We start from the raw sequence: 72089 nt of genomic DNA on the forward strand, positions 1-72089 counted from the left end.
GAAATTGGTGCCATTCTGGTTTCATAATCTTGTTGGTCAGAAACCAACAAATCTGTAAGGCAAGCGGCTAGTGCTGGACAATAATTCGATATCGATATACAGTGTATCACAAAAGTGAGTACACCCCTCACATTTCTGCAAATATTTCATTATATCTTTTCATGGGACAACACTATAGACATGAAACTTGGATATAACTTAGAGTAGTCAGTGTACAGCTTGTATAGCAGTGTAGATTTACTGTCTTCTGAAAATAACTCAACACACAGCCATTAATGTCTAAATGGCTGGCAACATAAGTGAGTACACCCTACAGTGAACATGTCCAAATTGTGCCCAAATGTGTCGTTGTCCCTCCCTGGTGTCATGTGTCAAAATCCCAGGTGTAAATGGGGAGCAGGGCTGTTAAATTTGGTGTTTTGGGTACAATTCTCTCATACTGGCCACTGGATATTCAACATGGCACCTCATGGCTAAGAACTCTCTGAGGATGTGAGAAATAGAATTGTTGCTCTCCACAAAGATGGCCTGGGCTTTAAGAAGATTGCTAACACCCTGAAACTGAGCTACAGCATGGTGGCCAAGGTCATACAGCAGTTTTCCAGGACAGGTTCCACTCGGAACAGGCTTCGCCAGGGTCGACCAAAGAAGTTGAGTCCACGTGTTTGGCGTCATATCCAGAGGTTGGCTTTAAAAAATAGACACATGAGTGCTGCCAGCATTGCTGCAGAGGTTGAAGACGTGGGAGGTCAGCCTGTCAGTGCTCAGACCATACGCCGCACACTGCATCAACTTGGTCTGCATGGTCGTCATCCCAGAAGGAAGCTGACGCACAAGAAAGCCAGCAAACAGTTTGCTGAAGACAAGCAGTCCAAGAACATGGATTACTGGAATGCCCTGTGGTCTGACGAGACCAAGATAAACTTGTTTGGCTCAGATGGTGTCCAGCATGTGTGGCGGCGCCCTGGTGAGAAGTACCAAGACAACTGTATCTTGCCTACAGTCAAGCATGGTGGTGGTAGCATCATGGTCTTGGGCTGCATGAGTGTTGCTGGCCCTGGGGAGCTGCGGTTCATTGAGGGAAACATGAATTCCAACATGTACTGTGACATTCTGAAACAGAGCATGATCCCCTCCCTTCGAAAACCTTCATGGCAGTTTTCCAACAGGATAACGACCCCAAACACAACCTCCAAGATGACAACTGCCTTGCTGAGGAAGCTGAAGGTAAAGGTGATGGACTAAACCCAATTGAGCACCTGTGGCACATCCTCAAGTGGAAGGTGGAGGAGTTCAAGGTGTCTAACATCCACCAGCTCCGTGATGTCATCATGGAGGAGTGGAAGAGGATTCCAGTAGCAACCTGTGCAGCTCTGGTGAATTCCATGCCCAGGAGGGTTAAGGCAGTGATAATAATGGTGGTCACACAAAATATTGACACTTTGGGCACAATTTGGACATGTTCACTGTAGGGTGTACTCACTTATGTTGCCAGCCATTTAGACATTAATGGCTGTGTGTTGAGTTATTTTCAGAAGACAGTAAATCTACACTGCTATACAAGCTGTACACTGACTACTCTAAATTATATCCAAGTTTCATGTCTATAGTGTTGTCCCATGAAAAGATATAATAAAATATTTGCAGAAATGTGAGGGGTGTACTCACTTTTGTGATACACTGTATATCGCGATAGAAAATGTTTCAATAACGGTGATATGATTTTTAAACAAATTCGATCGATATGCTTACGTAAGTGCACCGCGACTCTCGACATAAATAACCGATTTGCTCAGCGCTCGACTCGAGAGATAAAACATCATTAAAGTTCCATGATACAAACAAACATCTGTGTGAAATAACCATCAAACCCAGTCTAACAGCTCCACATGTATCTGTATTTACCTGGATTTACACGTGTGGTGTTTATATTTCATGTTAAGCGTTGTTCGTTCTGTCCGGGTTACTTTTACCACGTCATATCACAGTTCATCTTTTTTTAAGGCACTTTAAAAATATCAGCGACAAACTGACTCAAAATGTAATAATATCATGTGATGTAGCCTATGTCAATAATATGCGTCTCGTTACTGCATTAACCATATGTAATATTCTTATCATTAAATGAGATGTTCAGTGTGAAGCCCTTAAAACACTTGCACTTTTAATTTAGATTTTCTTTTTATTTAATTTATCTTGAGTTTAAATTTCAGCTTAGTGAAGCACTTTAAACACCAACACTTTTTCAGTAAGTTACCTTTCGTGTAGAATTGTGCTTCAAATAAAGAACTTTATGTTGACCAGATTGTTAGTTAATCAATATCAATCAAAGTCAGTATTAAAAAAAGTGAACCTGTAAAACAGGTGTTAAATGCGATGCTAAATGTTAAATGCTGGGGCACCTAAGATAAAAAGTTAGGCACACCAGTGCAAAAAGTTAGTCTAGAGCCCTGAGTGTTGCCAGATTGGGCGGTTTTCCTCTAAATTGGGCTTTTTTTTTTTTTTTTTCCACTTCCATTTAAAAGAAAATATTCAGTTTTAAGAAGCTCCAGCATTGTGGAAGGCTATTAAAAGTAAAGTCAATTTTCAATGCTGATTTGGCTTAATAGTGTTGGTCAGTCTGTATTATACTGTTGAAAGAAAATTAAAATTTGTTTTCCATGCATTCGCACTAGCATGTTCTGGGGTTCAGATGAGTCTCATCAGTACACACAAGTTTGCAGTCAAATGATAAAGTATTGCAAAGGAATATCTTTGAAATTCTTCCTCATAATGTTAAGGTTATAGGCTATATTTTAGTTTTTTACTTGTCAGGGAAAATGAGAAAAAATAAAAAGCTTATTATGCAAGGCTTGATGTAATTCTACATGACACTCACTGCCTGTATAGGTAAATGAGTGAGTGACCAAAACACTACTAGATCCACAGCAACTTGCCACATAAAAAAAAAGGTATCAGACAGTTTCTGTGCCACCCCTGTATGAGCAGTGGTCTCAGTCTGGCCACCCGTATGAAAACTGTCTGGCTCCGCCACTGTCCACAGTTGAAAAAGAAGCAGATGAAATAGCTGATAAGAGAGGAAGGACTAATTCAGTGGTGTATTCCACTTGTATTTCTTGCCAGAAACCAGAAAAGAGGTTTGCAGGTACCACCATCCAATTTTGGTGGCAGTTTTTCTGACATTTGTATTATTCATATCGATATCGGAATTATATCGTATCGACCGAAATTAGGAGTTATATCGTGATATAAATTTTAGCCATATCGTCCAGCCCTACAAGCGGCCAATCGGCAGGGGCGTCCTAGCATCACCATACTAACATTGTTTACCCACCTTTCCTTCTTATTGAATCTAAGGCCGCACTTTCGAAAAATAATATTAGTTTCTTTTCCGTTGCTGAGGATATCATACCTGCATCCACCCATGTTAAGAGCCTTGGTGTTATCTTGGATAGTACCCTTTCTTTTTCAACTCACATAAATAATGTCTCCCGGATTGCTTTTTTCCACCTGCAAAATATCTCCAGACTGAGGCCCGTCTTTTCACAGCACACCACGGAAGTCTTAGTCAATGCATTAGTCACATCACGGATTGACTACTGCAATGCAATCCTGGCTGGCGTTCCCAAACAACTTATTCAAAGACTTCAACATATCCAGAACTCAGCAGCACGGATAATTACATGCACCAAGTCCACTGAGCGTGTCACACCACTGCTGATCCAACTGCATTGGCTCCCAGTATCACAACGGATCAATTTTAAAATGTTATTACTGACATTCAAGGCACTTATTATAATATACTTACATAATTTCTCACAGACCTTCTACACTTTTACACTCCTTCCCGCTCGTTGCGATCTTCCTCAGCAGGTTTTTTGGCAGAACCAGCCATTAACCTTAGTACAATGGGTACCAGGGCTTTCTCCTATGTTGCACCTACACTCTGGAACACACTCCCCACCCATATTCGAACATTGCAATCCATCGCAGAATTCAAAACGGCTCTTAAAACTCATCTTTTTAAACTGGCTTATTCACTTTAACATATCTTGTACTTTTTGTTTTATGCTTGTGTGTTGTGATAATTTGTTTGTTGTAGTTGTAATAACTTATTGTATGTTTTAATTCTTGTTTTAGTTGATGTAAGATGACCTTGAGTGTCATGAAAGGCGCCAACAAATAAAATGTATTATTATTATTACCTTTCCACCACTTAAAAAAACACAGCAAAAACAGCAGTAATTAATCATCAGTGGCCCACGAAGGAAACAAATGCATTACTTACAACATGGTCCTTCACAAAATACAACAAACTATGAAACAGTGCAGCCACATAATCTGATGTGTGTAGCCACATATGCATAAAATGATCATGCACATAAATAAAAAGTGGCCACTGAAGTCATATAATTTGACAGTCACAGATATTGGTGCAACACGCTGAATAACAACTGTACACAACCATAACAGACAAAGCAAACTAAGCACTTGCATTTTGTCTTGTAAGTAATGCTAAACACTGTACAAATTATTCCCCACCTAGAGCAGGTTATAACCGGACAGCAGAATGTACACTGTTACATAACAGCAATGAAACCGCATAAATCTTCCTCAGACACAGCCAACTGTGCCTGTTGGATGTCTGACTAGGTTGATAGCATTGCCAAGGACTCGAACTTAAAAGCTCAGCGGTGGAGGTATGGCAGATCCTTTCAAAATAAAAAATATATATAAAAATGAAAATAAGGGTTTACATGATTACCTGATTTTCTGACAAAGGTTGGTCTTGGGGTTTTTGCAGAATTTGCATTCTCCACATTGTGGAATGTACAAAGGGATGACTGTGTCACCTTTAAAAAGAACAGAGGGAGAAAAAGAACAAAAATTATTTAACAGTTACAATTGAACATTTACACCACACAACTCACCTTAAAAGCATATAATGGTATAACATTTAACAAAAAGATAATGTAAGTTTACAAATTGACAAATGTCAATGTGCAGTATTATTCAACCCTCAGTTTCAGTACCTGAAAGATACACTCGCCTTGATAATCACTAATAAGCAATTTCTGTAAGGGCTAACAAGCTGCTAACACCTCTCACAGCTCATTCGCATTTGACTTTCATGCTGCAACTGCTTTCCTTCAAACCTACCAAAGATTTTTTATGGAATTTTAAACCCCAAATCAAAAACGTTGGGACAGCAAGGAACATGCAAAAAACAAAATAATAATAATAATAACTAGGGATGTCCCGATCCGATCTCAAAGTTCGGAATCGGGGCCGATCAAGGCATTTTTTAACTGATCAGTATCAGCTTTACTAAGGCCGATCCTAATCCCGAGCCTTTGTTTTACGTCAGCATGTCCGCCGTGTGAAAATACTTTAAATTGGAAAGTGAAACAAGTCCAACAGTGAAGTGTAATGTCTGCAATGCGAGCGTTTCACGAGGCGGTAGGAGCAGAGCTGCGTTCATTACTGTAGAATTTTACTATTTATATGGTGTGCGAGTCAAGGATCACTCCGGTTTACAAAACAATAACTTTTAATCCGAGTATGAAAACTTCAGGACCATAACATACAGCTTTTACAAGTTTACTTGTTACAAGACTGAACGACATCTCAGTATCAAGCTCTCTGACTGGCTTAGTTATGTAACCGAGCGTCGTAGTGATGCACTTGCTTAATAAAGAAATAAATACACGGTATATTCACAAATTGTCGGGAGCATAACACTTTATTAACTTCTTCTGTTACGGTACCGAATAGCGGACAGCTATAGTCATCGCGTTAGCCAAGCACGCTATTCCATGCACTATGGAAGCCCCAAAGGGTCAAAACACACTCACGTCGCGTAGAAACGTCCATCAAACCATTGTCACAATACAAGCACTTTAAGAACTGGCTTTCCTTCATAACAAAAGAGCCTTTCCATTTTATTTTGGTATTCAGGTTTTACTGTAATGCTGTTAAGTAACTTATTTTTGTATATATTCAAGTTAAGCTGCTACACCACTTCTGAGTGGAGATTTCTGTTCATTTTTAGTGTATCACTGCATTAAACAGAATTATGTTCTTTGAATGTAGAGTTCAAAGTGAAACTGTAATTATCTCACTCATTTTGAGTGCTCTAGTTTTACTACTACAATGCTGCACTAAGTTTGTTTACTTTTATTTTGTAAAAATAAAAGAACATTAAGCAATAGCTTGGATGCAGGCAATTTTTTTCCTACAGCACTGCAGAGCTATTTAGTTGTTAAACATATACATTGGATTAATTTGAATAACTGTAATGTACTTGAAGTGTGCACTGTGTGAACAGTATTATCTAGTTCTTATCTAGACAATATCTAGAAAATACAAGTATCGGTTTGAGACTCGGATCGGGATCAAAATTAATGATCGGGAACAAAAAAATGTGATCGGGACATCCCTAATAATAACATTAATTAATAAAATCAATAAATGCAGTGTTCCTTATAGTTAATTTAACATTTACTTCACTGCAGACAATATAAACCCTAGATATTTCATGTTTCTGATCAACATAGAACAAAGATGGGCAAAACATATCTATTTAACAAATGTGCAAGGCTCTATTCCTTTTTTTTACTTTACACTTGAAATTGCAACCCCCTGCACATTTATTTATTTATAACTGCACTATAGAACTGTAGAGACTTGTGTGTGATTTGATATTTATCTTTATTGTAGTGTTGGTTTCATGGATATTTTGCCCTGTATCTGCAATTTTGTAAAACTTTGGTTTTGAACGTATTACAGTTGATCCTTTATTAATGTATTTATTTAAATCTTTTTTTGTACAAGTCTGTTCTTTATTTGTAATAAAAAAGGTTTACAAATAAGTAAAAAGAATAGGCAAGAGAATACTTTGGCAAACCTTTATCAAGCCCTGAAGTACATTTACAAATGCTACTTAAAACTTTACTGTGTAAAAAAGAAGCCTTATGTTAATCATGTCCACAAGCACCATCGAGTTTGGAGGCATCTAGAATGGACCACGACACAGTGAAAAGGTGTATGTGGTCAAACAAATCAGTGTTTTAAATTTTTTTTTTGGAAAGAAATGGACGCTGTGTGCTCCAGACCAAAGTCCAAAAGCCAGGGTCTGTCATGGTACAGGGCTGTGTCGGTGTCCTTGGCAAAGGTAAATTACATTTCTGTGATGGCAGCAATAATGCAGAGAAAAAACATTGAGATTTTAGAGCAACATATGCTGCCTTCAAGATCTTTTCCAGGGACGTCCATGCATTTTTCAATAACGTTAGAAAGGCATGGCTGTGAAAGAAGTGGATGCAGGTACTGGACTGACATGTCTGTTAAAATGACCGATCATTTTAAAATGACCCATTGTTTCACAGATGTTTGTAGAAAGGCAGACTAGGTGCTTAATTTTATATACCTGTGGCAATGAGACAGAAAACACCTACATTAAATGATCATTAGGTGTGTGCCAATATTTTGTCTATATAATGTATAAATTTGATTAAAAAAATAATAATAATAATAATAATAAATAAGAAGTTGGTATTACATGATCCTTAGCATTCTGTTATCATTCAGGAACTGGGTACCCAAGTTTTTGTAGGTGTCAAAGTGTAATTACATTCTAGTCTTACTAAACATAATTCAGATGCTGAACAGTTCAGGTTATCTGTTGTCATCTGTTGTCAGTTATTGCCAGTTCAGCCCCTGAACTCTCTTACTATAGAGCCACAATGTTTTTATAGGTACAGAATGTGGCTTGGCATCGAATTGCTAAAACAAGTAGGCACATCTTTGAAAAAGAAGTTGTCTGGAAGGCAGCATACATTAAGAAAATAAATGTATGCATCCCTCAGCATTAACTGTCCCTTTACAGATGTGCATGCTACCCTTGGCATGGTCACCTGGTAACAATTGGGACGGTAATTTTTTCACTCTGGTACAGGGAACAAGGAATCAACAATTTAAAAAGTGAATAAATGACCTCAGCAGGAACACAAACCTCTCCTGAGACCATCTTCAAGTTGAATAATTTTAATCATTACCATGTGTTCATATCAGCAGCAAGCTGGACTGAGTCAGCAACAAGACAGAGGTGAACAAAGTTCAACTTTATGCAAGTTGGGAACAAAGCGATGTAGCGATTACCAATAGAGCACTGAGCAGTATGTTCTTTAGAAAACTAGATAACCGTTCCTACTATAGATAGAAGAGAAACTCATTGAAGCAGTATGGATCAGTGTCTAAGCGCTGCAAACAGATGTCAGCAACAGCAAAGAACAAACAGCAAATAGCTTCAGGCTTTGAAATAGCCTGCTTCAGATAATAAGAAAGCTGTAATTTTAAATGTACCTGGTTTGAACTTGGTGACACCCTCACCAACACTCTCCACGGTCCCTGCACCCTCATGGCCCAAGATGACCGGAAACAGGCCCTCGGGGTCACTGCCACTCAGAGTGTACGCATCAGTGTGACAGACACCTGTTGCGTGGATCTGGAACACAATAATATCAGGATCAATATAAACAACTTACTTACAATTTAAGAATTAGAAGACCACTCGTTTTTTTCTTAAATTAGCATCTCTGTATGTAGGGCAGCCATTCTATTCCAGTGCCTGTTAAACCCCAACACAATCACAATGAATCAAATCTTATTTAACAGGGAAAAGTAAAACCATTGTGGTCATAACTATGTTCTAGGAATAAGACCAGCTAGGTGGCAAAAACAGTGATAGTAGTTAGGGATGTCCCGATCACGTTTTTTTGCTCCCGATACCGATTATTAATTTTGATCCGATCCGATACCGAGTCTCAAACCGATACTTGTATTTTCTAGATATTGTCTAGATAAGAACTGGATGATACTGTTCACACAGTGCACACTTCAAGTACATAACAGTTATTCAAATTAATCCAATGTATATGTTTAACAACTAAATAGCTCTGCAGTGCTGTAGGAAAAAATGCTGCATCCAAGCTATTGCTTAATGTTCTTTTATTTTTACAAAATCAATCAAAATGAGTGAGATAATTACAGTTTTACTTTAAACTTTACATTCGAAGAAAAAAAATCTGTTTAATGCAGTGATACACTAAAAATGAACAGAAATCTGTGTAGCAGCTTAACTTGAATATAAGAAAAAAAGTTACTTAAAAGCATTACAGTAAAACCTGAATACCAAAATAAAATGGAAAGGCTATTTTGTTATGAAGGAAAGCCAGTTCTTAAAGTGCTTGTATTGTGACAATGGTTTGATGGACGTTTCTATGCGAAGTGAGTGTGTTTTGACCTTTTGGGGCTTCCATAGTGCATGGAATAGCGTGCTTGACTCTAGCTGTCCGCTATTCGGTACCGTAACAGAGGAAGTTAATAAAGTGTTATGCTCCTGACAATATGTGAATATACTGTGTGTTTATTTTTTTATTAAACGAGTGCATCACTACATTGTTTTGTAAACCGGAGTGATCCTTCACTCACACACCATATAAACAGTAAAATTCTACAGTAATGAACGCAGCTCTGCTCCTACCGCCTCGTGAAACGCTCGCATTGCAGACATTACACTTCACTGCTGGACTTGTTTCACTTTCTAATTGAAAGTATTTCCACACAGCGGACATGCTGATGTAAAACAAAAGATCGGGATTACGATCGGGTTTAGTAAAGCCGATTCCGATCAGTTAAAAAATGCCTTGATCGGCCCCGATCCCGATCTTTGAGATCGGATCGGGACATCCCTAATAGTAGTACATGGAATAAAAACAAAAAATAAAAAAGAGGGAAAAAAGAGGGAAAAAAGAGGGATGTTTTGATTGAGGAAAAGAAGGATTCAATTTTGGCAGAGGGATACAGTAAACGTCTTCCATGCTTCCATAATTAATTTAAACACACCGGTTCTCTGATGAGGCCGAGAAGCAAAGCTTCTGGAAAGCCACTGAAGTTTGTGATCTAGACTGGGGTCTTCAAAGTTGTAATCAGGTACATTTTAAAAAAAGGCTACATAGAAGGTTATGCTGAAAGAAAACATGCTACCCCCCTAGCAAAAAACAACAACAGAAAATTGTGTAATGCCTAAGAGCCATGTCAATCAAGATCTGAATGGAGGATCACCAGATCAAGAGCCATGAATAGACAGTTTGGCAGTTGCTTGTTTGAGTAGTTTTGTCTACAGGCTGATATTGACAAATGTTGTGACAAGCTGTCAGCAAGTTGTCAAGTTGCTTGGACTTTGAGACATTTCTCCCAATCTGAGCTTTCTGGCATATTTGACAGTTCCTGCTATATCCATTATGCCATTTTGGATTGCAAATGGAGAGCTTGTCAGCTTGCACCACTCATGTAGTCGATTATTTCTCATTTAGGGTTGTATTTTTAATTCATAGTTAAAGGATAACTGATTCATCACCCTTACTCCTCACCCACCTCAGAGCTCAACAAGGTTACGCAAAGAGCAGCTGTTGTGCTTCAGGGATATAAGGGTGCCAGGTTTTGCTTTTACTTCCATGTAAGTTTTCTCTAGGTGGTCGGATTTTCCCACAGTCATACCGATGGTGGAACAAGTTTTGTCCCTACAAATGAGTGCATGAGTGAAATGTGAAAATATAGTTTTATTTTCTGCAATAAATTGCCACTCTGTAGAGTGTTTATTTGTGCTATATGCACAGTGCTTCTGGGTGTTGATGGGCCAACCAAAACACAGCAGGATGATCAGTTAGTGAAAATAAATGAATGAATGAAAAGGAAATGGTATCTAAATCATTACTTTTACTGTTTAAGTGGGCTAACCAACATTGGTAGTGCAAACCATTACCTTAACTCGAACTTCTTGGGCTTTTGGTGGTGCCACCTCCACTTCTTCCAGTGATAACGGCTTACCAGCCTCCCAGGCTACTGCAGCCTTGCACTTGATCACCTGCATTCAAAGACTACAGTCAATATATCTGCACCTAAATCATGAGGGCTCAATATATACAACACAGACAGATATATATATATACATACACATAAATACACACATTATAATACATTATATAACAGATATATATATATATATATAACATTAAAACCACCTTCTTGGTTCTACACTCACTGTCCATTTTATCAGCTCCATTTACCATATAGGAGCACTTTGTAGTTCTACAATTACTGACTGTAGGCCATCTGTTTCTCTGCATGCTTTCTTAACCCCCTTCCATGCTGTTCTTCAATGGTCAGGACCCCCACCAAACCACTACACAGTAGGTATTATTTAGGTGGTGGATCATTCTCAGCACTGCAGTGACACTGACATGGTGGTGATGTGTTAGTGTGTGTTGTGCTGGTATGAGTGGATCAGACACAGCAGCGCTGCTGGAGTTTTTAAATACCGTGTCCACTCACTGGTATATATATATATATATATATATATATATATATATATATACAGGGTTCGGTGACCACTGATGAAGGTCATATATATATAATGTGTAAATAACTACACACTATGTGTGCACGTTGTCATGTAACTGGCAGCTCTTCTCTTGTACTGCTCCAACAGGTTAATTTCCCTGAAAGAATGAATGAGGTCTTGTACAATTGTAGGGGTATTACGGTAGTTCATGGACGCATATGCTTGGTACTTGGTATGGACACTTGTCTTGATAACCTTAAGTAAAAAAAGTTGGAATGATGGACCTATAAGATTTTTTTCACAGATACAGCCCATGTGCAAGTGTTCATAATTTCAGTATATGTTAAATCCCCCAAAACTCAGAATTTCAACCACAGATCTGATTCAAAAGTGTAGTCAGTCAGTCATCAGATGTTCTGCATCAATTTGGAATGATTGATGTGTTGAGCTTTAATTCACATAACGGCTAACGTACTACCGTAATACCCTTAAAACTTGAACCCACGCATTTAAGTGCGGACAACTTGACTGTTGTATTCATGTATTCGTGCAAATTATACAATTTGCACATTTGCATGTTTTACATGTGCTTAATGTCATATAACAAATAAGTGCGCAATATGTTGAAAGATTAATTCATATACACCATGTACATGCATGTGCAGCAAGACTAAGTGCTGAATGACTCGAACTTAGAGCTACTTCTGATTGCTATGTAAGTCAAAGCAACAATGTAGCACATTAAACTTTATATCAATAAATATATGCATATATGTTGAATAATATATGTACTATAATATATTAAACCTAAAATGTATTATTATACTGCAAATTTAAATGAAATTAAAACCAATAGAGCAGACTTACTTCTCCAGCCGTGTCCATGTTTGAGCTTTGACCAGAAAGAAGGCGTGTTTTAAGAAAAATGAAGCGATCTGCAACCAATCACAAAAGAGGCTAAGCCACTTTCAAGCAATCAGAAGCTGGTAACATTTGTCTGCGCTGCGGCAGCGCAGAGGTTTGTGATTGGGCCATTGATAGAATCGCTGATAAAAACGACATGCTGTACTGCATCCTGCATGCTGAGCTAGTATACACCGATCAGCCATAATATTAAAACCACCTTGTTTCTACACTCACTGTCCATTTTATCAGCTCCACTTACCATATAGAAGCACTTTGTAGTTCTACAATTACTGACTGTAGTCCATCTGTTTCTCTGCACGTTTGGTTAGCACCCTTTCATGCTGTTCTTCAATGGTCAGGACTCTCCCAGCACCACTACAGAGCAGGTATTATTTGGGTAGTGGGCCATTCTCAGCACTGCAGTGACACTGACATGGTGGTGGTGTGTTAGTGTGTGTTGTGCTGGTATGAGTGGATCAGACACAGCCATGCTGATGAAATTTTTAAACACCTCACTGTCCCTGCTGTACTGAGAATAGCCAACAGCGCCCCATAGGCAGCGTCCTGTGACAACTGATGAAGGTCTAGAAGATGACCAACTCAAACAGCAGCAATAGATGAGCGATCGTCTTTGACTTTACATCTACAAGGTGGACCACCTAGGTAGGAGTGTCTAATAGAGTGGACAGTGAGTGGACACGGTGTTTAAAAACTCCAGCAGCGCTGCTGTGTCTGATCCACTCATACCAGCACAACACACACTAACACACCACCACCATGTCATTGTCACTGCAGTGCTGAGAATGATCCACCACCTAAATAAGACCTGCTCTGTGTTGGTCCTGTGGGGGTCCTGACCATTGAAGAACAGGGTGAAAGCAGGTTAAAAAGGTATGTACAAAAATAGATGGACTACAGTCAGTGATTGTAGTACTACAAAGTGCTTCTATATGGTAAGTGGAGCTGATAAAATGGACAGTGAGTGTAGAAACCAGGAGGTGGTTTTAATGTTATGGCTGATCAGTGTATACTGACTACTGCTCCCGAATGTATACTACATCTAACAGTTCAGTTCAATTAGTTTGCTAGTTAGTTTAGAAAGCAACGATTGCCGTCAACACGATGTTAAACATTGATTTAGATACCATGTGTTTAGATACTTTAAAAATAATAAATCAATATAAAATACTGTGGCATCAACAAATACAGGCTCTTACTAAATCATTTTGCTCTTTTACTAAAGGCCAATTGCTCTTGGTGTGAATTGGGGACAGGGTAAGACAGATATTTATATTTTGATTAATTAGACCTACAGAATGAGGGCTTCACCAAATTTAGGGCTATACATGTAACAGGTACAGTAGGTTAACACAGATACACAAAACTTTACATCAAAACAACAAAAGTTACATCGATCACAACATAAAATTACACAGTTTAACTTAGCTAACACACACTTCAACATTTATTTACAGTTTAGCCAGGATAGCCACACTAGCCGACGTTGTTTGCCTGATATGCAGATAAGGTTGCCACTCTCTATTTTAAGAATTCCCAAGATTTTGCCACAGAAATTGCAAGATTGTACTAAAAATCCCAAGTAACTGAAAACGACAAAATTGTTAAGATTTATATAGGGTATTTTCACAATGTGAAGAAGTGTGGTAGGTTTACCAAGTGTTGGAGGCTTGCAAAAAGGACCAAAGCTCAAAAGTCCAAGTTCCCAGTGCTATTGTTTTATTCACACACACAAGAAATATTTACACAACGCCTTGACAAATAAAAACCACAGCTGGTTGCTATTAGCAACCCTATTGACCTCAGTCGACAAAAAGGCTGTTACCAATAAGATAAGACCATAGCAGTCTCACTAATAGGCGGTAGATGTAAAACTACAGAAGACTTTCCGCCATCTTTCACTCCTTCCTGCTTTAACTATGAGGCCCCTCACCTCTAGGACCTGGCAGCCAATGCTCAAGCAGGAGAAACTAGAGCGGGCATTCAAACACACACAACAAATTACATACATATGGCCATAACATTCAGTGTACACATTCATACATAATTCATAATGCATATTAGGGGTGGGCGATATAATATCGTTCACGATAATACCGGTATAGTTGTAAACTCGATATGATTTTTGCCATATCGCGATATTGTTAGCAAACGTGCGTCACTCGCTTTCAAGCGCGTAACAGTGAAATAACGGCGACCAATGCAGAAAGTAGTACCGGACTTAGCGCTGAGGACGAACTAGTCCCTAAAAGAGGAGCTACATCACTAGTGTGGAAGTTTTTCGGATACAGAAGATCAGACTCCAAACTAACGACTGAAATATGCAAAACGTGCAAAAATACTGTGACGACAAAAGGTGGCAAAGGTTATTTCACCACCTAAAGCAAAAGCACCCGCGTGAGTACGAGGAGTGTCAGTCACTGTGTGAGTTCGAGAATGATGTGAGGCCAAAAACTGTGTCACAGGTTATACACAGATACACAAATTCTCATACCATTTGAGAATGTTTAAAACACAAAAGCTCTAAGTGGAATGCTTTCCTTCGTGTATGAGCATGAAAACTGAATCACTAAGTCAATGAGTCAGAAATTATTGATGAATTATTCATTGGAATCGAATCAGAAAACTGTGCTCTTCTCTATGGTAAAGATTCATTCGTTTTGCTGACTCTGTGGGCAAAACAACTCTGGTTCAAGAGATTCAGATGTATAAACCAATCAGAGCTTCGAATTTTCAAGCGGAATTTCAAGCTCTCTCTTCATTGGTTGTTGTATAATTGACAGATAAGTGAACGAGTTACCAGTTTCAGCTTTCAACCGCGACAGCCGAGAGAATAAATGAAGTTAAATGATCTAAGACGGTTTTCATTAGTGAGGTGGATAAACACAGTTAAATATGGATTTTTATATTCTGGAAATATTCTGAAAATATACAAGATGGCCTCCAAGGTAAGCTGCAGTTATGATTTTTTACTGCTGTGTGGTTGATCTGGGTCGCGGTTTTTGGGATTTTTTTAATGCTCATTTATTTGAAGTAAAACGGAGCAGAAATGTGATTGTGAGATTCTGCTGGTTTGTTTAATATTAATATTGTCAATATGAATACAAATACAGCCTTGTAATAATACAAAATATAAACACCATAACTACAATGTTTTGTGTTTTTAAGATAACAATATAAGGTAAAAATACGGGCAGTGGCCTGCCATTGTACTTTAAGTTTACATTATATTGTATTGTATCGTATATCGCCACTTTTCAAAAGCATATTGAGATATGAGGTTTTTTTGCCATAATGCATAATATGCAGCATTTATTCATTACTCTGTTCTTTTCTGGTATCTTCAGGTACCTTACAAACAACAAAGTCTCGGACCAGCACCGACCTCCGCCGACACCTGGATCATCTCCCAACAACAGGTAAGTACCTATTTATTTATTTACACTACTTACATTGAATACCTAAGTCTAGTCTTGGTGATGTGTAAGGAGTACTTACATCATCACACACAATTATTCACAAAAACAAAAATCTGCCATAAATTGCAGCACTGTTGAGTGTGTATTTCTGGCTGTTGCTGGACCAACCAAGACGCTGAGCAGGATGATCAGCTAGTGAAAATAAAAGAATGAAAAGGAAATGGTTATCTAAACCATTAATTTTAGTTTTCAAGTGAGCTCACCAACACTGGAAGTTCAGACTGTTACCTTAACTCGAACATCATGGGCTTTTGGTGGTGCCACCTCCACTTCTTCCAGTGATAACGGCTTACCAGCCTCCCAGGCTACTGCAGCCTTGCACTTGATCACCTGCATTCAAAGACTACAGTCTGGGTTTATGTAGGCTATATAGAGGTGTGTATATACTGTATGTGGGAACATTAATTGTTTCTGTTGTTCAGAACAATGACCAAAAAAACGGAAGTAAAATACACGGGTGACAACAGATGTAAGTAAGTAAAAAAGTAAATGTACAGTAGCTGTAGAAATGGCCAGCAACAAGCAAAGGTTATTATTTAATAGTAGTAAGTTACAGTGTATCACAAAAGTGAGTACACCCCTCACATTTCTGCAAATATTTTATTATATCTTTTCATGGGACAACACTATAGAACTAAAACTTATATATAACTTAGAGTAGTCAGTGTACAACTTGTATAGCAGTGTAGATTTACTGTCTTCTGAAAATAACTCAACACACAGCCATTAATGTCTAAATGGCTGGCAACATAAGTGAGTACACCCCACAGTGAACATGTCCAAATTGTGCCCAAAGTGTCAATATTTTGTGTGACCACCATTATTATCCAGCACTGCCTTAACCCTCCTGGGCATGGAATTCACCAGAGCTGCACAGGTTGCTACTGGAATCCTCTTCCACTCCTCCATGATGACATCACAGAGCTGGTGGATGTTAGACACCTTGAACTCCTCCACCTTCCACTTGAGGATGCGCCACAGGTGCTCAATTGGGTTTAGTCCATCACCTTTACCTTCAGCTTCCTCAGCAAGGCAGTTGTCATCTTGGAGGTTGTGTTTGGGGTCGTTATCCTGTTGGAAAACTGCCATGAGGCCCAGTTTTCGAAGGGAGGGGATCATGCTCTGTTTCAGAATGTCACAGTACATGTTGGAATTCATGTTTCCCTCAATGAACTGCAGCTCCCCAGTGCCAGCAACACTCATGCAGCCCAAGACCATGATGCTACCACCACCATGCTTGACTGTAGGCAAGATACAGTTGTCTTGGTACTTCTCACCAGGGCGCCGCCACACATGCTGGACACCATCTGAGCCAAACAAGTTTATCTTGGTCTCGTCAGACCACAGGGCATTCCAGTAATCCATGTTCTTGGACTGCTTGTCTTCAGCAAACTGTTTGCGGGCTTTCTTGTGCGTCAGCTTCCTTCTGGGATGACGACCATGCAGTTGATGCAGTGTGCGGCGTATGGTCTGAGCAATGACAGGCTGACCTCCCACGTCTTCAACCTCTGCAGCAATGCTGGCAGCACTCATGTGTCTATTTTTTAAAGCCAACCTCTGGATATCACGCCGAACACGTGGACTCAACTTCTTTGGTCGACCCTGGCGAAGCCTGTTCCGAGTGGAACCTGTCCTGGAAAACCGCTGTATGACCTTGGCCACCATGCTGTAGCTCAGTTTCAGGGTGTTAGCAATCTTCTTATAGCCCAGGCCATCTTTGTGGAGAGCAACAATTCTATTTCTCACATCCTCAGAGAGTTCTTTGCCATGAGGTGCCATGTTGAATATCCAGTGGCCAGTATGAGAGAATTGTACCCAAAACACCAAATTTAACAGCCCTGCTCCCCATTTACACCTGGGACCTTGACACATGACACCAGGGAGGGACAACGACACATTTGGGCACAATTTGGACATGTTCACTGTGGGGTGTACTCACTTATGTTGCCAGCTATTTAGACATTAATGGCTGTGTGTTGAGTTATTTCCAGAAGACAGTAAATCTACACTGCTATACAAGCTGTACACTGACTACTCTAAGTTATATCCAAGTTTCATGTCTATAGTGTTGTCCCATGAAAAGATATAATGAAATATTTGCAGAAATGTGAGGGGTGTACTCACTTTTGTGATACACTGTATTCTCTCGTCATTCCTTATTTATGACTGTAGACCATAAAATTGTGTGCCGATTTTAATTGCTTGAGTGCAGATTAAAAATCCCAATAATACTTAGCAAAATCCCCAAATCCCAGGATCTTGGGAAAAATCCCATGGAGTGGCAACACTGGTTGCAGCAGATTGTTACAAAACAATAATAATTACAGTCTAATTACAAGAAGAACAATGTATTGTCTAAGCCTTGCTTAGCAAGAGTTTTAACATCACTTTGACAACACGCCCTTTGCAGTGTTTTAATGGTAGATAACACATTCTCACAATTGTTTCATTTTTATAAACTGCTTTATCCTGGTCAGGATTGCTGTGGCTCTGGGTCTACTGACAAACACAGGGCAGGAGGCAGGAATACCCTGGACAGGGCACCAACCAAAGGTATAATAATATGTGGCTGCACCACCTGAATGTCCAATATTTTAACCCAGGTGGACAGGTGACACACCACTGCTAAGCTTGATTACTTATGACCGGCCAGGTGCTGAAAAGTCACAGAAATTTCCGGCTCCTTTCCATGTAGAATTTGCATATTCTACCCATGTCTGTGTGGGTTTCGGCTTACTCCCACAGTCCAAAGACATGCAAGTTAGGTGTTTGACATTGAACTTGAACTGATGTATTTTTTTTAATATATTTAATATTGAATATTTTCCTCCCGATTTAGCGCAATCAATTTGTCTTCCGCTGCTGAGGGATACCCAAATGCATCCGAGGAGAGCACGTTGCTGTACACTCCTCTTCCGATACGTGCACAGCCCCCCTCTTCTCGCCCCTGCATTCTGCACAGGCATCTCTTCCGCCACTTAGGGTCCTTACACAGCGTGTGAAGATTCCACCCACACGTAGTCCGGCCCCCACCCTGCAGATACGATAGCCAATTAGTATCTGCTGCAGGCACTGCCAATTATGCCCGCCAGATTGCGCCACCTGGGCGCCTTGAACTGATGTATTACGTGTAACCTAAGTACTTGTCCTGTAATGAATGTAAAACAGTGTAAAACATGATGTTTAAATCTTAATAAACAAACATACAATAAGCAAGTTATGTAAAAGATTAAGGAGCAATTTATGATCCTTGAAGAATGGCTTTTGTTTACAGTTGAGTGAGCGTAAGCACTGTTAACAAGACATTTCTCACTCCTTTACAGTTTAAAAAGCATAAGCACTGTAAACAAGACAATTCTCAGAGGGCTTAACAGGCTTAGAATTACAAATACTCAGCATGAATGCAGAACTTGGAGCCTAATTATGTTTGCATAACAATTTTAATTGCAAGATTCAAAATAGTTTTTAAACCAGAGGTTAACATACTAGTTTTTAAATAAGTCTTGGATTAATAGATGTGTTCCATTCAGACGTGAAAACCTACACTATATTGCCAAAAGTATTCACTCACCCATTCAAATAATTGAATTCAGGTGTTCCAATCACTTCCATGGCCACATGTGTAACCTGTGCAACAAGTCCAGTCGTGAAATGTCCTTGCTACTAAATATTCCACAGTCAACTGTCAGTGGTATTATAACAAAGTGGAAGTGATTGGGAATGACAGCAACGATGCCACGAAGTGTTAGGCCACATAAAATGACAGAGTGGTGTCAGCGGATGCTGAGGGGCATAGTGCACAGAGGTCACCAACTTTCTGCAGTCAATCGCTACAGTCCTTCAAACTTCATGTGGCCTTCAAATTAGCTCAAGAACAGTGTGTAGAGAGCTTCATGGAATGGGTTTCCATGGCCGAGCAGCTGCATCCAAGCCTTACATCACCAAGCTCAATGCAAAGTGTCGGATAAAGTGGTGTAAAGCACGCCGCCACTGGACTCTAGAGCAGTGGAGACGTGTTCTCTGGAGTGACGAATCACGCTTCTCCGTCTGGCAATCCGATGAAAGAGTCTGAGTTTGGTGGTTGTCAGGAGAATGGTACTTGTCTGACTGCATTGTACCAAGTGTAAAGTTTGGTGGAGGGGGGATTATGTTGTGGGGTTGTTTTTCAGGAGTTGGTTTCGGCCCCTTAGTTCCAGTGAAAGGAACTCTTAATGCTTCAGCATACCAAGAGATTTTGGACAATTTCATGCTCCCAACTTTGTGGGAACAGTTTGGGGATGGCCCCTTCCTGTTCCAACATGACTGCGCACCAGTGCAGAAAGCAAAAGTTTACTTAACTGGCCCTGCACCAAATCCTGACCTCAACCCAATAGAACACCTTTGGAATGAATTAGAGTGGAGACTGCGAGCCAGGCCTTCTCATCCAACATCAGTGTCTGACCTCACAAATGTGCTTCTGGAAGAATGGTCAAAAATTCCCATAAACACACTCCTAAACCTTGTGGAAAACCTTCCCAGAAGAGTTGAAGCTGTTATAGCTGCAAAGGGTGGGCCGACATCATATTAAACCCTATGGATTAAGAATGGGAGTCACTCAAGTTCATATGTGTGTGAAGGCAGACGAGCGAATCCGGGCTTCGGGCAAGCCCATTTTTTCCTCTGGTTTTGGTTTCATTGCCTGTGTCCTGTTGACATTTATTTTTACTTTATTACTAGCCCTAAATTGCTCATCCCAACTTTTTTGGAAAGTGTTGCAGGCCTGAAATTCAAGAATGGATGTCAAGACCAACCAAGAAGATTGTTTACACCACAAGCATGCTTTATTCCTATCTGGAAAAATACATACTAGTCTTTCACTTGTGAGATGTGCTTTATGAATCACCTTACACTGCAGCAAACCATGTCTAGCACAAATAGAAGACAAGTGGACCCTACTTATTATTTGATGCCACAGATTTTTTTTATGCATTTCCCCCCCCCCAATTTTTAGCACGTCCAATTGCCCGATTGCGTCATGCTTTCTCTCTACCAATGCCGATCCCTGCTCTGCTTGAGGAGAACGAAGCTAACCCATGCCCCCTCCGACACGTGGGCAGCATGCCGTATGCATCTTATCACCTACACTTTGACGAGTTGCAGTGCAGCTCAGCACTGTGTACGGAGAGACATACCCTGAGAGCACTCTTTTCTCATCTCTGTGCAGGCGCCATCAATCAGCCTGCAGAGGTCGTAATTGCATTAGTTATGAGAGAGAGACCCTATCCGGCTTAATCCTACCCAGTGTTTGCATTATGAGATCGGTCCTCAGCTGAGTAATAAATAGATTTTTTGCTTTTACTATTACTCCGGTTGTCTGTGTCAATCTTTAAGGGTTACTTTGAATTCCCACAACACCGGCAGGCAGAGCTGAGATTCGATACGATGTATTCGAGATCCCAGCTCTGGTTCCAGCATGTGTTTTTACCGCTGCGCCACCTGAGTGGCCCGACGCCACTGTTTATCTGTAATAGTAGTCTCCATATCTCGTTTCCATGTTTCCTTACAATAGTCTACTATAGGGGTATGAATAGCATTATTCATGCCATTAAGGCCAAGTTGGATTTTGGGGGATGATTGGGGAAGTGAGGAAGGTTTGTACATAGTGCCTAACCTGGAAAATGGAAAAAGATGTGTTCGGTAGATCATATTTGACTGACAGGTCTGAAAATGACAAAAATATGCCAAAAGTGTACAGATCACTATTCTTAAAAAGACCCTTTTGTGGACCAAGCACGTGAAACGTAGGGTTATACAGAATAGGCATACTGATAGAGATATTGAGCAGTCCAAAGTGTCTCATAAACTAGGACCAAATTTTAATAGTATGCATGACCACTGGGTTAGAATGTATTGTGGGTAGTGGTTAGTGGAACCTTCACACTAATCAAAGCATGCAGTGAACACTATTAGGTAAAAATCTCTGCATGTGCCCATAGACATTCGCCACTAGACTATTCGCCATCTACCCAATATAAAGGCTTCAGGATATTACAAGCTCAGTAGTAATATTGAAAATGGGGCAATGCCAGACCACCCTCCGATTTGGGGAATGACTGAAGATAGATTTCTTAATAAAAAAGGGACAGTGGGAGGGAGGTCTGATTTACATTGCTCTGTTAAACCTCTGACCTCTGCCCTGCACATTGTCATTATACTTAAGATCAAAGTAAAGGACTATGAGTTGATCAAAGTCATAAGGGTGGACTATTGATTACTGTCTACTGAAGACGAGGCATGATTCAAGATAACAATAGTATGATATTGCAAAGGTCTGACCTGTTGGATAAGTCTATTATCTATTTAAGAATAAGTTAATTCTTGCGAATGTGTGATGTGCATGCAAAAAAAAGAGAAGGCTTTTCCCTGATGGTTACCAGCACGTCAGGGATCTAATAAACCAAGCTGACACATATTATTAAATATAGTACAAGCTGATTTGAATAGTGAAATGTGATTATAAAGTGGCTGTTCATATTTGAAAGATAATTTATCAAAAAAGGAAACATTATCCCCAATAGGAGTACATTAGGAGGCCAATATTTTCGGCATACCCTGTAAACCCCTTAAGACGATTATGTATCAGCCATTTAGATCTACAATCAAATTTGATGGTTCAAGCATAATATTTTTATTTCATTTATTAGTGTGATCTGTTAGTCATATTATTTTTATTATTCCACCCGTTTTTTGTCCGGCTTTCTTTGTCCGCAGTTTGTCGACGCTGTTCCAACTCTAAATCGTCAGGCCCATTGAAGAATGTTGGGCTTGTATACAGCTTTTGGATTCACCCACCCGTTCGCCTACCACGCCCGTTTTTCTACGCTTTTTTTTTTTCCCCATTCACTTGCATTCATTTTTTGGAATACCAATTTGATATAATGAACTTCTGAATAAACGACAGCTCTGGGAAAAAGTATTCACACCCCCACAAACTGCAGCTCTTCTATACACATACGCCACCCCGCCCACCTGCCACGCTCGTTTTTTTTGGCCCTATTCACTTCCAATCATTTTTTGAAAGTTCGAGATATTAACGCAGTTCCAATTCCAAATCGTACAGCCCATTGATGACACCCTGCCTTGGATACACCATTTGGATACACACACCAGCTCATCTGCCACTGCCGTTTTTTGGCCCCATTCACTCACATTCATTTTTTGAAAGTTCGAGATATTAACGCAGTTATAATTCTAAATCGTACAGCCCATTGATGACACCTCGACTTGGATACAGCATTTGGATATGCACACCAGCCCCCCTGCCACACCCGTTTTTTGGCCCAATTTACTTACATTCATTTTTTAAAAGTTCGATATATCAACGCCGTTCCAACTCTAAATTGTACAGCTCGTTGAAGACGCCTCGACTTGGATACAGCATTTGGGTACACACCCCCGCCCACCTGCCATGCCCTTTTTTTTTTTTTGCTCCATTCACCCACCGGATGCACTGCAATCACATTTTCTTCAGGAAATGCACCTCTCTAGTTTTTAATTGCAGCCCCTCTGGTTTTGTCATAATGGGTGTGTTTGAAAACCTAGTGAGCTTCCTTGCTGTCTTACTGTACATATGCAGCTGCCTCAGTAGAGAGGATTCTAATCAGTCATCGACTTATAAGTCAGGTTATTCAAACGCACTACTGCGACAGCGATTCCATCAGTTTTCATTAACTAAGCTAACAGCACGCTAACATGTCAACTAACGTCTCCCTCCGTGTACCAAAATGATTAAATTAGCTGACAGGCCTGAATTTGCAAATAAATTGCACTTTATGTCACTAAATGACACTAATGACGCAAGTTTATACTAATTAAAAAACAATAATTTATTTACGTTCACTAGGTTTTCGAACACATACAATATTTCACCCATTCATGCCCTTTTGATACATGTTTTCTCTGAGAAACGGAGGTGTTTTCTGAAGAAAAATAACGAGTCTCTATGCGTGTTAATGCTTAGTTCGTTTTAGTTAAATTGTTCATGCCTTTAATGTTCTACGAGACAGAATGCACTGTCCTGCCTTCACTTATTATAGCATTAACCATTAATAAGGTGTAGAAGAGCGTAACACCCTTTTGGGCCAAGAAGGGAAGATGTTGAACGAGAATGGCCATACACAAAAAAAAACCTCACGCTAGGTGTGAAAGTATTTCATGAACCTCCTAGATCATTGCAAAAGGCCCTCCGCTATCTATCTGCATTACTTCCTTGACGTCACCCACATTATACATCACAATAATCTGCCCTTTTTAAAATAATACACATTAAAAATTTCCAGTTGAAGAGAAACAGGCAGTGTCCCACAAACAATATGAGGAACATTAATAAAACAAATCTAAAGAACTTATGAGTTAATATCCATGCTTTGACTGAGATCCACGCCAGAGATGCAGATTGCACGCTGATCCACCAGGCCCCAAAGCCGCTGACGACTCATTAAAGTGTAGGCATCAAAAGCAATATTGGTACCTTTAACACACAAAACAGTGTCCACCATTATTTCTAAAGAAAATCTTTTGCTAGCTCCATCCTTCGTAGTGACAAAGAGCTTCCCATGGAACGAAAGCCATGGTTTAAGGCCAAAATTATATAAGGCTACAAGCACCTCTTGATATTTAACCCTTTGCTTGACTACTTCAGGGGGATAATCTTCATAATTAGCAGTCGGGTTACCTTTATATTAAAGAGTGCCCTGTTTACTCTGGGCTTTGTGTATGATTTTGAACTTGTATTGGAAATGGTGCAAACAAACTATAACAGCCCTTTGGTTTTCATTACCCGTCTCCTGCTGAAATGTATTTTTACCCTGTTACTAGCCCTAAATTGCTCCTGTCCCAGCTTTTTTGGAATGTGTTGCAGGCCTGAAATTCAACACTGAATGTATGTTAAGACCAACCGAGAAGATTAAACATTATTACATTTTAGTCCTGGTTTGCTTAGCATTTACACTCAAATTTACAATCAGACTAAAATAAGTAATAACAAATGAGTTGGGTAATGAGTATTTATGCAAAATTTATAATTTTGATTTTACAAATAAATAGATGACTGATTCCAAATTCAGTGTAAAGTGCTTTCTAAATGGTTTGGGGGGATTTATCTAAGAATAGGGATATCTAAGAATTTCATGATGAAAGCTAATGATAGCTGAATTTGAAGTTTTTTTTTTTTTTTTAAGTTTAACAGTACTAAAGATACTTTTTCTAAACTCTTAACATTGCCCTTATTGACCTGAAACAACATTACTGAATAGGGAAAAAAGAGGCAAGAAAAGAAAACATAAAAGACAGGTATAGGCAGGAAGATATCAGTACAATCAGTGGAGAGTGGCACCATTAATAACTACACAGAGACAGTTGGCAAAGTTGCTGGCTCTGGCTATACATCTGGTAGGAAGCAATACCTGCCAAAGGAATCTGAAAAAGAACTGGTGGGTCTCTACAAAAAAGCCAGTCTCTCCTCTTACCCAAAGAGATGTTCAGAGAACTGCATTTAATTATGCAAAGCCAATAAAAGGTGTCTAAAAGGTATTACTGGTTTATTTTTCATTTATTATTAAAACAGAATCTAAACCTTAGAATTAAGAAACCAAAGCAGCAAAAGCAGAGAGAAGGAACAGTGAGGTTGAAGGAAAGTGGTTTCAACAGTATGAAAACCTGCTAAAGGCAAAATTAAAGATGGCAAAGGAGCCTCAAAACAAGGGCCAAGCTCCACACATACCATTTAACAAGCAAAGACCACATCAATTACATTTCTACCAATGAAACAACCACCACCAAAGGGAAAAAAGCATAAAGTGACAAGAGCTTAAAGTAAGAGCAAATAACCCAGCATAGCCTGCCAGAGAGTGCTGGTGTTGTGAATAACCCAAAGGCCACAGAGGTCTGTGTGAGCTGTTGTTGTGTCAAATGGCAAAGGTTCAGCCAGTGATCACCTTCAGAAAGATCAAGGAACATCTGAAGTTACCAGTGAGTACAGATGATGATTAAGTGAAGCCAATTTACCAGCAAGAACTCATTGCAAAGTCCCGTTGTTAAGAAAAAGACATGCTCTGAATGGGTATAAATTTGCCAAGGAACACATTGACTGGTCCAAAGAGAAATGGCTCAACATTTTGTGGACTGGTGAAAGCAAAAATTGTTCTTTTTGGGTCTAGTGGCCATAGACAGTATGATAGACGCCCCCTGAGCACTAAATTTAAGCCAAAGTACACTGTGAAGACAGTAAAGCATGGTGGTACAAAATGATAATATGGGGATGTTTATCATACCATGGTGTTACGTCTATTTATCACATACGAGGGATCATGGATCAGTTTAAATATATCAGAATACTTGAGGAGATCATTTTGCCCTATGTCGAAGAAGAAATGTCCTTAAAATGGGTGTTTTAACATGACAATGACCCAAAACATCTTGATTACAGACAAACAAGATTGAGGTAATAGTGGCCAGCCCAATCCCCTGACTTCAATCCCATAGAGAACTTGTGGGCTGATATCTGAAACACGTTTTTTTGAGGCAAAACCCAAAAATGCAGAAGAGCTGTGGAATGTAGTGTAATCATCCTGGACTGGATACCTGTTCAGACGTGCCTGAAGTTGGTCGACTCCATGCAACACAGATCTCAGAAACAATTGTTATGCCACTAAATATTAGTTCAGTAATTTAAAGTAAAGTGAAACCTCAAAGATTTTTTTCAAATTCCAAAACATTAACTTTATTCTTCTTTAACCATTCTTTGTAGAACGACTTGTGTGCTTAGGGTTGTTGTCTTGCTGCATGACCCACCTTCTCTTGAGATTCAGTTCATGGACAGATGTCCTGACATTTTCCTTTAGAATTCTCTGATATAATTTAAAATTCATTGTTCCATCAATAATGGCAAGCCGTCCTGGCCCAGATGCAGCAAAACAGGCCCAAACCATGATACTACCACCACCATGTTTCACAGATGGGATAAGGTTTTTTTTTAAAATTTTAATTTTTACCCCCTTTTTCTCCCCTTTTAGCGCATCCAATTGTTCAATTAGCATCGTGCTTCCTCTCTGTCTATGCCGAACCCTGCCCTGACGGAGGTGATTGAAGCTAACCCGTATCCCCTCCGAAACACGAGCAGCAGCCAGATGCATCTTTGCCACCCACACATTGACGAGTTTGGCGCCACCTAGCGTTGCATGCGGAGAGACACACCCTAAGGGCACCCTCTCCCATCTCTGTGTAAGCGCCTCCAATCAGCCGGCAGAGAACGCAATCGCATTCTGACAGAGAGAGACCCACATCCGGTTCTTTGTCCCACCCCCCATATGAGCAACCGGCAAATCGTTGCTCATATAGCCACTCAGCTTCGAACCGGTAAAGCAAGGCTGGATTCGATACCACGTTCTCAGAATCCAGCCCTGGTTGCAGCGCGTTTCTTTTTACCGCTGCGCCACCTGAGCGGCTGGGATAAGGTTCTTATGCTGGAATGCAGTGTTTTCCTTTCTCCAAACATAATGCTTTTCATTTAAACCAAAAAGTTCTATTTTGGTCTCATCCGCCCACAAAACATTCTTCCAATAGCCTTCTGGCTTGTCCACGTGATCTGTAGCAAACTGCAGATGAGCAGCAATGTTCTTTTTGGAGAGCAGTGGCTTTCTTCTTGCAACCCTGCCATGCACACCATTAATGTTCAGTGTTCTTCTGATGGTGGACTCATGAAAGTGGTTAATCAAGGTGGACTTCAGTTGCTTAGAAGTTACCCTGGGGTCCTTTGTGAACTCGCCAACTATTACACGCCTTGCTCTTGGAGTGGTCGGCCACTCCTGGGGAGGGTAACAATGGTCTTGAATTTCGACCAGATCATAGCACTGCCCCCACAGGCTTGTATGGTAGGCACTAGGCATGATGGGCGCATCACTTCAGCCGCCTCTCTTCTTACCCTGATGCACCCATCACTCTGGAACAGGGTAAATCTGGACTCATCCGACCACATGATCTTCTTCCATTGCTCCAGAGTCCAATCTTTATGCTCCCTAGCAAATTTAAGCCGTTTTTGCCGGTTAGCCTCACTGACAAGTGGTTTTCCTAAGGCTACACAGCTGTTTAGTCCCAATCCCTTGAGTTCCCTTCGCATTGTGCGTGTGGAAATGCTCTTACTTTCACTATTAAACATATCCCTGAGATCTACTGTAGTTTTTCTACCATTTGATTTCACCAAACGTTTAAGTGATCGCCGATCACGATCATTAAAGATTTTTTTCTGACCACACTCCTTCCTCGAAGATGATGTTTCCCCACTGCCCTTCCACTTTTTAATAATGCGTTGGACAGTTCTTAACCCGATTTTAGTAGTTTCAGCAATTAAAACAATTCAGAATAAGCATATATAAGAAAATGTAAAGCCTAAAAATATCTGAATTTAGTTTTACTCAAAAATATTTTTATCTAAACTCTTAACATTACAGAAACAGCATCCTTTTTTAGGAAAGTCTAAACATAACTAAAAGCATTCGCACTAGGGTTTGTTTAAACTTAACCAAAAGTATAAACACCCTATATAAACTACTTAATGTCAGTTTGGTGTAGATACCATGTAAACTGTTTAAAGTCAGCTACGTGTAGGCACTATATACACTATTTAATGTTATCCTGATGTAGACACTTTATACACTGATGTCAGCTTACTGTATACACTGTTAAATGTTAGATTGGTGTAGACACTACACTGTTTAATGTTATCCTGATGTAGACACTTTATACACTGTCAGCTCAGTATTTAAACTATTTAATGTCAGCCTTAAGTACACACAATTTAAACAAATTAATGCTACCTCAGCTTATACACTGTATAATGTTTGTCTTACCAACAAAAATAACAGCAGCATGTTTTTTTTATTATAACCGTCATATTTATGATATTCACAACAGGAATCTGTGTTTTATGCTAGTTCGATTTGTTTTGTATTATATATATGGAGGCCAAATCAACACCTCAAACTCTTTATTGTGCTCCTTAAACCATTTTTGCCTTGTGGCAGGGTGCATTATTCTGCTGAAAGAGGCCACAGCCATCAGGGAATATCGTTTCCATGAAAGGGTGTACATGCTCTGCAACAATGCTTAGGTAGGTGGTACGTGTTGCCAACTTGCTTGCCTACTTCCCATAGTGCATCCTGGTGCCATGCATGCGTTCCCTAGGTAAGACGTGATTCATCAGACCAGGCCACCTTCTTCCATTGCTCCGTGGTCCAGTTCCGATGCTCATGTGCCCATTGTTGGCGCTTTTAGCGGTGGACAGTGGTCAGCATGGGCACCCTGACTGGTCTGCGGCTATGCAGCCCCATATGCAACAAACTGTGATGCACTGTGTATTTTGACACCTTTCTATTAGAACCAGCATTAACTTTTTCAGCAATCTGAGCTACGGTAGCTCGTCTGTTGGATCAGACCCCACGTGCAACAATAAGCCTTGATTGCAACATGACCCTGTTGCCGGTTTTCCACTGTTTCTTCCTTGGACCACTTTTGATAGATACTGACCACTGCAGACCAGGAACACCCCACAAGAGCTGCAGTTTTGGAGATGCTCCGACCCAGTCATCTAGCCATCACAATTTGGCCCTTGTCAAACTCGCTCAAATCCTTACGCTTGCCCATTTTTCCTGCTTCGAACACATTAACTTAGAGGATAAAATGTTCACTTGCTGCCAAACATATCCCACCCACTAACAGGTGCCATGATGAAGAGGTGTTAATCACTTCACCTGTCAGTGGTCATAATGTTATGCCTAGTTGGTGTATGTAACTGCAGCATGTAATATGCAAAAACAGACATGAAAATGGACCTTTTAACATCACAAAATCAAAAAGTTTACGAACACCATAGATTTATTTACCATTAGCACTGTTTCCATGCTATTGTACATCAGGGAGTGAAGACATGTCTAATGATTTGAACACAGTTCCATCTGCCAAATGTTTACATGAACATACTACTCAACCCTGGGCATTGTGCATTTCATTTATAAAGGTTTTTACATAGCACACTGGTGTAACATCGATCCTAATTCAACCAACAAAGGGAAAACATGTCTAAAAGTCAGTGTCCCTCAGCCATAATTATGGAGACATTTAGACACACATTCAGGTCAATTGCAAACGTTTAGCATCAACTGATTACACATCTGAAAAAGTATACATTAAAAATAATAATAAAAAAAGAGGTTGAGCTGTATAGGAGGCAGTTAATTGTTGGTGCAGTGGTCCAACCTCCTGTAACTGCTTCTCTTTGTTTCATCTCCATAGAGGTTCTTCTTAGGCAAGAATAGTGCCATTTACTATCATCTTCCACCTAGAAAGCAAAAAGTGAAGAAGAAAAAGTACAAACTTAATTGAATGCTATTTTAAGTCATGTACTATACATGGAAATGTCCAGATTAATATAAACAGTAATCCTAATCATTAAGCGGGTGTTTCATCCGAGAAATAGTGTAATAGTGTTTGTGAAGGAATGTTTATTGTGAATGTTATGTTCCCCCTCATGTTGTCTACCAACACTGTTAACGGACTACCTGATTTCGCGGAAGAATGCTTTTTGTAAGTGTGTTTGTAAATAAAAACATTTATAAATTGAACATTGTTGTATTTAATTATATTTTATGTTGACCGCCGTTTTATAAAAGCAATAAGCCACTCCAGACTGTGCGTTACTGCTATGATTTTATCATGGGGAAAGACGTTTTAGGCACTCTGCTTCGCATGGCTTATTGCTTTATTTAATAATTCTGTCTAAAACTCAACTGGAGCCCACCTGTTGCTGTTGAAAGTGACTGAATTTAGTTTTGAAAAATAAGTCCAAAATAAGACCATTAACCCACAAACTAATCCATAAGAGACCACAATTTACACTTGTAAGGACAAAAACAAGCCATGAAGTGAAAGGAACTATGGATATCCACAATCAAATCTATCAAAGAATAGAGCTGAGCTAGGAAAAAAAACATTATGTAAGGATCTGAGTGTTTCACTGACCACAGTGTCCTTAATTTTGCAATGAAAGAAGCTTCACAGGAAAAACTCCAGGCTACAGGCTAGGAAATCATAATTGCGTATAAAATGAGAATCCACCAAAGGATCAATCTTTACAAGCAATGATGGATGACTTTAGAAGCTAATCGCTAATTAGTTTTACAAAAACGTTTAATACAAGATTGTACATAATTGTATCTTTCACCATCTACTGTGCTAAGTCACATTACAGTCTGCCACTGCATCAAGAAATGCAACCAGAAACGGTTACACAAAAAGAAATCTCTACTTTAATTCTAAACAGTGGAAATGTGTTCTGTCCACCGGTCAGCTTGTTTTTGTTAAAAGAAATGGATGTCAAGTCAAAGATGAAAAGGACCACCCAGACTTATCAGTAAGGTGCAAAAGGTGCAATCATCCTGATCATCCATGGCCTCATCCTGTACAGCTTCGTAAAAACAGAATGCAAGTGCTTGACCGGCCTGCCTGCAGTCCAGATCTGTCTTCAACTGAAAATATATGGTGCAGCATCTGAGCAGCTGAGTAGAATCTATTTATTAATTTATTGAGTTTTTTACGTCATGTTTTACACACTTTGATTACATTCATGACAGGACAGGTAGTTAGTGGTTGCACAAGATTAATCAGGTCACAAGTCAAACACAGTCATGGACAATTTTGTATCTCCAATTAACCTGACTGCATGTCTTTGGACTGTGGGAGGAAACAGAGGAAACCCACGCAGACATGAAGAGAACATGCAAACTTCACACAGAAAGGACCCAAAGCAACCCACCTGGGGATCGAACCCAGGACCTTCTTGCTGTGAGGCAACATTGCTACTCATTGAGCCACCCCTTCAGAAGAAAATTGATAATCCATTCAACAAGAACACTTCACAATGCAAGATTGCACATAATTGTGTCTTTCACCATTTATTGTGCCAACCCAGAAACCCTATACAGGCTCTGAAGTACTTGAGAAAACCACTGCCACTTTACTCAGGTCTGCCACTGCATCAGAAAATGCAACCTGAAACTGTTACACAAAGAGAAATCTCTACTTCAATTCTATGATGAAACGCTTTACAGTTCTCTGGGCCTGAGTTCATCTCAGATGGAGCAAAAGACAGTGGAAATGTGTCCTTTCCAGGGTTTAGCTTGTTTTTGTAACAAAATGGATGTTAAGCCAAAGATAAAAAGGACCATCCAGACTTATGAGTGAGGTGCGAAAGCCACTAACTGATCATGGTATGGGGATGGGTCATATGCATATGTGTAAAGGTACAGTGGGGCCAAAAAGTATTTAGTCAGCCACTGATTGAGCAAGTTCTCCTACTTAGAAAGATGAGAGAGGTCTGTAATTTTCATCATAGGTACACTTCAACTATGAGAGACAAAATGAGAAAAAAAAAAATCCAGGAAATCACATTGTAGGATTTTTAAAGAATTTATTTGTAAATTATGGTGGAAAATAAGTATTTGGTCACCCACAAACAAGCAAGATTTCTGGCTCTCACAGACCTATAACTTCTTCTTTAAGAAGCTCTTCTGTCCTCCACTCGTTACCTGTATTAATGGCACCTGTTTGACCTCGTTATCTGTATAAAAGACACCTGTCCACAGCCTCAAACAGTCAGACTCCAAACTCAACCATGACCAAGACCAAAGAGCTGTCGAAGGACACAAGGAAGAAAATTGTAGACCTGCACCAGGCTGGGACGAGTGAATCTACAATAGGCAAGCAGGTTGGTGTGAATAAATCAACTGTGGGAGCAATTGTAAGAAAATGGAAGACATACAAGACCATTGATAATCTCCCTCGATCTGGGGCCCCACGCAAGATCTCATCACGTGGGGTCAAAATGATCATGAGAACGGTGAGCAAAAATCCCAGAACTACACGGAGGGACCTGATGAATGACCTGCAGAGAGCTGGGACCAAAGTAACAAGGCTACCATCAGTAACACACTACGCAGAGAGGGACTCAATTCCTGCAGTGCCAGGCGTGTCCCCCTGCTTAAGCCAGTACATGTCCAGACCCGTCTGAAGTTTGCCAGAGAGCATATGGATGATCCAGAAGAGGATTGGGAGAATATCATGTGGTCAGATGAAACCAAAATGGAACTTTTTGGTAAAAACTCAACTCGTCGTGTTTGGAGGAAGAAGAATGCTGAGTTGCATCCCAAGAACACCATACCTACTGTGAAGCATGGGGGTGGAAACATCATGCTTTGGGGCTGTTTTTCTGCAAAGGGGACAGGACGACTGATCCGTGTTAAGGGAAGAATGAACGGGGCCATGTATCGTGAGATTTTAAGCCAAAACCTCCTTCCATCAGTGAGAGCATTGAAGATGGAACGTGGCTGGGTCTTCCAGCATGACAATGATCCCAAACACACCGCTCGGGCAATGAAAGAATGGCTCCGTAAAAAGCATTTCAAGGTCCTGGAGTGGCCTAGCCAGTCTCCAGACCTCAACCCCATAGAAAATTTGTGGAGTCCGTGTTGCCCAGCGACAGCCCCAAAACGTCACTGCTCTAGAGGAGATCTGCATGGAGGAATGGGCCAAAATACCAGCTACAGTGTGTGCAAACCTGGTGAGGACTTACAGGAAACGTTTGACCTCTGTCATTGCCAACAAAGGTTATGTTACAAAGTATTGAGTTGAACTTTTGTTATTGACCAAATACTTATTTTCCACCATAATTTACAAATAAATTATTAAAAAATCCTACAATGTGATTTCCTGGATTTTTTTTTCTCATTTTGTCTCTCATAGTTGAAGTGTACCTATGATGAAAATTACAGACCTCTCTCTCATCTTTCTAAGTAGGAGAACCTGCACAATCAGTGGCTGACTAAATACTTTTTGGCCCCACTGTACCATTGAGACAATATATTGGAATTTTTGAGAGACACGCGCTGTCATCAAGGTGATGTCTTTTCCCAGAACGTTCATGATTATTCCTGCAAGACGATGCCAGGCCTCATTCTGTACGACTTCGTCAAAACAGAATGCATGTGCTTAGCCTGCAGCTCAGATTTGTCTTTTCCTGAAAATGTATGGTACTCAGCATAACGAGTAGAACTAGAAGATGACGACCACGGACTGCTGAGCAGCTGAATTCTCATATCAAGCAAAAATGGTAATTCCACTTGCAAAACTGCACCACTTATAGGTTCTTTTTCCACCAAAAGAACCCTGGTTCTTGAACCGGTTCTGTTCAGGTTTCTTAGAACCTTGGTGGACCCGCGTTTCCACCAGTTTTTGGGTACCAAGCTGCGTAATCAATGGTGGGCGTTACTTAACGAAAGTTAAGAGTAACATGATGGTGGAGTGTGTAGATTATCTGCAAGCATGTGTGCTGATGTTACAGATGTTCATCTATTGGTGATAAGAAGACGTAGATGTGTTTGTCGCAGTTGTTGTTTTCTTTAGTTCACTGACGTGAGAAGCATTTTGCGCTTCGCTTTCACCGCGACTCTCGGCGCAAATAGCCGATTTGCTCAGCGCTCGGCTTGAGCGGTGAAACACTAAAGTTCCATGACAAACATCCAACTGTGTGAAATAACCATCAAATCCACTCTAAAATACAACATGTATCTGTGTTTAACTGGATTTACTTCACGTGTGGTGTTTCTGCAACTCGGGGTTCTGAATCTTCTCGGGAAAGTCGAAAAGCTTCATGTTAAAAATAAAGTGTAAAGTGGCTGAATGTACTAAAAGTACAACACAGAAACACTACATTTCTCACCGTTATTACTGGTTATAAGTGCTCTGTACTGCCCAAATTCATCGCTCACTGTTTTAGTATAATAAGCCACGTTCCACTTTATTTTTCACGTTAAGCGTCGTTCGTTCTGTCCGGGTCAAGTTTACCCACATCATATCACACAGTTCATCTTTTTAAAGGCGCTTTGAAAATATCAGCGGGATATCAGGTGAACTTTAAAAGATAAAAATGCAGCATTAAGCTCCATACGAGACACCAGCGAACACCATTGTTGCTGTCGCTATGCTGTACAACATGACACGCCCACCGATTACGTAACGGTTCGCGCAGAAAAACCAAGTATTCTGTGGTGCCAGATTGGCCCGCTAGTTTGCTGTCTGGAACCTCTTTTTTTCGGTGGAAACACGCGGAACCGGTTCAAAGTCAAGTTCGGGAACCGGAACGGGCTCCGTGCCGCGTCGGTGGAAAAGGGGTATTAGTGTCCACAATTCCCAATTATTTTAAAGTACAGTAATCCCTCGCTATATCGCGCTTCGACTTTTGCGGCTTCACTCTATCGTGGATTTTATTTGCAAGCATGTCTAAATATAAACCGCGGATTTCTGCTAGTGATGGGTCGGTCGCGAACGATCCGGCTCTAAGAGCCGGCTCTTTAAAGTGAACGATGGGATTCGTTTTTTTTTCTTCTTTTTTTTGTTAGTTTATTTTTTTCTGTTAAAGCCGCACGTGATTGGTCAAGATGCGTAGTGGCGTGCACAGACAGCGTGCACACGAACAGGAGAGAGAACTTGATAAAGTTCTGCAGACAAGGGGGGTGTGTTCGAAAAGCTAGCTCTCTCTCTACATTTTACGTCATCCTGTGCGCGCTCCCGATAAGGAGGCTGTTCAAACATGGCTGACGGTGCGGACACACGAATGGAGTTCTTTTCAAATGTAAATAAAATATTACTGATTTTTAACTTGTACCGAGTGTTTTTATTTGCAAGTTCGGGCTTGTCAGGAAATGTAACCATAATCGTTACATGAAGGGAAATGTTATATTGACGTTAGCATGCTGTGCTACCTCAATCCATTGGTTTTAATGACAAGATGCTAAAGCTGATGGAATCGGGTTATAAAAATAACCATATAAACACATGGTTTTTACTTCGCGGATTTTCACCGATCGAGGAGGGATTACTGTATCACTAATAGAAAAAGTGATGGAACACAGAGGTAAACACGCCTCTGTCCCAACTTTTTTGGATTGTGTTGCAGGGACCAAACTCTAAATGTGTTTATATTTACAAAATACAATGAAGTTGATCAGAGAAAATTTTGGAATTATTTTTCTATTTTTATCAGTTTATTGAAGTCAAGATCACAGATTGTTTTTGTGTTTTACAAAATGTCCCAACTTTTCTAGAAATAGGGATGAATTTACCCCAATTTTTGCTCACTGTCTGCCCCTGTGGGTTTACATTTATACTTCCCTACATCACTTCTACAGTATGTGTCATATGTTAGTAGGCATAAAGGTAAGAATACAATGTGTCTCGGACAAAGCTCATTCTTTTACCATAATTATACCTGCCTTATACTGTATACATGCATATACTGTAAAATCTGATATTTAATACATCTAGAAAACTCAAAATCACAAATACATTCCTCACCTCTGAAACCTCGGCCACCACCGCCTCCACGTCCACCTCTGAATCCTCCTCCTCTACCTCCTCCAAAACCACCTCCTCCAAAACCACCTCCTCCAAAACCACCACCTCCACGGCCTCCGCCTCCTCTGCCCCCGCGGAAGCCACCTGCACACACGGTAACAATGCTCATCAAGATGTGACTTTTACACTCACATAAAAAGCAAAATGCAGACTTGTACTACTTTCACCTTCCGAGGTCTAAGTAAGAAAACCCAGCTTGTGTTCTTACCTCCTCGTCCACCCCCTCTGCCCCCGCCTCTGCCACCTCGAGGAGGACCTTTCTCACCCGGTGGTCTCGGGAGGAACCTCTGGAGAGGCAGCAGCTTTGCTGGGTCAATGTAGAACTAAAGTACACAAGAAATATATAGGTTAAGCCTGTGACAACTAATTATAAAATACATTTTAGGACTTCCAGTCTGACGCAGCATGGAGTAGACATATTATCGGGGGTTTCTGCTAAACACTACATTAAAAGGGACTTGTACCCTGAATTGAAAAAAATAAACTGTTTATTTATTACCCTAACTTACATGCCTTCGGATTGTGGGAGGAAACCGGAGCGCCCAGAGAACACACACAGAGACATGGAGAGAACATGCAAATTCCACACAGAAAGGACCCGGACCGCTCCACTTAAGAATCAACCCCAGGACCTTCCGGCTGTGAAGCAACCAAGTTACACATCAAGCCATCATTCCACCCCCACCCCAATAAACTTTTGCAATTGACCTCACGTTGCTCTGACTTAAACATAATTGTACATTACAAGAATGAACATTGGGCAAAGCAGACAAATGTGCATAAACATTTCTGAATAAGGCTCCTACCTTCTGTAATTTCTTGAATGACGACGCCTTCATGTTATCTGACAATTTAACTGAAAAGTACTGCAGCAATTGTTAAGGAACAATAAGAAACAATGAATGATCTATTAAAACATCAAAATGCTCTAAGCATGTGGTTCATATAGGTTTTATTCCAAGTACCACCTATATATAAACACACCAAACTGTGCAATGATCATTTACCACCTCATTAAACGGTGCCAGCCAGATTAGCGTTTATCATGATTCTCCCTCAGCTCAAGTATGCTTTTACACCAACATTGCAGTCTGTATAATCATCAGATAATAAAGTGGCACAACCTGAGCCATTAACCAATGGTATGGTTGATTTCCAGCAAGAGATCTATTTATTTATTTATTTATTAGGATTTTACACACATTGATTACATTCATGACAGAACAGCAGTTACTCGTTACACAAGATTCATCAGTTCACAAGTTTAATGTCAAACACAGTCATGGTCAGGTAAAAACACACGCTAGTGCCCCCGAGCTGGGATCTCGAATACATCGTATCGAATCTCAGCTCTGCCATCTGGCTGGGCTGAGCTGCCACATATACAACGATTGGCCTGTTGTTCATATAGGGGTGGGGTATTAAGCCGGATCTCTGCTGGCTGATCGATGGCGTCTGCACAGAGGCGGGGAAAGAGTGCGAATAAGGGTGTGTCTCTCCGTACACAAGGCTGATTCGCATATATGCACTCGCCTAGTGTGGGTGACGAAACGCACACGGCTGCTGCCCATGTGTCGGAGGGGGCGTGGGTAGCTTCGTTCTCCTGAAATTAGAGCGGAGGTCGGCATTAGTGGAGAGGAAGCATGACCCAATCGGGCAATTGGACGTGCTAAAAAGTCGGGAGAAAGGGGGAAAAAATAAAATAGAAATATAAAAAAAAAACACAGTCATGGACAATTTTCTATCTCCAATTCACCTCACTTGCATGTCTGGACTGTGGGAGGAAACGGGAACTCCCAGAGGAAACCCACGCAGACACGGGGAGAACATGCAAACACCACAGAGAAAGACCATGGACCACCTGGGGATCGAACCCTGGACCTTCTTAAGGTGAGTCACCATGCTGCCCCCAGCAAGAGATAAAACCAATATTTTAAAGATATTTATAAGTAATTTTTCTAATTCATAAAAAATAGGCAACACAGTTAAGTGAGTCAATACCATGCAATCAATACATTAACGTGAGCTTACATATACCACAAGAATTCATGTAATTTAAAGTTTAAAAAATTGCTATAATCATAAAAAGGATACAAAGCCTCGAAGCTGGCCGAAGATCTCATCCACTTTACCAATCTGCTCTTTGTTCTCCAAGTACACAGGAGCGTTGAAATAGGGAACCTTGTTCTCTTCAGTCACACACTTACACACAATATCGTCCTCACATGGGTGGACGAACTCTCCCAGGGCTGCAAACAAAGCAGAAACATGTTTCTATTCTGCTACAAAGTGTGCAGCAAGAACATGATTTGGAGTGTATGCAGAGAATATATATTTAAGCATTATGGGATTTATTTGTAATTTTGTAATAGTGTTAAGTCGTTGAGTCAAAGTGGCACAGCAGATACAGGCGACTCAAAAGACAGTTGATGGACTACTATGCATAATTTCATGCAATTCTATTCTCTACCACCATATGACTCAATGCCAGAGATGGTAAAGCAAACTAATGTAGCTCAAACTTATTTAAAACGGACTAAAACTAGGGCTGGACGATATGGCTAAAATTTATATCACGATATAACTCGGTCGATACGATATAATTCTGATATCGACATGAATAATACAAATGTCAGAAAAACTGCCAAAAACACCAAAATTGGATGGTGGTACCTGCAAACCTCTTTTCTGGTTTCTGGCAAGAAATACAAGCTGAATACACCACTGAATTAGTCCTTCATCTCTTATCAGCTATTTCGTCTGCTTCTTTTTCAACTGTGGACAGTGGCGGAGCCAGACAGTTTTCATACAGGTGGCCAGACTGAGACCATTGCTCACACAGGGGTGGCACAGAAACTGTCTGATACCTTATTTTTGTATGTGGCTAGTGGCTGTTGATCTAGTAGTGTTTTGGTCACTCACTCGTTTACCTATACAGGCAGTGAGTGTCATGTAGAATTACATCAAGCCTAGCATAATAAGCTTTTTATTTTTTCTCATTTTCCCTGTGAAAAACTAAAATATAGCCTATAACCATAACAGAATTTCAAAGATATTTCTTTGCAATACTTGATCATTTGATTGTTTGATTGCAAACTTGTGTGTACTGATGACTCATTTGAACCCCAGAACATGCTTGTGTGAATGCATGGAAAACAAATTTTAATTTTCTTTCAAGAATATGATACATTCTGACCAACATTATTAAGCCAATCAGCATTGAAAATGGACTTTACCTGTAATAGCCTTCTACAATGCTGGGGCTTCTTAAAACTGAATATTCTCTTTTCAATAGAAGTGTTATTTAAATGCTATTAAATTGTTTTTGAAAAAAAACCCGCCCAATTAGGAGGAAAACAGCCCAATCTGGCAACAGTGGAACGCGAATATCCTGTTGGTGCCTTTATTCGTAGCGCGCCACAACTAATAAGAAGTAGTAGTAATAACTGGTATTAGTACTCAGTACTAGTACTTTTTCTGTAATTGTGTTGGTGGTTGACATTTATGTTGTGTGTAACTGCACTGTTTTGATGGAGAACTACTCGCTTGAGGTGCGCTGTTGAATTGCGTCCCTGTGGGAACACCTGCGAGCAGAAATGCTTCCGCAAAAAAGTAACACGGGCAAAGCGCACTGATGTATGCATATCGATCGAATTTGTTTAAAAATCATATCACCGTTATTAAAACATTTTCTAGCACGATATATATCGATATCGAATTATTGTCCAGCACTAACTAAAACTGAACCTAAATGCAACATAATTAATAGTCATCATTCTCTTCTGAAAAAATGCAGTGTAACTGTGCATCCAACACTCCAGCTATAATTCCAAATAGACTACTAAAACTCAGTAGCTAGGGTAATTTTAGGGTACCAAAAATGTTCCTTTCTCACTGGTGACCAATCACAGCCCAGGGTTTTGGGGGCATCTGGGATGAACCATCACACTAGGGTTGGGCGATATTGCCGATTTTCATACCGTCTTCAGGAAATACCGCGGTATACGGTATTACCGCGGGGGATTTAACAATCTGAACGTCAAACATTGCTTATCTTGTCTGATCTATAATAAATGCGCATAAGTATAAATGCATGTGTATCAATTACACTTTAACACAAACATTAACACATAACATTTTGGCATTGTAATCTCTCTCTGCCCACACAAAACAGAATAATAGCAGGCTAAACACTTCAATATATTTAAAAAGTTAACTGCTTACTTTATAGTTACAGATATTTCTTAAAAGTGTATGAACGTGTACGATTAGTTATGCCTGTAATCCAGAATTAAGTTCTATACCGTAACAAAAAATATGAATGTAAATGTTCATGTTGCGATGACGGTGATGTAAAATAATGTTAAAATAATTCAAAGTCCAAACATTTGAGTGGTTAACGAGAACGCTACTTTACATGTCACACAAGCTCAGTGCAAAACACGAACACGGAAACGGTACAAATCCAATCTCTTCCCTACACACTCGCTTCCTACGCCCTATAGTGCACATAACATTCTTAAAGGGCCAGACAATATATTTTATAATTCACATTACCCGACAGGTGAGACATTCTTTTTTCTTAATATAGCACTTTTATTTAGGAAAAAATAGTTCTTACATAGGCAGGAAAATCTATGGCAGACAAGAGTCAGAACAGCGGATTGGATTGGGCGTAACGTTATTATTACTGTTTGCTCCTTTTTCTCAACACTTGTGCTCGATTTACACTGAAGATATATTTAGTAAATAAGTACATGTCCGCGCATGCACGCGCTTGTGTTCATTTCCGGTTGAACTGATAAAAAATGTTGATTTTGAAAAATTAAAAGACGAGCCGTTTTTCAGTTTCTGCTTGTTAGCTCACAGCTAACGCTAGCCAGTGTGGCTCTTCACTCGTCTCTCTGTGTTATCACCCCACAGCCAATCAGTGAGCTCCAACCGCCTACCCCTCCCACCCCTCCCTCACTGTGGATGCGCGCATGTCCTAAAGTCTCAGTTATCAAGGTAAACCTGAAGCAGAAATTTGGCACTTCACAATTAAAAAATACCGTCACCATTTTTGAATACCGTCACCATTTTTGAATACCGCGGTATACGGTAATATCGTCATACGCCCAACCCTACATCACACAGCTGAAAGCAGCTAACCTAATGCAAGTCTAAAAGCCAGGGTCTGTATGGGGCTGTGTCAGTACCTATGGCAAAGGTAATTTACACTTCTGTGATGGCAGCATTAATGCAGAAAAGTATGTTAAGAATTTAGAGCAAAATATGCTGCCTTCAAGAAGACATCTTCTCCGAGGGACGTCCATGCATTTTTCAACAAGATAATGCAAAACCACATGCTGCACACATTACAAAGGCATGGCTGTGGAGGAAGAGGGTACGGGTACGGGTACTGGACTGGCCTGCCACAGAGCTGACCAGTCCCCAATAGAGAATGTGTGGAGATTTTTAATACAGAAAATGTAACAACACCGTACTGTGGCACACCTTAGAACATGTTTGCCAAACAATAGGACTAATTAACACCTTTATAACCTTTATTGCTTGGTATCCTGGTTGACAAAAATGTCTTTTAAGTGTGGTGAGAAGGAACGGCAACATTACAAAGTGGTAAATGCTTAACCATTCCAACTTTTTTGGAATGTGTTGCAGGCCTGGGAACGGGCGTACTTTAACAAATAAAATGAAGCCGACCATGAAATATCTTGGGTTTATACTGTCTGGATTTATACTGCAGATGGGGGTATAAAGACCCCATATTAAGGACATGTATGTCATAGTGGTCAAACAATCCTAATTGTTTTTGCAATTGTCCTGTGACCAAGTACAACGCTCACACATCAGTTTCGCTTTTTTTACTTTTACTAGTTCTAAAATTAATGTGCACCTGGTATGCGCACACATTTTGCATGACACAACAGTTAGACAATTCGTGCTGTGCGTGCAAGCTTAAGAGGTGTTAAATTGCTGCTCAGTCAACTTTGATTAGTGCACAGGATTCTCCCTAGGTGGCTCTTTTTAAACATTTATTTTAGTCAAGAGCATTAATCAAACAATGACTTGTCATTTCACTTAATCTTTATATTTTATTGTTAAAAAAAAGCAAGTATGAAAGACATGACTTGCACCCATTTTCTGTCCTATTTTTTTTTTTATTTTCATTTTTTTTTTTTTTTTTTTTTTACCCCTTTTTCTCCCCTTTTAGCGCATCCAATTGTTCAATTAGCATCGTGCTTCCTCTCTGTCTATGCCGAACCCTGCCCTGACGGAGGTGATTGAAGCTAACCCGTATCCCCTCCGAAACACGAGCAGCAGCCAGATGCATCTTTGCCACCCACACATTGACGAGTTTGGCGCCACCTAGCGTTGCATGCGGAGAGACACACCCTAAGGGCACCCCCTCCCATCTCTGTGCAAGCGCCTCCAATCAGCCGGCAGAGAACTCAATCGCATTCTGACAGAGAGAGACCCACATCCGGTTCTTTGTCCCACCCCCCACATGAGCAACCGGCCAATCGTTGCTCATATAGCCACTCAGCTTCGAACCGGTAAAGCAAGGCTGGATTCGATACGACGCTTCTCAGAATCCAGCCCTGGTTGCAGCGCGTTTCTTTTTACCGCTGCGCCACCTGAGCGGCTTTTCTGTCCTATTTTAAATGTGTTAAATTCATCCAAAGAATATATATACATGATCAGGCATAACATTAAAACCAGCTTCTTGTTTCTACACTCACTGTCCATTTTATCAGCTCCACTTACCATATAGAAGCACTTTGTAGTTCTACAATTACTGACCTCGGTGTTTTGTTATTTCGCCAAAAGTATCGTTATGGCAAAAATAACCTGAAATATCGTGATATTATTTTAGGGCCATATCGCCCACCCCTAATCACTGCACACATTTTGCTATTAAAGTATAACACTGCAACTGAACACATTTGACACCCGACAATCAGCAGATCTGTATTCAAGTGTTCATCTCTTACCGACAACATATTCTGGAGGCCCAAAGTCCTGCTGTCTGTTAAAACCTCCTCTGCCACCTCCTCGTCCTCCAAAACCTCCCCTACCTCCACCGCCTCTACCGAATCCACCCCCTCCTCGGCCGAATCCACCCCCTCCTCTGCCGAATCCACCACCTCCTCCACGTCCTCCTCTTCCACCACCTCCACGGAAAGACATGTTCGAGCAACAGATCTGTGACATAAACAGCGAGAAAGCAAAATATTTATCATCGGAAGCAATAATAATTCATAACACTGAGACTTGCAAATTGTCAAATCAAAAGCTGTCTTTGAACAACGCTAAAATTGACCATGGCCACACCCATCCTCTGTCTAAAATCCACCCCAAAAACTGGATAGGTTTAACCTAATACACAAGTGAAACCTTTTCAAATTTAACAAACATCTTGAAAGTGAACATAAAAAAAAGATAGACTAAGACCCTTTTCTCAGTTCTCTTAGAGGTGTTTTAATTAAAAGTATCCTTGCTCATGTCTCAGAGATTTCTAATGTCATTAGAGAGTTCTAATGCTGCAGTGCAATCTAAAATTAATCCGTTTTTTTTTTAAATCCAACTTAAACACTTTTTTGATTTCCTGGCTGCACCTAATAAGGTATCTAATACCCTGCATAGTGTGTAAACATCTAGAGGTGCACTTGTCAGACGGTTTCTTCTGGTAATACTGTTTATCTATCATAACTTTGAGCGCTGCCTTCAGGATTGGCTACTACAATTCAAAGTTTGCTTCTTGATCAAACACTTAATAACCCTTGATCAAACACTTAATAACGGTGTCAGATTGAATATTAACCAATAAGCTACCACTGTCCTTAATTTTTTCTTGGTCCTGGATCTCAACCCAATTGACAGCTTTGACTAAATGAGCACAAATGACCACAGACACATTCCAAAACCTTGTGAACCATTACAGAAAAGTGACTGTTAGAGTCAAAATGTAGAAGACAACTCTGCTTAATAACTTAAGCTTAATAAGACATGATTTAAAACAGTTTAATGGCATTCCAGCATTCAGTACACATCTGTACTTGTAACAGAGGGTCCAAGACGACACTTGGGGACAGTGCACTAATATTATAAAAATAATTTTAAATGTGAGTTTTTTGGCTCATAGAAAAATATCTCTACATTAGTTTACAAGAATGTTATTCATCAACCTCTATATAAGGCTGTATTTAGATTGGTTGGCATCAACATCACGTAACATCTATTTATTCACAATATTGCAGATCTGTTACATTTACAACATAACACGGTGTCTGTTTTCGTGTGGAGAAAAGTTTAAGATCTTTACCCAGTGGCGTTGAGTTTACAAGTTTCAAGGTATTCTTTCACCTTAAAAATGTATGGGAAACCAGTTAATGCGTTCCATGGTCCTGTAAAACTGCATATACTGTATTGTAGGCTAATGTAAAATAACACGAGAATGTGCCTTTACTGAACAGAATACGGCACAAAGCTTAACTTGACTTATTGTACTAAAACGAGTGATGAATTTCATTCGTGGAGAGAACTTATGAATAATAATAATAATAATTAAGAGAAGTTTAGTTTTCCTATGTCGTTCTTTTAATATTTTAAGTCACATTACGTTTTTTTCAAACAATAAGCGTTTTAGACTCTTGAAAAAAGCTGATCCTTACAATTTCTCAGAACCCTGAGCTATAATACAAATTTAAAAGTAAAACAGGAGGACAATCCAGCTAAGCACAGACACATATGGACGCTTGCAGACTAGATTTGACGGTTATTCCACACAAACGCAGATTCGTTTCATATGCACACTTCGATGACGTCTTACTGCACCGCTCCAGCCAAGCACTGAACAAAGTGGCTGTTCATTACTAATTTGAAATTAGATGTAATTTTAAAAAGGCTGAACACGTTGAGTTTAAGGTACAAATTTCTCCACAAAGGGAGTCGAGTTTCAAAGAATTTGAGTTTAGGGGATGTCAAGTAACAAGGTACCACTGTACATTCTGACAACCGTACCATCTATTTGGTGCCGTTATAAATTGTTGGGCCACATTTTGGAAACAGCTTTTCAATGTGCATGTGAGAACTGTTATATTTTTCAGCTAGTATGACCAGTTTGGCTGTTTTTCTTAAGATTTAGATCTCAGATAAGTCAAAAGCTATAAAATAGTTTTAAAATAAAATGTAACCAGATCATTTAAAGCTTGTAATGCTATTAGATAACACAACGCTTTTATTAAGGAGTTGGACTTCAAGTTTAGATAGATACAACTTTGTCATTGCTCAGTACAAGTATAAGGCAACAAAATGCAGTTAGCATCTACCACAAGTGCATTGTGCAAGAAAACATATCAATTAACGTATATAACTATGATTAATATAATAATTATGACTATAGCTATTTACATATGGCATTACATCTATATACAGAGTACAATATACATAATAGTAATAATAATAAGCATAAGAAAGGGATTAACTAGGTATGCATTATAATAACAATAACAATGTGTTAAATAAAAAACTATAACTATATAACTGATTATATGCTAATTGATTATTAATATTGGGGTACATAATTGAGCAGATATGTATAAGAATGAAAGTTAAATTACATAAGTGTATGACATAAGTAAAGTATTGATATAAGTATGGTGATTAAAGGTGGGTAATAACATGATACATGTTCTCTGAACGTTTATTTCATTACCTGTTTTTTTATTTATGTAATCAAATTTACTTTGAAGCATATTTTGAATTATTAACACTTAAAAAGCAAAATGTACTTGTATTTAACATAATTTATTTATTTAATAGGATTTTAACATCATGTTTTACACTTTGGTTACATTCATGACAGGAACGGTAGTTACTCAAGATTCATCAGTTCACAAGGTTATATCGAACACAGTCATGGACAATTTTGTATCTCCAATTCACCTCACTTGCATGTTTTTGGACTGTGGGAGGAAACCGGAGCACCCAGAGGAAACCCACACAGACACGTGGAAAACCTGCAAACTCCACACAGAAAGGACCCGGACCGCCCCACCTGGGGGTCGAACCCAAAATAAATAACGAATATTGGGATTTAACAATGTGGCGTTAAAGAAACACTGAAAGGTTGCAAAACAGTTCATTCATGGTTATTGTGACAATACAGAACGACACCCATAAAGACTTTAATTTTGATGTTCTTACAGCGTTACTTAATAGTGTAGTCTTAACATTCTCTTTACTTTCCCTGTCCTTGTTTAGTTACACTTTAACAGCCGAATCTATTCTGCACGAAAACAACCACCTTTGGTGAATATCTAAGTTTAAAGTAACCAATAACGTATTTAAAAATAAATAACTAAGAAAGTATATTAGCTCAAAAAAGCTTTAAAAGTGCTAAAAGCAACAGCATTTTTTAACAGCTACACGATTGCATTGTATCTTTTCAAAACTTACAGCGCACAGAATTTTGCAAAGAAAACCACTTTTAAAAATAAAACCACAAACAATCGAACAAACCTGATTAGAAGTTTAAAACAGTTGCTGCTTGCGATCGACCTGCTGCCTTCAGTGTACACGCTGCTGCAAACACATGGCCACCGATGCCGGAAACGTGACGCTGCCGTAAACAAACGTAGCTGTCGTAAAAAGTCTCGAAATACGTGTTCACTACATGGGGAAGTAACACACTGAGCACCTTACAGACGTCCCAAGTTGCAAAAACTCATTTCAGGGAGGTTTATTATGTAAACATATATGTAATTTACATTTATACAAAATTCTTTTGGTTAGTGGGGGGTCCAGTGCGTGTTCCTTTCGATTGATGGGTTACAGTCTGTTTGCCCACCTGTCTGTCCATCTGTATTGTAGCTGAAGCACCAACAATAACCCACTTGTTCAGCAGATTGAATCTTATATAATTACCCTAATTATATTACTAGCTAAATATTATATTCATGAAACTAAAAATTGCCAAATTTTATTTCTTTTATAAATGTTGATTTAAAATATATATTTGCAAACAGTAAATTCCTTGAGCCACTCTTTGAACGACTAGATTGTTCACTGTCTTTAAGCACTTCAGATTTACATAAAAACACATTTTCTCAGGAGGATTTTATTTAATTGTCTCTTTTATTTTATATTTACGGAGCCCCTGAAGGGACATGGTGGGGTTTTTTTTAAGTAAAAAAAAAAATAAAATAAGTATAAGTGGTGAGCAACAGATCAGATGAGCACTTTCTTGCACTCGGTTGAGAACCATCTTGCAGTTATAATCTATCTGAATGGATATTGGCGAGTTTATTGATCTTCATTTTCAGCTAGCTCTCAAATATAAAGACAATATTTATTCTTGCCAGTCGTCATGGATATACAGTATTATCACTGAGAGACATTTAAAATGCATTTTAAAAACGAAGGGTTTATTTAGTCGAAAGAACTACAGCAACTTTGTCACTGGTGCGCACCACTTAGTATATGGTGCGCATCACTTATAGACATAGTATTTGGTGCGCACCACTTAGTAACTGGTGGGCATCACTTAGTATCTGGTGTGTACCACTTAGTATCTAGTGCGTACCACTTAGTATCTGGTGTGCACCACTTAGTATCTGGTGTGTACCACTTAGTATCTGGTGTGTACCACTTAGTATCTGGTGTGTACCACTTAGTATCTGGTGTGCACCACTTAGTATCTGGTGTGTACCACTTAGTATCTGGTGTGTACCACTTAGTATCTGGTGTGTACCACTTAGTATCTGGTGCGTACCACTTAGTATCTGGTGCGTACCACTTAGTATCTGGTGTGCACCACTTAGTATCTGGTGTGTACCACTTAGTATCTGGTGTGTACCACTTAGAATCTGGTGTGTACCACTTAGTATCTGGTGCACGCCACATAGTAACTGGTGCGTACCACTTAGTATCTGGTGCACACCACATACAGTACATTTAGGCCCAGAAATATTTGGACAGTGACACAAGTTTTGGCATTTTAGCTGTTTACCAAAACATATCCAAGATACAGTTATATAATCAATATGGGCTTAAAGTGCAGACTCTCAGCTTTAATTTGAGGTATTCACATCCTAATTGGAGAAATGGTTTAGTAATTACGGCTCTTTAATATGTAGCTGCCTCTTTTTCAAGAGACCAAAAGTAATTGGACAATTATTTCAAAAGCTATTTCATGGGCTGCATGGGCAGTTCCCTCGTTAATCCATCATCAGTTCACCACAAGGTACAAACCATTAATCCGCCTCAAAAATAGAAAAGCCAGATTATACTTTGCCAAAAAACATCTAAAGAAGCCAGCCCAGTTCTGGAACAGCATTCTTTGGACAGATGAAACTAAGATCAACCTGTACCAGAATGATGGGAAGAAGAAAGTATGGAGATGGCTTGGAATGGCTCATGAACCAAAGCACACCACATCCTCTGTAAAACATGGTGGAGGCAGTGCAGTGTGATGGCATGGGCATGCATGGCTTACAATGGAACTGGGTCACTATTGTTTACTGATGATGTGACAGAAGACAGAAGCAGCCGGATGAATTCTGAAGTGTACAGGGATATACTTTCTGCTTAGATTCAACCAAATGCAGCAAAGTTGATTGGACGGCGCTTCACAGTACAGATGGAAAATGAACCGAAGCATACTGCGAAAGCAACCCAGAAGTTTTTAAAGGCAAAAAGTGGAATATTCTGCAATGGCTGAGTCAATCACCAGATCTCAACCCGATTGAACATGCATTTTACTTGCTTAAGACAAAACTTAAGGCAGAAAGACCCACAAACAAGCAACAACTGAAGACAGCTGCAGTAAAGGCCTGGCAAAGCATCACAAAGGAGGAAACCCAGCGTTTGGTGATGTTCATGGGTTCCAAACTTCAGACAGCCATTGCCTGCAAAGGATTCTCAACAAAGTATTAAAAATGAACATTTTATTTATGGTATTTGTCCAATTACTTTTGAGCCCCTGAAATGAGGAGGCTTTGTAGAAGAATGGTTGCAATTTGTAAACGTTTCATAGGATATTTTTGTTCAACCCCTTGAATTAAACCTGAAAGTCTACACTTCAATTGCATCTCAGTTGTTTAATTTCAAATCCAATATGGTGGCATGCAGAGCCCAAATCATGAAGATTGTGTCACTGTCCAAATATTTCTGGGCCTAACTGTAGAATCTGGTGCGTACCACTTAGTATCTGGTGCGTATCACTTATTAACTGGCGTGCACCACTTAGTATCCGGTGCATACCACTTAGTATCTGGTGCGCACCACTTAGTACCCGATGCGTACCACTTAGTATCTGGTGCGTACCACCAGTGATGACATAGTTACCTTTAAAAAGTAACTTAGTTACTTTATTGATTACTTGATTTTAAAAGTAACTTAGTTACTTTATTGATTACTTGATTTTAAAAGTAACTAAGTTAGATTACAAGTTACTTTATTAGTTACATTCAGCAGCTGCCGTAATGCAACTGGAGCTGCGTAGGCGATTAAAGCGGAATAAGAAACAAGAAAGACGCGGAAAAGTAAGTCCTCTGTTCACAAGTGTAAGTAAGATAAATAAAATAAAATTTTTAAAGACAAATAAATAACAAAAAGACGATAAATATCCAAAATTTTGGCGAGTGGGGTTTGTAATGAGTCTGTAACTATGGTGATATTACGTCATCACGTCCCCACGTGTAGTACGTAGCGGTGTTGTGTGCATACTGCACACTTCTGTACTGAAAGTATGTACTTCTTTACCGGCCGAGTAGTGCATACTTCCTCCAATCTAGTGCATACTCTGTAAGTATGCGATTTCGGACGCAGCTTGTGACTTAATTGTCACATAGGCCAGTATCTGGTGTGTACCACTTAGTATTCGGTGCGTACCACTTAGTATCTGGTGTGTACCACTTAGTATCTGGTGTGTACCACTTAGTATCTGGTGTGTACCACTTAGTATCCGGTGTGCACCACTTAGTATCTGGTGTGTACCACTTAGTATCTGGTGTGTACCACTTAGTATCTGGTGTGTACCACTTAGTATCCGGTGTGCACCACTTAGTATCTGGTGTGTACCACTTAGTATCTAGTATCTGGTGTGTACCACTTAGTATTCGGTGCGTACAACTTAGTATCTGGTGTGTACCACTTAGTATCTGGTGTGTACCACTTAGTCTGTAACTATGGTGATATTACGTCATCACGTCCCCACGTGTAGTACGTAGCGGTGTTGTGTGCATACTGCACACTTCTGTACTGAAAGTATGTACTTCTTTACCGGCCGAGTAGTGCATACTACCTCCAATCTAGTGCATACTCTGTAAGTATGCGATTTCGGACGCAGCTTGTGACTTAATTGTCGCATAGGCCAGACGTCACTCCCCGAGTTGCAAAAATAGTAACGCACAGTAACTTTGATAAGTAACTTTAATCTGATTACTGGATTGGAAATAGTAACTCGTTAGATTACTTGTTACTGAAAAATTTGGTCAGATTAGAGTAACGCGTTACTAAGTAACTTACTTAGTATCCGGTGTGTACCACTTAGTATCTGGTGTGTGCCACCACTTAGTATCTGGTGTGTACCACCACTTAGTATACGGTGCGTATCACTTAGTATCCGGTGCGTACCACTTAGTATCCGGTGTGTACCACTTAGTATCTGGTGCTCTCCACTTTTTTACTTAACATATTTTTTAAGGTTTCAAATATAAAAACAACATTTATTCTTGCCAGTCGTCATGGATATATTATCACTGAGAGACATTTAAAATGCATTTTAAAAACGAAGGTTTTTTTCGTCTAAGGAACTACAGCAACTTAGTATCTGGTTCGCACCACTTTTTTACTTTTTTTTTTACTTCAAAAATTGTTTTTACTTGTTGAACATATACTGTTTTTGTTGCATTCATGTTAAATTATATTTTTGGAAATATGTTCATATATATTAATTGTACTGTTATGTTTACTGTATACTGTTTAATAAAATCATTGAGAAAGTAATTTAATTAAATATATCAGTTTAAACAAAGTCAAATAGCTATTTCTAAGACTATTCACTAAAACTCACTAAGACAATCTCTTTGCCTCAGAAAAAGTCTGTGTTCATCATTTCAATATATTTAAAAAACACTTGTAAATGTATCACATTAAAAGAAGAAATAATGGGAAAGGAAAGAATGGGTGGATGGGTGAATTATGAGGCTAGACTTGGCTGTTTGATCCAACAGGGGTCAGTAAAGCTCCACCCCTGAATGAAGTCTCAGAAAAGGCTTCAACTCCTACGCATCTGCTCCAGCTACTTCTGAATTCAGATCAGGGGATGCTCAGCTACATGGAGTCCACACAGGAGGAGACCATATCTGTAAATAGCAGCCAAGTTCTTATCCCTTCTTCTGATCTTCTTTCTTGGAGTACCGTTTCTCGATTTTTTAGCTTTTCCCTAATGTCTCTGGCAACTGTCAGCACACAGCGTGGAGAGAGAGAGTGAGAGAGAGAGAGAGAGAGAGAGAAGAGAGAGAGAGAGAGAGAGAGAGAGAGAGAGAGAGAGAGAAAATAAAGGATAATAAAGTGAGTAGGAGAGGGAGAGTGAGCTAGTAAAAGATAGATAGAGAAAAATAATTAGGAATGAGAAAGTCAGGTGGAAAAGAGAGTCTGAGAGACAAAAAGAGTGAGAAGAGGGAGCATGTCAGATTGAACATGTGAGACAAAGTGAGAGCAAGTATATAATACTAATTATAATGACAGCAAGAAATAATTAATTACTTATTAATCAAATGGTCATGTAAATATCATATTCCACTGACTAAAACTGGAGTATAGCTGTCCATCGATTTTCGTCTGATTCATCCAACTTTACTATAGCCCAGTGCTTAAAGTGGGATAACAGTGCCCATGCCCTTGCTCCCATTGGCATGTGTATCAGCAAATCATTAAGTATTACATTCTAAAGTAATGCCACTTAGACTGGCATTAACGTTACTTGTCTTGTTCTAAACTTGTCAAGAGAACAGAAACAGTGCTTCCTGAATAAAGTAGTTATGCAGTCATAATAAATCGTCTGGAACCTGATATGAAGAGGGCAAAAAAAGAGTACAGATGGCTTGTGTGAAGTGCCAGTATGAAGAAAAAGTGCACTGGTACCTCAAAAAGTAACATTTACATAGAAGAGCCAGTCCTCTGTACTGGTGAGAAGCTGCTCGATTCGAACAATCCTTTAACCGCCTGGCAAACACAAGCTTTAGTGCTTTGCTGTTAATTACATTGCATTTTTGAGAACTTACATTAATACAGTACAGAGCCAAGGTGTTGCGAATACTCATTGATAAGCGTGGTGACTCGTGGGAAATGTATTGTTTTTTAACTGCAGTGCCCTGCTATGTGCTTTCTATTTTCCACAGAAGCAGCAGAAGCCACTTGCCCTGATACAAGAGTTTGCGTCTAAAACCGTAATTGTAAATGAAATGATCACAGATAACTGTCTTAGTGCACACTGTCTGATTGAAACCTGAACTAGTCCTGATGAGTATTTAGTCTTAAATAAAGCAACTCCTCCTGGATACAGTTATGGCTTTAATAGTTGGAGGCTCATTATGAAAATAAAAATATTCATTATGAAAATAAGCATGATCGACTAAAAATTGCATTTAAGTCTATTTTATAATCTATGACCCAAAACGTAATGGGACCTACTAACCACTGTAAACATACCATAGACTTAATAATAACTCTTGGTCTTTACATAGTCAACCTGGTTGTTCAACCACAAAAGGTCACTGTCTTTTAATATATGAGCTGTCAATTTAACAACTGTGTCACCATCAGCCCAAAAATCTAGAACAAGCAACCAAACAGAGTCAGTATACCGCACAATGGTATATAATGTAGCACCAGTTAAAATAATAAGATAGAAAGATCTTGCTTCATGGTACAATAACCACACACATGGTCTAAAACAAACAGCACAAAAATGGATCTCAAATAGCAACACACTACACTGAAAGTGTACAGGATAACATGGAAAGATGTCGTAACTGAGTATAAACATGGTCTTACGAAAGTCAAGTTCTTCTTTCATAGAAATAATAAGAATAATTCTAGATAACGTTTTGAAACAGTATATAAGCTTGCAAGAAATGTCACAAAAACTAAATCTAATAAATCTAATTGACTGTACTAGCAATGATTTAAAATTCCTTAATGACAAGCCCCTACTAACCTTAATAAATACATACCATTAGCCTTGGATATGTACCCAAATCATTTAAATGTGCAGTTATTAAACCCATGATTAAAAAAAACCTGACCTTGGTTCACATGTGCTGTCTAATTATAGGCCAGTTTCATACCTTACCCACCCTCAAATATTCTAGAATAAGCAGTTTCCTAACAGTTATGCTCTTACCTGCACAAAATATTCATGAAACATTTCAATCAGGATTTTGACCCAACCATGGTCTTGAAACTGCATTAATTAGGCTAGTTAATTATGTATTATTGTCCTTTGATAATGGATGTGCCTCTTTTCTTATTCTTAGATCTTAGTGCAGTGTTCGATCATTTAGATTATACAATTTTACTGTATAGGCTAGAACGTACAGGACTCACACTTTCTTGATTTAAATCTTATCTGATTGACTGTAATGTAAATGTATAGTGTTCCACAGGAGTCAGCATTGGGACCTCTATTATTTACACACTACATGAAACATGAAACCAAATATATTCATAAACATGACATTCATAAACAACTTCCACTGCTCTGCAGACGACATACAGTTGTGTACATCTCATGCTACTGTCTGTATAATTGACATCTTACTCTTTTTTTCAGGTTTTGACATGAACCTTTTTACCCACCTAAGGCTGAAGCCTGCAAGTTTGAGGCTGCCATGCCAACAATGCCGCTCCTGCTAGATGTGATGGAACACTTACAATGTGTAGAACTCACTATTAGACTTTTCCACAAACTGCACTATAAGATTATAAACTCTTTATGTGTTTTACTAGTTTTGTTAAAAAAAATAATTAATTTTATATGTAAGGTTTTTTCAATAATTTTTTTTTTTTTATTTTCTATTCCCCCCCCTCCCCAATTTTCTTCCCTAATCTAGTCGTGTCCAATTACCCTGATTGTGTCCTCTGTACTGATTCGACCCTTCACCGCTGACTGAGGACGCCTCTCAACTGACATACGCCCCCTCCGGCATGTACAGTCAGTACAGACTGCATTTTTTCACCTGCATGAGTCGAGTTCATACACCGACAGGCACTGTGTACGGAGGGCCACACCCTCATCAGCATTATTCCTCAGCCCTGTGCAGGCGCCATCAGTCAGCCAGCAGGGGCCGCAGTTGCACCAGTTATGAGGACCTTTGATCCGAATTTTTATCCCTAACCCTCTGAACAACAGCCAATCGTTGTTCATGCAGCCACCCAGCCCAGTTGGAAGGCAGAGCTGAGATTAGATACGATGTATTCGAAACCCCAAATCTGGTGTGCTAGCATACTTTACTGCTGAGCCACCTGAGCGGCCTGCTTTATTTAATTTTAATTTATTCAAATGATCCTCTAGACCACCCAGGAAGGATCAGTCCCTGTTGAGTCTGGTGCCCTGTTGAGATTTTTTTTTTTTTAGACAATGTCTATTGAAAAAAGGTGCTATAAAATAAATTTGCCTTCACATTATGAACCTATTAATCAGATTTCTGTAACTCTGCATTTGTGAAAACACTGCTTGCTTCAAGGTTAAAAGTGTTAAGAATTAGTTAAGAGAAGTCATTAAATGAAGACAATGGTATCATGAATATACTGACATATTATGTAGATATGTCAATGTCAATGTCAAGTTATTTGTAGAGCACATTTAAAACAACAGCTGTTGTACAAAGTGCTGTACAATCTACAGTAAAATAACCATTACAGGCAACATAGAGCAATAAAACAATAAATAATATACAATAAGACACATTTATACAAACTCTCATACTGTGATTAAGGCCAATGAATAAAAATAGGTTTTTAACCGAGACTTAAAAACAGTGAGCGTAGGGGCCGTCTTAACATATAACGGAAGTTCATTCCAAAGTTTGGGGGCAATAGTACAAAAAGCACGATCGCCCCTACATTTCAATCTCGATTTAGGTACAATCAACAAACACTGGTCAGCTGATCTAAGTGACCTAGACGGAGTATATGGTCGCAGGAGTTCTAAAATATAGGATGGGGCAGAACCATTCAGTGCTTTATAGGTAAACAAGAGAATTTTAAAATCAATTCTAAAATGAACAGGGAGCCAGTGGAGAGAGGCAAGGATTGGGGTAATGTGTTCACGCTTACGAGACTTGGTCAAAAGACGCGCAGCAGCATTCTGGACTGCCTGAAGATGCGAGAGACCAGCCTGGCTAACACCAACATACAGCGCATTGCAGTAATCGAGTTTTGACGAGATGAATGCATGTATAACCCTCTCAAAGTCCGTGTTAGATAAAAATGGCTTCACCTTAGCTAAGAGCCTCAACTGAAAAAAGCTGGCCTTAACTACCGAGTTTATTTGTTTGTCAAATTTGAAGTCTTTATCTATTAAAACCCCCAAGTTCCTAACATTTGACGTATAAAAAGATTCCAGAGGACCCAGATCCATCTGACCAGTATCAAGAGCCCCATTTGGTCCAAAAATTATCACTTCAGTTTTACTCTCGTTAACCTCTAAGAAATTTAATGCCATCCAGATATGCCATTTAAAACACTGCATCAGTAACGCAGCTTGATGCAGGACTGTGTTACTTAGTTTTGTAAAATAAAGATAAATACTGACATCAGAATACAGCATTTTTAAGGCCTCAGACTTAGACGTTGACATTTGTGAAAAGGTCACATGTAAGGATTTCTTCTGATGACTCTGTCAAGCAGTGCAGTGTAGTTTTTCTTACTCACTTTTTTAGCCGCTTATCCAATTAGGGTTGGGGAGGGAGGTGCAGGAGCCTGTCCCAGCTTTTCAATGGGCGCAAGGCACACAGTAACACCCTGGACGGGGTGCCAGTCCATCGCAGGGCAGACACACATACACACATCCATTCACCTATAGGTCAATTCAGTGTTTCCAATTAACCTGACTGCATGTTTTTGGACTGTGGGAGGAAATAAGAGCTCCTAGAGGAAACCCACACAGACACGGGGAGAACATGCAAACTCCACACAGAAAGGACCCGGGCCACCCCGCCTGGGAACTTCAGGCAGACCAGTCTAGTACCTGTACCTTCTTCTTTCACAGCCATGCCTTTGTAATGTGTGCATTTGTAAATGTATTTCCATGTAACTCTTATGTAGTGCTTGACAAAGGTTTGCCAAAGTAATCCGTTGCCCATGTGGTTATATCAGCTATTGTTGAGTGGCGGTTCTTGATGCAGTGCCGTCTGAGGGATCGAAGATCACAGGCGTTCAGCTTAAGCTTGCGCCCTTGGCCTTTACGCACTAAAATTCCTCCCGATTCCTTGAATCATTTAATGATATTATGCTCTGTAGAGGGAGAAATATGCTAATCCCTTCCAAACTTTCTTTAAGGTTTATTGTTTTTAAACATTTCAATCATTTTCTCACGCATTTGTTGACAAACTGGAGATCCTCTGGCCATCTTTGCTCATCAAAGACTCGGCCTTTCCTGGATGCTGCTTTTGTACCAAACCATGATTACAATCACCTGTTGACATCACCTGTTTGGAATCACATCAATATTTAGTTTTTACACCTCATTACTAGCCTTAAATTGCCCCCGTCCCAACTTTTTTCGGAATGTGTTGCAGGCCTGAAATGCAGGAATGGAGGTATATTAACAAATGAAATGAAGTTGACCATACAAAACATGAAATATCTCAGGTTCAAACTGTCTGCAATCAAATAAAAGTGAAAGTAAATGTAAGGAACACTGAATTTTTATTTTATTTGCATTTTCCATACTGTCCCAACATTTTCTGATTTGGGGTAGTACAACAACACGAATCATCGACAAAAATCATATAAATTAAATGATCATCTTTAGCTAACCATGGCAAAAACACATTAACATTTTAGACACGAGGAACCACAATCACAACTAGACATGCCAAAATTCAGTAATGCAGTAACATAGTTCTTATCAACTCTTATCAACACTGTCCCTTCATTTTAGTTGAACAAACTGCATCCTTATCAATTTAGAGCATTTTTTTTAAACATTCCACTATGCTACACTAAGGTGGTCACCAAAAGTTCTGCCATTTGGCTCGGAAAAAAAATTATTATCAACCAAAAGATGTTAAAAGATTTCTGTTTCTGTTTTTTAAAGAAGAAAACTTTTTTTTCTGAATGAACTTTTTAAATGTGCAGTGTTTGTTAAAAGTGCTAGTAGTGAACCCTGAATTTTTATTAAACATTGCTGGCATTGTTTGCATCTACATTACCTTTGATGACTGAGCATGTGTAAAGCACCCAAACATGAATATTCCTTTTATATAACTTAAAAAAAACCTCAAGACTGGCTTTTAAATTGGATTAATTAGATGAAATGAAAACAAGCATACATTAGATGTACTGTAGATTTTAATGACCTTCTACTGGTTTTCCACCAGAGTGAGGATGTAGGCTTTAGGTAATTATGTACAATGACTCATTTTCAATTGACCAAAGGCCTGGCCTAACTTAAAGACAGCAACGCGAGGGACATTTATAACCCTTCTAATCACTGATAAATCATGCCTAAAGAAATTTAAATTAAAAGAATACTTATGCTAAACCTTTACAAATATTATAAAATTTACAGTTCATAGACAAAGTGGGCACCTTTTCTTCTATTATTGAATTCATGTGTTTTAGCCACAACAATTGTTAACATGTATAATAAATCAATTATATCAACTAAATTATTTACTTCCAACTTTGCAGCAATAGTTTAAGGAAGGCCATTTCCTGTTCCAGCATGACTGTAACACTATGCACAAAGCTCTATACAGGCATGGAGAAAAGCTTGGTATAATTAAAGAAACTCCAGTGGCCTGCACAGAGCCCTAACCTCAGTCCCACTAAACTTTGGAATGAATTAGAATATCAATTCAGGCTTTCTTGACCAACATCCTACATGCCTAGCCATACAAATGCTCTTTTAAATGAATAGACACAGATTTCCACAGACATACTTTAAAGTCTTGTCAGAAGTCTTTTTCAAAAGCTTGGCTGTTTGGGTCATATAAAACAGGCAGACTTTTGAGCAGCTCAGTAGCACAGACAGGTTCTGTCAGTGTGAACAGGAGAAGCGATTACATATCAGGGCAATTTAAAGAGTTTAAACTCACTTCCACATGGTAACGTATGCTTAACGTGGTGATAAGTGCTTAATATTACTTACTTTTAATATTTTTTAATTATTGTATTAGCAGTTAGCTGCTAGTTAGTAGCAGCTAATCTGACGGACGTAACTTTACTTGATACTTTTCTATATGTTTTTTTTTTTTGGTGTGTGAATTTAGCATTTAATAAACATACATTGTAGGAAAATCAACCGAACTTGCCAGTGTCATATCTGAGGGCTTAAACCATTAATTAAGCATCATTAGCTCTGCTGTCATCATCCCTCCACAAATCAAGCCCTGAATAAAGTTCTGGCTTTAAAAATATGACTAACGACATGCCCACCCATTATGTTTTACTGCCACCCCAAAGCAAAGAACCGGGGCTGCTGCTGTTACAGCTGAAAAGATTATGTAGAGGCTACTCCAAAATCTGCTTTAATACCATTTGTTTTCGAAATAGGATGTCCAACAAGCTCATGGTCAGGTGTCCAAATACTTTTGGCCATATAGTGTACCTCTTGAAATTATGACAGAAATAGAATTCTCCAGACCAGGGACATGGGGAAACCTCTAGTGTATGATTAATAAGGACAGTGTAAAGTGTTTACAATTATGCCACAAGCTCTTGTTTTTTTGGGAGACACAAAATGCAGTGCATCTGTTAAACTGTATTTGTTGACCCAGCTATATGAAATCTATTCATAGATTCTGATTTGTGCTTCATTTGGTGTCTAAGGGTGGCACGGTGGCTAAGTGGGTAGCACTGTAGAGAACAGCAAGAAGATCCTGGGTTCGATCCCCAGGTGGGGCGGTCTGGGTCCTTTATGTGTGGAGTTTGCATGTTCTCCCCGCATCTACGTGGGTTTTCTCTGGGAGCTCCAGTTTCCTCCCACAGTCCAAAGACATGCAAGTGAGGTAAACTGGATATACAAAATTGTCCATGACTGTGTTTGACATTAAACTTGTGAACTAATAAGTCGTGTATAATAAGTAACTACCGTTTTTGTCATGAATGTAACCAAAAGTATAAAACATGACATTAAAATCCTAATAAATAAACATTTGATGTCTAAATATTGATTTGATTTGAGTAGGTAGATAAAAAAGATAAAAATAGACTCATATTTTTAAGTAAGTAAAAAGACACAATTAAATACAGGTATCTAAAAATACTTTTGTTACTTACCCTGTGTGTATATACACTGATCAGCCATAACATTAAAACCACCTCCTTGTTTCTGCACTCACTGTCCATTTTATCAGCTCCACTTACCATATAGGAGCACTTTGTAGTTCTACAATTACTGACTGTAGTCCATCTGTTTCTCTGTATGCTTTGTTAGCCCCCTTTCATGCTATTCTTTAATGGTCAGGACCCCCACAGGACCACCACAGAGCAGGTATTATTTAGGTGGTGAATCATTCTCAGCACTGCAGTGACACTGACATGGTGGTAGTGTGTTAGTGTGTGTTGTGCTGGTGTGAGTGGATAAGACACAGCAGCACTGATGGAGTTTTTAAACATCTCACTGTCACTGCTGGACTGAGAATAGTCCAGCAACCAAAAATATCCAGCCAACAGCGCCCCGTGGGCAGCGTCCTGTGACCACTGATGAAGGTCTAGAAGTTGACCAACTCAAACAGCAGCAACAGATGAGCGATCGTCTCTGACTTTACATCTAGAAGGTGGACCAACTAGGTAGGAGTGTCTAATAGAGTGGACAGTGAGTGGACACGGTATTAAAAAAAAAACTCCAGCAGTGCTGCTGTGTCTGATCCACTCATACCAGCACAACACCAACTAACACACCACCACCATGTCATTGTCACTGCAGTGCTGAGAATGATCCACCCTCTAAATAATACCTGCTCTGTAGTGGTCCTGTGGGGTCCTGACCATTGAAGAACAGCATGAAAGGGGGCTAACAAAGCATGCAGAGAAACAGATTGTAATTGTAGACAGTCAGTAATTGTAGAACTACAAAGTGCTTCTAAATGGTAAGTGGAGCTGATAAAATGGACAGTGTGTGTAGAAACAAGGAGGTGGTTTTAATGTTATGCCTGATGGGTGTATGTACACACACCAAAAAAATAATAAAAACATGGCAAAACAAAATGACCAGTACAGGCAAAAGTCAGTATCTTCTAGTATATCAGACTTTTTAGCACTTCTCAGAGTTCCTCCATATCATAATACCTCAGCCACCCAATAAAGAAACCCAATATTTGCCACTTGAACCTACACAACCTTTCTCTTTAATTACTCTGAGATTATGACTATGGACAAAGACATAAGCTGACCTCTACAAAAATTAATATGCAAACTATGATCTTGATTTTCAATCACAGGGCAATATAGTTGTTTTAAAACTGTTTACATTGATCTGATCCATTTGTCAAACGTAACCTTATAATTCCTCATCACTAGTAAACAAGGTAATTAAACTTCTGTACTTATGGCAGGGTCTTCCCACTTACCTGAAAAAACACCCTCTCTGTTCTAGGAGAAAACTGTGGTCTTGGATTTGGAGGTGCTGATTGTCATCCTAGCTGCTTGAACTCAGCTGCAAAGGACATGCAGTTTGGTTATCAATCAAGGACCTTCCCCTTCTCCTGGATTAAAAAAAATGGGTCAGAGATAGGTTGGATTTTTCAAAATCATCAGATGGGTTAGTCCGTTTCTCCATGCAGCATCAGACACTCCACATATTATGCCTTAAGCTGGTACTCTGCAGGCAAACAGTTCTTGGTCGACTGAGAGGATTATGGTCTGGAAGAGCACCTAGCTTGCTCTCTCTCTAGCTTTGAGTCCTCCTGGTTTCCCTTGTGCAGTGACGCATAGCTTTGTCCTTACATCCGGCCTAAATGTTGTCAGGCAGCCAGAAAGCTCAGGCTGTAGAGCAATAATTCTTTGCACTGTACAGCATCATCTATATCAAATATTGCCTTGGGCAATCTATTCACAAACACACACACACACACACACACACACACACACACACACACACACACACACATTTGTCCTTGCACATATACATTTTATAATGTTGTGTGTGGACCTTTCTTTTCTTGTTTGGTTCGCACCATTAGTTTTACTACCTCACCATCCCCCCATTACAAAATAAAATCCACAGAGGTAAAGGGACAGTTCAGCAGCTAATGGTGAGGGCATTGCAAGAGGAGACAAAAGCTCCAGAACAGTACTTCTCCACATATAGAAGAGATCCACTATCTGGACAGATTGCTATCTCCAACCAGCAAAACTAATGAAGCTGAGAACGTTCCTGGACTCTGCTCTGTTCACTGACAGAAGAGGATACACCACTGTGGTCCAGCATAAAGGCCACATCAAGAAGATCAAAGTGCCTGAGAGACTCTTACCAGTGTTGGGGGAGTTAAACATTTCAGCAACATTTCAGTACTTAATAAACAAGGTGCTGGAGGGAATGACAGACTATGCCGCTGCCTACCTAGATGATGTGGCAATTTTCAGCAATACCTGGGGGAAACATCTGGTATATCCAACAGGTTCTCTGTTGGATTCAGGCAGCATGACTTTCCCAGCATGACTCAAAGAAGTGTGGGGTTTTTCACATAATAAATAAGTAACTAGGTTTTCAACTGGGAGATTGACAAGTAGAAGTTCAAGTAGAAGTCAATCTTGACACAACTATAAAAAGTCTAGTGGCCTGGTACCAAAAATGTATAACTCACTTTGCCACCCAAACCAACTTTGCCCATATCTTAAGAAAATAAGTCAGTAGAAGGTAAAAACCTAGACTTAAATTACTTGGTGGATCATTCTCAGCACTGCAGTGACAATGACATGGTGGTGGTGTGTTAATGTGCGCTGCTGGAGTTTTTAAATACCGTGTCCACTCACTGTCCACTCTATTAGACACTCCTACCTAGTTGGTCCACCTAGTTGATGTAAAGTCAGAGATGATCGCTCATCTATTGCTGCTGTTTGAGTTGGTCATCTTCTAGACCTTCATCAGTAATCACAGGACACTGCCCACGGGGCACTGTTGGCTGGATATTTTTGGTTGGTGGATTATTCTCAGTCCAGCAGTGACAGTGAGGTGTTTAAAAACTCCATCAGCATTGCTGTGTCTTATCCACTCATACCAGCACAACACACACTAACACACCACCACCATGTCAGTGTCACTGCAGTGCTGAGAATGATCCACCACCCAAATAATACCTACTCTGTGGTGGTCCTGTGGGGGTCCTGACCATTGAAGAACAGCATGAAGGGGGGCTAACAAAGCATGCAGATATATATAACATACTAGGTACACTAATCATACTAGATGTATGATTAACCAATTATACCAAACATCATTTCCATAAGTAGGTTAAAACACAGTCATTTACAAAAACTGCTCTGTATGAGGCTTAAAACTGGGTGAGGAATAGCCAAACTCTGCCACAAAGGTGAGGTTGTAGAAGACAATTTCATGTCAGAGGTCATACATGACAAGACTGGGGGTTCAAAGCAGACGGGTTTCAAGACTGGGGTTCAAGCACCTTTGAAGAAGCACAAAGAAACGGGCATTGCTCTGCTGCTGGCACCCAGTGACTGTTGATGAGAAACTTTGCATTTCCAAGAAAAAAGCAGAAAAAATTTGGTAGCAGATCGATTGGCTGCTCTAAATGGCCCCTTAGTGTAAGTGGTTAAATGGGTGAACATGTAATTTCCTGTGATAAAATAGCACAGTGTCCAGGGTGTATATCCCCCCCAAGACTCTTGTGACTTCATAGTATGTTCTACATCGGTTGGCATCGATTTTCACGTTCACTTATCTGTGATTGTCACCCAAGTTTGTCAGATTAGGGTTGAAAGAGCCACAGTGAAACTGCTAATGGGGTGGGGGGCAGTTAATTGCTGCTGACTGCTAAAAGTAAATTAATTATCGATTGGGCTTTACCACTCCCTCTTCTGTAGTTACATAGCATTACAAATCCTTTTATCTCCCCATTGGTGTAAGTACATTTCCTCTCTAGCATAATTGCCTGCATCGGCCACTATGCATCTCATTAGGCTAAAAAGCTGTTTGAGTGAATTTTTGTTTGTTAGCTTGTTTTTTGGCAAGCTTGGAGAAAATGGATGAAAAGGAACAGCTGCACCCTCATGTCGTCCGCAATCCACTCTATCTTCTATCACTCTGTTACCAGCAGTAATGAAGAAAGAAAGGCTGAATGCAGCGGGTTGAATTTTGAAGCTAGGCGTCCCACATCGCCATCATTATTCTGCCCATTGATCTTTCCAGCCATGCTCCAAAGAGTCTAGAATGATCTATAAACAAAATACAGCACAACATAACAACATGTTTATTTGCGCACAGCAGGCTACAAGGCCTGCGGATCAAACATCTGATCTAAAGCAGTGAAACAGACACATATTTGTGTGCCAGGATCAACATGCTCCATTGCTTTTGAATAAAAATGTGCTTTTTGACAGGTTGAGTAAAATTGTGCCTATAAGATGCAGACTACTGATGGTTAAAGTCAGATTGCCTGATACCCCGTGATTAATTAAATTAATTATCTGATGCGTAACAGACTTAATTTTTCTACTGATCGAGCAAAAGTCATATTATAGAAAACACAATCATTTAAAATCATTGTGTGATTAATATGCAATAACAACAGTTATATGTCGTGCATCATTACCTACATGACACACACTAGCTGCTGTGCTACCATGCCACACTTTCTCTATTTTATTTATGCATTTTCTCCCAGTTTAGCGTAGTCAATTTGTCTTCCGCTACTGGGGGATCCCTGATTGCAGTCGAGGTGGGTATATTGCTGCTCACGCCTCCTCCGACCCGCATGCAGCCCCCAGCAGCCCCCTCTTTTACCCATGCATTCTGCACAGGCGCCTCTCTATCCACTGATCAGAATCCTTACACAGCGTTTGAAGACCCCACCCACATAGTCCGATCATTCCTCCCTGCAGGCACTGCCAATTATGACCACTCGATGGTGCTCAGCCGACCGGTGGCAACGCCGGGTTTCGAATCGAGGACTTCAGAATCTCGGTGCTGGTGCGCTAGCGGAATATCCCGCTGTGCAACCTGGGTGCCATGTAATGTATTTTTTAATGTAATTTTCTGTATTGTGTTAATGCTCAACATATTGACAGCTGGTAGGGATGTTGCTACCCAGCAACATGTGTCCTAAGTTTGATTCTAGTCTGTTTGCAAGGATCTTTATTCTTTACCACTTCTATCTGTGTCAGATTGGGTTTCTTTTGGTTTTTCTCTCCTCTTCTTTCCTAAAACATGCAGGAGGTGAACTGATTGCTTTTAATTGTCTTTGGGTGTAATAGAATAGAATGCCTTTATTGCCATTGCACAGTGCATAACAGAACGTCTCCTTGAGGGTACATGTATGTACACACACACACACACACATATACACCGATCAGGCATAACATTATGACCACTGACAGGTGAAGTGAATAACACTGATTATCTCTTCATCACGGCACCTGTTAGTAGGTGGGATATATTAGGCAGCAAGTGAACATTTTATCATCAAAGTTGTCAGAAGCAGGAAAAATGGGCAGCGTAAGGATTTAAACGAGTTTGACAAGGGCCAAATTGTGATGGCTAGACGTGTTCCCAGTCTGCGGTGGTCAGTATCTATCAAAAGTGGTCCAAGGAAGGAACAGTGGTAAACCGGCGACAGGGTCATGGGCAGTCAAGGCTCATTGATGCACGTGTGGAGTGAAGGCTGGCCCGTGTGGTCCGATCCAACAGACGAGCTACTGTAGCTCAAATTGCTGAAGAAGTTAATGATACCACAGCACATCTTCAGGGGTCTAGTGGAGTCCATGCCTCAACGGGTCAGGGCTGTTTTGGCAGCAAAAGGGGGACCAACACAATATTAGAAAGGTGGTCATAATGTTATGCCTAATCGGTGTATATACACATGTATTTACAAATAAACATATACACATGTGTTTACAAATAAACATATACACATATACAATAAAATACAGGTGTGGGTTTTAAAGAATTGCACATTATGTACTAGGATGCAGAGCTTTGAGAATTAAGTGTTTTTATGGCAGAGGAGTAAAAGCTATTCAGAAATCTGGAAGTGCAGGCCTTGATACTCTTATAGCACTTACCAGAAGGCAACAAGGAGAACAGGTTGCGACAAGGGTGAAATGAATCCTTGATAATGTTTGTGGCGCGGCGTAGGCATCAGGTTCTGTAAATGTGTTCTAGTGAAGGCAGCTGAGTGTTGATGGTTCTCTGTGCTGATTTGATGATTCTCTGAAGAGCTTTCTTGTCAGCCTCAGAGCAGCTGGCATACCACACCAAAATGCCATGGGTGAGTAGTATGCTTTTCACAAAGCCAGAATAGAAGGACACCAGTAGCTTTTTGGTCAGGTTGGCTTTTTGTAGTGTCCTTAAACAGTAGAGCTGCTTTTGTGCTTTCTTCACTAGAGATGTGGTGTTAGCAGTCCATGTGAGGTCTGGGAGATGTGTGTGCCAAGGAATTTGAAGTTAGACACTCTCTCTACTGTTTCTCCTCCAGTGTATAAGGGAGTAGGTTCCTCTCTGTCTCCTGAAGCAGATGATCATCTCTTTTGTTTTGGAGGTGTTGAGTGCCAGGTTGTTGATGGAGCACCATTCAGACAGTTTGAAGACTTCTCCCCTGTAGGCAGACTCATCTCTATTTTGTATTAGTCCAATCACAGTGGTGTCATCAGCAAACTTGATAATTGAGTTGGTGCTGTGGGTTGGTGTACAGTCGTGGGTGTAGAATGAGTACAGAAGAATAAAGTCTAAGTGAGTAAAGAGCAGTGGTGTACAGTGTATCACAAAAGTGAGTACACCCCTCACATTTCTGCAAATATTTCATTATATCTTTTCATGGGACAACACTATAGACATGAAACTTGGATATAACTTAGAGTAGTCAGTGTACAGCTTGTATAGCAGTGTAGATTTACTGTCTTCTGAAAATAACTCAACACACAGCCATTAATGTCTAAATAGCTGACAACATAAGTGAGTACACCCCACAGTGAACATGTCCAAATTGTGCCCAAATGTGTCGTTGTCCCTCCCTGGTGTCATGTGTCAAGGTCCCAGGTGTAAATGGGGAGCAGGGCTGTTAAATTTGGTGTTTTGGGTACAATTCTCTCATACTGGCCACTGGATATTCAACATGGCACCTCATGGCAAAGAACTCTCTGAGGATGTGAGAAATAGAATTGTTGCTCTCCACAAAGATGGCCTGGGCTATAAGAAGATTGCTAACACCCTGAAACTGAGCTACAGCATGGTGGCCAAGGTCATACAGCGGTTTTCCAGGACAGGTTCCACTCGGAACAGGCTTCGCCAGGGTCGACCAAAGAAGTCGAGTCCACGTGTTCGGCGTCATATCCAGAGGTTGGCTTTAAAAAATAGACACATGAGTGCTGCCAGCATTGCTGCAGAGGTTGAAGACGTGGGAGGTCAGCCTGTCAGTGCTCAGACCATACGCCGCACACTGCATCAACTCGGTCTGCATGGTCGTCATCCCAGAAGGAAGCTGACGCACAAGAAAGCCCGCAAACAGTTTGCTGAAGACAAGCAGTCCAAGAACATGGATTACTGGAATGCCCTGTGGTCTGACGAGACCAAGATAAACTTGTTTGGCTCAGATGGTGTCCAGCATGTGTGGCGGCGCCCTGGTGAGAAGTACCAAGACAACTGTATCTTGCCTACAGTCAAGCATGGTGGTGGTAGCATCATGGTCTTGGGCTGCATGAGTGTTGCTGGCACTGGGGAGCTGCAGTTCATTGAGGGAAACATTAATTCCAACATGTACTGTGACATTCTGAAACAGAGCATGATCCCCTCCCTTCGAAAACTGGGCCTCATGGCAGTTTTCCAACAGGATAACGACCCCAAACACAACCTCCAAGATGACAACTGCCTTGCTGAGGAAGCTGAAGGTAAAGGTGATGGACTAAACCCAATTGAGCACCTGTGGCGCATCCTCAAGTGGAAGGTGGAGGAGTTCAAGGTGTCTAACATCCACCAGCTCCGTGATGTCATCATGGAGGAGTGGAAGAGGATTCCAGTAGCAACCTGTGCAGCTCTGGTGAATTCCATGCCCAGGAGGGTTAAGGCAGTGCTGGATAATAATGGTGGTCACACAAAATATTGACACTTTGGGCACAATTTGGACATGTTCACTGTGGGGTGTACTCACTTATGTTGCCAGCCATTTAGACATTAATGGCTGTGTGTTGAGTTATTTGCAGAAGACAGTAAATCTACACTGCTATACAAGCTGTACACTGACTACTCTAAGTTATGTCCAAGTTTCATGTCTATAGTGTTGTCCCATGAAAAGATATAATAAAATATTTGCAGAAATGTGAGGGGTGTACTCACTTTTGTGATACACTGTACAACGTACCTGAAAGTCATACTTGAGTAAAAGTACAAGTATCTTACCAGAAATTTACCTTGATAGAAGTAAAAGTCACCTTTTAGAATATTACTTGACTAATAGTCTTAAAGTATCTGATGTTTAATGAACTTAAGAATTAAAAGTAATTTTCTGATATTAAATGAACTTAAGTATTAAAAGTAGAAGTACAAGTAAATGCTGTTAATAAAAACAGAAGCGGTCAGAATTTTGAAAAATATGAAGATTGTTCTTTAAAGCCTGTAAACTGCATTTAGCTGTTGGGCTGCATATAACTGGAACAGACTGCCAGGAGATATTAGATGTTCCGCAAATGTAGAAATGTTTAAATCCAGGTTAAAAACTTTTCTTTTTTCTTGTGCCTATGATTGAGCTTGAAATTTTTGCTATTACCCTATTTCTTTTAGTTTTTCATGCTCTTAATAATTCTTTTTATAGAGTAGTGTACATTCTAAATTGTAGTGTATATTTTACTATATTTTCTTTTAGTTTTCATGTTTTAATTGCTTATCTCTCTTGTTTTAATTTCGTATTTCCCAAATTGTAGGGTATATTTTACAATATTTTCTTTTAATTTTTCATGTTCTTAATTTTTATCTCTCTTGTTTAAATTTCATGTTGTCTTAATTGTAACTAAATGTTTGCAAGAAGTCTTTCTGAGGTTCTAGATCTCAGGAATGTTTTAATGCTTTTAATTTTTCCTTATGTAAAGCACTTTGAATTGCCACTGTGTATGAAAGGTGCTATACAAATAAACTTGCCTTGCCTTGCCTTGCCTAAACCACCTTAACAATGAAGCCGACCTACAAAAAAGGAGGTCTTTACAACATAAGAATTTATAGAAGTAAATACATTTTCTCCCTTCCCTCTGTACATGATTTGTGCCAAATCATGATTATAATCAATAATCATCGTTGACATTACCTGTTTGAAATCGCGTCCTTATTTAGTTTTTTTAACCTTATTATTATCCCTAAATTGCCCTGTTTTAGGCCTAAAATGCATGTATATGCATATATATGTACATTAACAGTTGAAATGAAGTTAAAACATGAAATAAATTGGGTTCATATAAGATGGAATAAGAGTCAGTGTCAATGAACGAAACACTGCATCTATTTTATTTGCATTTTCTATACTGTCCCAATTTTTTTCTGATTTGGGTTGTACATTCAAGTTGGCTGAATTAATTTGAAGCAAAACTCAAGAGAGTTTACCAAAACGTGTGGCACTTTTAGCCCTTTAATGGTCTGTGATGAAGTAAGTGTAGCTTACCCATCACTATGGGGTGTATTGTACCTTAAACTTACCTGGGTTGATCCATCCTCTGGTAAGGAGAGTGGGAGAAAGACCTGTAAAAGAGAAAAGTGTACACTTATATGTACTGTAACGTAAATGATTGTATGTTGGTTTAAATGGCATGGCCATGCATGGGGTTAAAGAAGACAATATATTGTTCTATTTACCATTGTAAAGCATTGAAATGTATCTTTATCCCGTACCCTAGGCTTACCTGTAACAATATCGGCCCAGCCGAGGGGGAGGGGCTATGATGATAAAAGCGGCGTACAGGTAGACAGAAGGGTCAGTCGACAATGAGAGAGCAATAGAATGACAGCGTTAATGACTTTGTGGTCAGTAGTTGTATGTACATGTCTGTAGTGTTTAATGTATGTTTATATACCTTTCCGTTTTGTTTTCGTCAATTGTGAGCGCGCGTTTGTACGTATATATGTAAATAGCGTTGTGTTTGTGTGTAAATAAATAAGGCCGGGAAAAGAAGCACACCTGTGTCCTCAACGTTCATTCCGGTTCCTAGACCGGTCACCTGACACTATCCACGGGGTTCGCCTCGTCACATGGTCTGCTCAACCATTTGGTTGAGCTTAGTTTGAGTCTAAATACTTGGGTAAAAATAAACTGTATTTAAATAATCTTGGTCGGGTTGTATCTACTCCCTCGTTGAAATGTGTTAAACTCAAAAATATTGGTAGATGACACTAGCAGCTAAAAAATCATCCATGAAAAGTTGGAAAAGTTAAAAACTAGGAAAAGCAAAGAAATATTTTTTTAACCACTGGTTTAATTTACAAGCGCAAATTCGCCAAACCTGCTTGTCTGCAGTTTGTCACACATCTTACATAATTTAGCTACACAATTTCTTGTCATTTTATTTTGCAATAACAAGTAAGGAATTTGCATACGACAAATGTATCAGAGTAAAAGTATACATTTTCTTTAGAAAATGTAGTGGAGTAAAAGTAGGCGACATTTTTTATACTCATACTTTTTTATACTTAGGTACTGTAACAAAGTATTATTACTTCGTTATTTTACACCGCTGGTAAAGAGTAAGTGTAAATGTGTCAGCCTGTGCTGCCATGTGACAGATTGGGGTCCTGTTGAGAGTGTACTTCCACCCTGGACCCACAAGAACACAGATCAGGATAAAGTAATTTGTGTAAATAATAAATCCCATCGTTTTCACCTCTTGTGTTGTGGATTCCTTAATTATGTGAGGTTTTGCTGGTTGCAGTTTTTTTTTAGATTTTGCCTTTTAGCTCTTATCTGTTTGACTAATAAAATTTGACTTATTTACATGTTGAATGGGTTTTTACCCAAGTGTCCTCTGTGTAATAGTTTGTTTTGTTTAATGATTCGGAACCATTCATTGCGACAAATATGCAGTAACAGGCAAATCAGAAAGGATCCGTTATTTTTTTCCAGAACTGTACATACAAATGGGCTAATTTACATGTTGAATAATTTTGTTCCTGAAATAAATAAAACCTTGCTTTACTCAAGTGCACTTGTGCAATATTGTGTTATTAAATAATTTGGAACCATTCATTGTAAAAAATATACAGTACGATAACATGCAATCATAAAAGATCTGTTCCTTTTTTAAGGACAGTACATAAATATAAAGAGACACATTATTAGAAGCACCAATTCATTGGAAAAGTCAATTCTGCTTGGAAGAAGACCAATAGAAGATAAATGAGGAAAAGGATGGCCAGCAACAAGATGAATGGACATCAATTAGAGGAACAATGAATAAACCATTATGAAGCCTGAAGACCTAAAAAAAAAAAAAAAAAGACGGAATGTTCTGCTGAAACACTATCCATGGTCTTCAGGGGTCAGAATTTGACATAACAGTACTGACAGTAAATACTGATTTACTTAATAACCGATTTAACGCTTAGGTGGTGCAGCAGTAAAACACGCAAGCACAGCAGAGCTGATATTTGGGTGCCAGACTAAACCTCATAACTCATGCAGTTATGACCTCTGCTGGCTGATTGATGGCACCTGTACAGAGACAAGGGATAATGTGTTGATCAGGGTGTGGCTCTCCGTACACAAAGCTGATCCGTATATGAACTCGCTTTGTGCAGGTAAAAAGATGCGTTCTGCTACACAGGTGTCGGAGGGAGCGTGTGTTAATCTCGGCTCTCCTTAACCAGGGTGGAGATCAACATCAGTAGAAAGGAAACACAATGCAATCGGGTAATTGGCTATAACTAGGTTGGGAACAAAATTGGGAAAAATGTTAAATGGTTAATGAATTTTAAAATTGTTGGACAACAAAATTCTGTGATTTGTTTAGACAGTATGAACCTGAGATTAATTTCATTTATTAATAAACATCCATTCCTGCATTTCAGGCCTACAAGACGTTTTGGCACTGAGGATACCAAGCGATTTAGTGTTTCCAATTTTATTTTGTCCCATTTTTCCTGCAAACACGTCTTAAGATGTGCAACAGTACGGGGTTGTCGTTTGTAATGTGTGGTTGTGCATTGTCTTGTTGAAAAATGCATGGACGTCCCTGGAAAAGATGACGTCCTGAAGGCAGCATATGTTGCTCTAAGATCTCAATGTACTTTTCTGCATTAATGCTGCATCACAGAAGTGTAAATTACTTTTGCCAAGGGCACTGACACAGCCCCATACCATGACAGACCCTGGCTTTTGGACTTGTTTCTGATAACAGTC

The 72089-nt window shown here is 39.6% G+C and overlaps 2 protein-coding genes across 2 annotated transcripts in view; both read right to left on the bottom strand.

The window, feature by feature from the left end:
• The window catches only part of adh5 (alcohol dehydrogenase 5), a 25784-nt gene extending 13477 nt beyond the window's left edge, over nucleotides 1–12307 (bottom strand). Inside the window, exons 1-4 of the mRNA XM_063000514.1 lie at nucleotides 12272–12307; nucleotides 10826–10927; nucleotides 8365–8506; nucleotides 4766–4853 (exon numbers count right to left, since the gene is read on the bottom strand). Of these exons, the coding sequence (XP_062856584.1) occupies nucleotides 4766–4853; nucleotides 8365–8506; nucleotides 10826–10927; nucleotides 12272–12289 (350 nt within the window). The 5' untranslated portion in view covers nucleotides 12290–12307. The remainder of the gene's footprint in view (nucleotides 1–4765; nucleotides 4854–8364; nucleotides 8507–10825; nucleotides 10928–12271) is intronic.
• A 17390-nt stretch (nucleotides 12308–29697) lies between these two features.
• On the bottom strand, nucleotides 29698–46907 carry gar1 (GAR1 homolog, ribonucleoprotein). Its single transcript, XM_062999868.1, has 7 exons — nucleotides 46831–46907; nucleotides 43302–43512; nucleotides 38401–38555; nucleotides 37113–37172; nucleotides 36515–36629; nucleotides 36247–36390; nucleotides 29698–30178 (listed from the first exon to the last, which is right to left on the bottom strand). The coding sequence occupies exons 2-7, from the start codon at nucleotides 43495–43497 to the stop codon at nucleotides 30168–30170; spliced, it is 681 nt and encodes a 226-aa protein (XP_062855938.1). The 5' UTR covers nucleotides 43498–43512; nucleotides 46831–46907; the 3' UTR covers nucleotides 29698–30167.
• Nucleotides 46908–72089: the final 25182 nt, after the last annotated feature.

The sequence above is a fragment of the Trichomycterus rosablanca genome, chromosome 8 (assembly GCF_030014385.1).
Source record: "Trichomycterus rosablanca isolate fTriRos1 chromosome 8, fTriRos1.hap1, whole genome shotgun sequence".
NCBI lineage: Eukaryota > Metazoa > Chordata > Actinopteri > Siluriformes > Trichomycteridae > Trichomycterus > Trichomycterus rosablanca.

Excerpts from the sequence above, each read along its gene's own strand:
- gar1 (XM_062999868.1), bottom strand. The coding sequence starts at position 43,497 with ATGTCTTTCCGTGGAGGTGGTGGAAGAGGAGGACGTGGAGGAGGTGGT. Across the intron at positions 37,173-38,400 it reads TCGGCCAGCTTCGAGGCTTT|TACTTTTCAGTTAAATTGTC; the intron begins GTATCCTTTTTA and ends CAATTGCTGCAG. Across the intron at positions 36,391-36,514 it reads CAGAGGGGGTGGACGAGGAG|GTGGCTTCCGCGGGGGCAGA; the intron begins GTAAGAACACAA and ends CCGTGTGTGCAG.